At 39.5% G+C, this 72,089-nt stretch overlaps 1 protein-coding gene across 5 annotated transcripts; it reads right to left on the bottom strand.

The window, feature by feature from the left end:
- Positions 1 to 32,917: 32,917 nt before the first annotated feature.
- Positions 32,918 to 55,018, bottom strand: LOC148039687 (nucleobase-ascorbate transporter 12-like). 5 transcript variants are annotated; one of them, XM_087693034.1, is made up of 11 exons: positions 54,859 to 55,015; positions 54,022 to 54,653; positions 53,808 to 53,905; positions 53,548 to 53,718; positions 53,329 to 53,429; positions 53,099 to 53,234; positions 52,951 to 53,001; positions 37,149 to 37,436; positions 36,822 to 37,056; positions 36,400 to 36,683; positions 32,919 to 35,818 (listed from the first exon to the last, which is right to left on the bottom strand). In XM_087693034.1, exons 2-11 carry the CDS (start codon positions 54,593 to 54,595, stop codon positions 35,597 to 35,599), a joined length of 2,160 nt encoding a protein of 719 aa, XP_087549160.1. In that variant the 5' UTR covers positions 54,596 to 54,653; positions 54,859 to 55,015; the 3' UTR covers positions 32,919 to 35,596. The 5 variants fall into 5 exon arrangements, 4 of the variants coding, with proteins under 4 accessions (XP_087549173.1, XP_087549160.1, XP_087549152.1 ...); XM_087693026.1 differs by having other exon boundaries at positions 54,022 to 54,775; positions 54,859 to 55,014; XR_015693147.1 differs by adding an exon at positions 35,934 to 36,096 and having other exon boundaries at positions 35,680 to 35,818; positions 54,022 to 55,018.
- Positions 55,019 to 72,089: the final 17,071 nt, after the last annotated feature.

Here is a 72,089-nt window from a genome sequence, read left to right as displayed (position 1 = left end):
ATTGCCAACTTTATGCAAATTAAGAGTGTTCATGCAGTATTAAGTTATACCATATGGGAAAAAGAAAATGTTTTTAAAGGAAAATTAGAGTTTATGTGTTTGTGGAATGTTAGTTGATTCATTTTGAATCTTTTTTGTTTAATAAATAATTAAAAAAATTATTATATAGAGGTAGAGAAGAAATAATTTAAAAGGAATTTAAATGGAGATGTATAGATAGATCCATTGGATCTGTACCTTGAAACCAATCTTTGTAAAGTTAAACACAAAACTTCCTGGATAGACCGCCACTAGTATGGTAGGAGCAATTTTTAAGGAGCTACCCCTGAAAGATGGGGAGAAGCCATAGTTTTCCTAGGTTAGTATCCTAGTGTCTAGTATAGAGACATAGCCGTGAAGGTTAAAAACAAAAGAAAAGTGCAAGACTAAGTAGGTTTACTAAAGTCAAGATATTTACATGAGATTAGTTGGACTACTACGAACGAGTATCGTAACTATTGAGGAAAGCTGGATAAATCATAAGAATTAGTTACCAATATCACCTATTCAGTGCAACAACTTGCAAGAGTTGGCTTGGCAACTTAGTCAAAAGTGGCCCGGTCATTTTTTGGTGTGTTTTCCAGGAGTCAAGTGCACTCGAACGGGTGATTGATCTCACTAGGATATTTAAATCCTAGGTATTTATGAGTGAACATGAGGTGAACAGTTATCTTCTTGGAGTTGGGGCTATAATGATTGTGCACAAACCATAGATTTATTAGCAGCGCACTTTGGGCTAATAGATATAGTTGAAATAAATATAGGTAGTGTGTCGTACCACATTGATTGGTATTATCGTAGCACTTATTAGACTTTTAGAAGAGTGGTATGGGAGGATGTATTGCCTTGGCTATGTGTATACAGAGGTTTAAAAGTTACTTTCGACACAAAAGATGTTAGAGAGGTCGCTGAAATTTTAGGCCTAATCCCTAAGCAAGAAGAAAAGTTGCCTTATGAAGAAATAGACCCAGAGCTACCAACCATTCTAAACCTTCTAAATGCGCATGCAAGAAAAATAATAATAATAATAACTTTATAGCTTCAAACAAAATGTGCAAAATTTTGAAGTATGATAGTAATTGCTATTTCATTAATAGTGGATGAATTCAGAGAAGAGACAAAGACAACAAAATGAAGCTCGAGATCAATGAGCTAGAGAACACGTGGCGTGACAAGAGGCTTGGCTATTAGAGAAAGGCTTGAGAGGGTGAATGCATTATTGAATCTGGGGATAGATGTTGTGTCTAACTCAAACGTAGAACCTTTTAGGCCTAGTATTTCATTCGATAGAACCCCATCAAAGGGAAGTGAAGTAAGCTCATATCAATGGGATCAAATCGTCTCAAGCACTAGTAGTGCCAAAAGGGAAAGGAGTAGACAAAATAGTGGAAGTAGGGGGAGTGAAGCTAATGCTACAGTAGGGAGTACTCAACCCCCCTTTAATTTGGATTTAGAGTTGAATTTTGGATTGCACCAACTTTTTAAGGAGCTTAAGGAACCTGTGTGGTTGGATATTACCCAAGATTTAGGGCTAGAGATATTATTTAGAGAAACAATAGCTCACATCCCAGTCTGATTAGCTAACTTCACGCAATTGGGGGGACTGTGTGACGAGGATCCCGATGCGCATTTGCAAAGATTTGAGGTGACCTGTGTCACCAATGAGATAGTAGACGATGACCAAAAGCTTCATATCTTCCCTGCAACACTAAAAAATGAAGCAGCAAGGTGGTATGAGAACCTAGATGCCCAACATAAAGTGACTTATGCTGCCTTATCAAGAGTGTTCCTAGAAAAATTTCGACGGCAAGGTTTCCAAGATAGACTAGAACTTCAATTCGATTATTTGTCCCTAGGAACAACCAAAAGTGTTGAGCATTACATTGAACATATGGAGACAATTATTCGAAAGATGAATCAAGCTCATGATGAGCCCATGCAAAAGCGTAAATTTATTAATAGGCTTAATCCTAAAGTTCATTAGCATGTTAGCCTACAACGGCCAGCTACATTGGCAGATGCTAAAACACATGCTAGATGGTGGGAAGAAGTACAACTTAGCCAACAATGACAGAGGGACTTATTTAAAGAACCTCGGATGGAATATCCAAGCACTTCAAGTGGGTTATCTAAGAACATGTCTTATGTGACCATTCCTTTAAATCCATTGGTAACTGCAAGTTCAAATGTATCAAGTGTACCTTTAAATCCATATACTTCAATTCTAGCCTATATGATGAAAACAGGAATGCCTTCTATGCTGCAATCTTAGTCCCCTCTTGATGAAGTGAAAGTAGCTGATATTATTGCAAAATCCCTAGGAAAGTTGAAGGCATGGTTGAAGGAGGAAATCATGGGGTGCAGTGCAAGCACCCTTGAAAGAAATTTATTTGATAACCACACAGTCTTCTAGCACCTCAACTCCAAACCCACCTAGATCCAATATCTAGTGTGGTAAGTGACATGGGTATAGCCATGTGGCAATAGAGTGTTCGACGCCTTCAATACTAATGCCTTACCGTCCACCGTTCTGCACTTTTTGCCTTAAAACAAGGCATTTAGATACAAATTGTTGACATAAGCTAGGTCAAGAGCAACAACAAGCTCGTTCAATGCAAACGAATTACAATTACATGGATCATAATATGACTTATGCGATTGGACCACCTAATCAACCTTTTAGGTCGAGAGGATTTCCAACCCAAGATAGACCCATAGTACCCTGAAATAATTATAATAATGATGGAAACAGAGGAATAAATTCTCCTTTTAGGAGAAATAATGGTACTTTTTGTAATCCAATGGGGCAAGGGGGACAACAAAGGCCTAGGGGACCAGTAATTTGTTATCAATGCCAACAGGAAGGTCTCTTAGCTACATATTGTCCAAATGCACGTAAAAATCAAGATTATACTCCTCTATGCAGGAGGTGTCATGGTGAAGGGCATCACGACATGAATTTCCCTAAGCGAGAAGATAACAAAATTAAGGATAGAGGTAAGCAAGTTTCTAATGAACCCTCAACCTCATCCGTAAATTTAGTTGAAGTAGAAACAACAAGGCAAGTGAATGGAGTAAGGTCTAAATTCATAACCCATAGGATGACCTTTAAGGCTGACCCCATGATTGGTGTGGTTACTAGAGTGCAAAAGCAGCAACGAGAGGAGCAAGGTCTGGAGGAAGAGAGTCCATAATTAAAAGGAGAAATGAAGGATAATCCTAAGGATATAGATCCTAATGTAGAGCTACCTGAGTCAGATTCTCCACAGCATTCCTCTGACCATCCATTATTACATGTGCCTTTAGCAAATCCTAAGATTCAAGTAGGAGTAGCTCCTTTTCTTGAAAGATTTATTCCTCCCAAGGAAGGAAGTAAAGAGAAGGCGGAAGCAGCAAACAAGACCTATGATCTTTGGGCTACATTAGAAGAAGTATCTTTGACCATTAACCTCCGACAGTTGCTAGCAATAACACCACGTAAATTCATGGGTGAGCACCACATGGCGCGTCGTCAGGCGGCCGTCACTCCAAGGCTTACGACTAAGGCGATGACTAAGGCAACAACCAAGGCATGGACCTTGGAATCTTGGCCTTGGCATACTTGGCAACGTGCTACAAAAGCTTTGTTGGTGCCATTGGCTGCACACAAGAAGCTCCCACTAGCTTGTAGGAAAATATTCCCGAGAAGTCACACATCACAGCAGTGTCGTCACCCAAGTGCACTTAACTGCCAAGTGACTATCCACTAGGCTAGTTCTTTTTGTTGTTCTATACTATAAATATAGTTTTAATAAGCTAGTCTCTTGGGAGGGTCTCCCAAGTCTTTCTTCCATGAACTAACATATAATACCTCATTAATAATATTTATTATCTTCATAATGAGAGTCAGTTTCATAATTAGAGCTAGTTTTTTTTTAATGCGCAACATAAATCAATTTTCTTTGGAATGTATATGCACATTAAAATAAACTAAGTAATGGTGACATTATAGTAATTTTGTCCTTTCAATCAAGTGTCATTTTTTACATACACAAGATTGTATTTATGAGTCCTATCTTCAATCTTGGAGCCTAATTCACTTGTGTAACACTCAGTCTCTCTAAGTCTATGTCTTCATGAGTCTTATCTGTTAAAATACACAGGATCTAGAGCATGGCAGATGCAGAAGCTATGGAGGTTGAAAGAGGAAAAAGAAACTCATGAAGACAATGACCCTGACAAGGAAAAATTGTTACACAAGTGAATTAGGTTCCAAGATTGAGACTTGGACTCATAAACACAATCTTGTGTATTGACAGTGACATGACACTTTACTGGAAAGAAAAGAGTACTATCATTGCATTAGAAAAAGAGTGCAACTACAATGCTTTATAGGAATTGAGTGGTGGTACTTTCTCCTACTGTGCATATGGGATTCTGGTCTTGAGCCCTCACTGCTCCTCACAAAGGGATTGAAGTAGGTGTGATTGTAAATATCTCAACATTATCTTTGTGTTCCATCGTCCATAGCCATGCTCTAGATCCATGCTTCTCAACATGGTATCAGAGCCATGGTGAGTATGTCTTGGCTCTACAAATCACTCTCTCAGTTCCTCTTCACCTCTGGTTAGCTCATTGCCAGCTCATGAGCTCATTCCTCACTTTAACTCCACTCTTCCTTTCATGGTAGCCATAGCTAGCTTGCACCTTACTTCCTTTAAGCTCCTAGATCTCTTCAATCAGGCCATGCCTTGATTGGATTTCTTTTGTGGACTTCTTTCTCTACTCAAGGGGCAACTTCATATTACTTTATACCTCAATATTAAGCACCATGTAGCTCAACATTTCTAGAATTTAAGGCAGCTGCCATATCTATGCCTATATGTGATCATATGGCTTGATCTCTCTATAAGGTGATGCGAGTGTCCCTGTGGCCTTAGTGCAATTGAAGCTTTCCTTAAAAGCTTCCTTCACTTAAAATATTTCACCAAATGATCTACTCTATGATCTGTTGCATCAAAAAAACCAATCGCCTATCCTACTAATCCTAATCCACCATAGCTCATTCAACTTCAAGCTCAAAGATCCCATCATTTTCTCACTCCTCCAAGTCTACTGAAGTTCCTGTCACTCTGATTTAAGTTCCTAATCAGTTCCTAACAAACATTTGGGCATCAAACCAACAAGGAGGGGAAGATTTGTAAAGATTGAAAGGCTCAAAAAACAACAAGAAACTAGTATCTCTTGATACTACATTGCCATTGCTTGTGTCTCTTAACACATCCAAAGTCAGCTCATTTCTAAGAATTTTGGTGTTGATTTGCTACTATCACTCTAGCATGGGCAAAGATTCTCCAACATGTCACTTCAAAGGAGTTTGGTTTCACACCTGACAAACACAGATAAAGCTTATCTTGATGAAGAAGGGCTTATGGGTAATCATCAGTGGTCGAAAAAGAAGCCTCAAGATATTGCTCTTGTGACAACTTGGTAGAAAAGTGATGACAAAGCTCGAGCCATCATAAAGCTTAAGCTAGGTGACAGCTATATCCACCATGCGGATACTTGTGACATGTCCCATGTGACTTGGAAAATGTTAGATACTCTATTTGGTGCACAATCAAAGTCTTCAAAGTATGGTTTATTAATCGAATTTTTCAGACTAGACATGAAACCTAACACATCTCTTGCAATAGATCTGAATTACATGGAAAGTCTCTTAACCCAACTTGCAAGAATCAACATTAAAATGGATGAAGATGTATGCATTGGTGTTTTGTTAAAAATCTTGCCTCCAAACTATGATAATGTCTCCACTACATTAGTCAACATGCCAAATCCTAAACTTGTTAACATTCAAACCTCTCTATTAGAAGAAGAAAAGAAGATTAAAAATAAAGAAGAGCCAAGTACTTCTAAGGATGAACAAGTGTTGTATGTCAGTAACAAGTACAAAGGCAAAAAGGACCAACTATTTCATGACTTTTGCAAAAGAACCAAACATATTGAAAAGTTCTATCATGCCAGGAAGAGATCTCAGAAGGCGTTCCTTGCAGCTATGAAGGAAAAAGAAGATCATGAAGATGAAGCAGCAGAAGAAGAAGAAGTCCATTAGGAGCAGAAGGACAAGCCTCACCAGTCCTTCTATTCACACTACTCTGATAGAGTTTTTTGAAGCCTTGTATAACCTTGCCCTAATGTTCCTTTCATAAGATTTGTAAAACTCCTCATGTAACTTTTGGCACTACAACCTCTATATACTTTGTGAAGCCCGTGTTATAGCCTCTAGATGTCCACCACGTTTTTGGTGCCTACACTTAGCATTGTTTGCAACAGCTTCTAGTTGATCACAATGTTTATGGTGTGCCCATACTTTGTAGGTGATTATTCACTAAAGCCTCTACACACCTTGTGCCCTCTTGGTTGTGATTGAGGAGGGGTGTTGAGAATTTGGTAATCACAACCATTTGTATACCTCTTTTTATGGAGCAGTGGGCAAGGGAAATGTAAGCAATCTAGGAAGAGGTGCATGAATCCCATAGGCACAATGAGGGAGAGTGCAACTATCCTACAACTATAAAGCATTGTACTTGCCTATCATTTCAAAAAAATATATCCTAGCAATTCTAATTCTTAAGATGTCAACCCTACCCTTAGCAAGTATTCTCTTTGCTCTTGCTTGCTTTGATTGGTTTTTGCTTCTTGTGTTTGGGCACACAAGCCATGCCTTATAGCTCTGTGGACAATCTCTAACTTCTTCATCAAAACTTTTGTTGCCTCCTCCTCTTCTTGTTATAAGTCAGGACCCAAAACATAGGACTGCCCAACATTGGCTCTAAGGCACTTAGCTGGGTCTCTACTACTCACCTCAAACCACCACACACGGCCTCACGGCCACGAGTGTCTAAGAACTTTTCATTTGTATGATGACTATAATAATGTGTCAACTACATTGATCAACAAGCCTAGTCCTCAACTGATTGACATTAAGGCCTCCCTGCTAGAAGAAGAAAAGAAGGTAAAATCCAAAGAAGAACCAAGAACCTCTAAAGATGAACAAATGTTATATGTAGGTACAAGGTACAAGGGCAAGAAAGATCAACCAATATGTGACTTATGCAAAAGGATCAGGCACACTGAGTAATTTTTTCATGCCAAGAAGAGGTCCCAAAATGCCTATCTAGTTGCTATTAAAGAAGAAGAAGACCATGGAGCAAAAGAAGAAGAAGAAGAAGAAGACCACCACAAGGAAAAACCTCATCAATCCTTCTATTCTGATAGACTTTTTTAGCTTTGTATTGCCTAGCCCTAATGCTTTTGACATAAGCTTGTAAAATCCTCATGTAACCTTGTATTACAGCCTCTGTACACTTTGTGAGGCCCCTGTTACAACCTCTGGATGTCCACCACATCTTTGGTACCCACACTTAGTCTTTTCTATGATAGCCTTTGGTATTTACCATGTTTGTGGTGTGCCCACACTTTGCAGGTGGTTGCTCACTAAAGCCTCTACACACTTTGTACTTCTCTGGTTGTGATTGAGGAGTGTTGAGATATTGGCAATCAAACCTGGCTTAGCCTCTTTATATGGAGCTGTGTGGGCTCAGGATCCAAAATCCCATATGCACAGTGGTGGAAAGTGTAGCCTAGTCTATTCCTATAAAGCATTGTACTTGCTCTCATTTTGAATGCAATGTCATAGTACTTTTGTACTTCCAACAAATTGTATGTGTCATTGTCAACACACAAGATTGTGTTTATGAGTCCAAGCTTCCATCTTGGAACCTAATTCACTTGTGTGACATTTGGTTTTGATGTCTGTTACCTCATGAGCTCACTCTTCCTCTTTCAACCTCCATAGCCATGCTCTAGATCCGACATTCTTACAATCACTGAGTATCCCCCAAAGAAATGAATCTCTAACCCTACAGCTTAGGGCACCTCACACTCTCAACATAGGTCATCCCTCATAAAACAAGTTCTATGCATCCAGGATGATACCATATGGTGTTTCAATGCAATCGTGAATGATTACCGTGCTCAAACAAGTTTATTCATTAGCAATCAGCATCGTAAAAGTGCAAAAAAATGGTTCTTTTCATACTTTTCTTCTAATACGTGACTGCTACATTGTTTAGGGCTAGTACTAAGCATTCTGATGTTACTATAGCCTTTTTATTTTAGAAAATGACATATCCTACATGACATGCATCATAAAACATCAAAATTCAATGTACTTTAAACACTCAACAACCCCCTTCTCCCTACCATTTAGAGTTATTTATTCATTGGTAAGTTTAAGGTATATTTTTCATGTATTTTTCTTTTATGAAAGCAATAAAAACCTAATTTAACATTGAGATAGGGCTAAACCTCATACTTCAGCCCTACCATATATTCACAAACATACATCTTCTTTTTTCTTATTTTTTGGATATGAAAAAATTATTTTTTTTCTTTTTTATTTTTTATTATTTATTTATAGAAAATTATTGATATTTCTTGATTTACTAGTTTAGATTGATTGATCTTACTGAGAATGATTTTCTTATCATGTTTCAATCCATGGAAACAGAATACACACACCAAAATCCCAAAAAACATATAATTTTCCTTAAACTACATAGTCTTGGGTTTCGCATGCTTAGCATAAAATTATTATACAACTAATTTTTTGTGATTTCTTCAACATGGCTGATAAATTAGAACATCCACCAATCAAAAAATGATAAAAATTTGGTATTTTCGGAGGCACCAAAAAAATGCCCCCTCCCCTCCCCACGTTTCATGAAATGTGGCTTTTCAATTCTACCCCCTGAAAAAATCAAGGCATGAAACTCCACAAGGGATAGGCCTAGCATAATCTAATAGAAACCCAAAGCAAGCTAGCAACAACCAAAAAATTTATCAAGCTGCCACAAACAAAATACACAAGAAAGCACAAGAATAGCTCTTACCCTACCCCCTAACAAAATTAAGGCATGAAACTCCACAAGGGATAGGCCCAGCATAATCTAATAGAAATCCAAAGCAAGTCGCTAACCAACTGCTCCAACACAGAGACTGGCAAAAAGAACCATCAAACATGGGTGGCCTGAACAACCTACCTAACTTAGGACAACTGGACCATGACCTCCTACTAGGCGAGGACTTCTATAGCCTGGTCATTATATATGTTCTTGTGGCACATGTTTCTTTCAAGTTTCCATACTCAGGCATGTAAAAAGGAGGGAGCTGAGCATAGAGTGACCCAAGGAGTGAACAGGGCATCGACCTTAAGTCTTGAGGCACCCAAGAACCTACCAAGCTTGCGCAAGGTGGCACTAAATCCTTTACTTTTTTGCTCACTTTTATTTTTGCTCCAACCTTTCTGATTTCTTGATTTTGGCTAGCTACTACCCCTAGGAAGACAAGGCATCAAGACTCGTCCCCCCCAAGAACCTACCAGGTCTACACAAGGCAATAATCAACTACTCTTAGGATTTTCTTTCTTTTTTTTTCTTGTTAAGGGGTTAGAACCCCTTTTCACACACCTCTGTATTGTTCTATCTTTCAAGCATATTTAGATTTTCCTCTTCTTTATACTTTTGCTAGCTTCTCTAACTACCTCACACTAGCAAGGACTCCTAGAATAGCTACCTGGCAGGCTAGCAAAACAAGGTCACTAGGATTGCCTTCTAAAAACATGTATTTAATGCCTGAAATGTTGTGATAGGCGGTAAACAACTACTCGAACCTCCCTCAAATATGCATAACCTAACCCTAAGACTTCATACCTTGACTGTCGGTCCCCAACAAACGAAAAGAAAATAACCCCCACATACACATATAACACTATCAGCTTAAGGGAGGAAACACGAAAAGGCAATAACACCACCTAGGATGGCCACAAGAAGCTCCTTGCAACAAAGGCTCCCTCTAGGCACTTCATCAAATATGTCTGGTATGCAGTCACTAAAACAGAAAACCATTAAACGTACCCACATCAAATAGACATATGGCCCTCTTGGCCTAAAGGAATATAGCATTTCACAACCAACAAACTGGCCCTCTTGGCCTTATGCAATCAAGCATTGAACCCCAACAAAAACGGCTCTCTTGGCCTTATGAGATAATCCACTTCACTACCATTCAACAATGTACTATTGAAACAAACCTTTGGTCCTAACATAACTCTACTAAAGCACAAGACTGACCAAGGATAAGGGCTCTTCAATCCCTACACTAAATATGTCAGGTTATTAGCTAGCCCCCCGACATAAATAGCAAGGGGAATTTGACAAATGTGATAATAAATAATCTTATGCGTCCATGACATAGTAGGAATATGCTCAATTGCTACTTGACTTATAACCCAAACTAGCACGGCCAAAATAGGATATGTCAGCAAGAAGACCCCAAAGTAGTCCAGGGCTAATATTAGAAGGTAATTGTAAGAGCTCCCCTGGACCACAATTGAAAAATATATCTTCATTGAAACTAAGGCTGCACAATGGTACATCCATAGGATGGAATCCCACACACTGTAGGTCCCATTCAGCTTATTAATTACTAACTGTGAGTCCCCTTTCACCAATAATCAGTGGATATCACCACATCATGCTACATTCAGTCCCATAATCAAGGCCTTGTATTCTACCATATTATTAGTAAAAGAGGATCATAAATAGACTCCCATCTTCATGAGAACCCTATGTTGGGGGTCTTTAATGACCACGCCAATGCTCACATGTTTAGTGGGCCCTCTAGAAGCTCCATCAAAATACAAAAGCATAGACCAATCTTCAGTGATAGGCCGCACCATATTGATCAGCTCACTCATACTTATGATAATCAAAATCAAGTCAAGAGAAAGGATAGTACAATCCCTCCTCCCTCGCTAAACTCGATAGAAATGCTAGTCAGAATTCTTTGATAATGGTGGCACTAGACCTTAATTTTCTACGTGAAAGATCCATCTTGCCATTCAATAACCTGATAGCCTTTATTTCACAAGATCACTCGACCTTGGTGGTAACATTGCTCTAAATATGGATGCTCAAGATAGGGAATGATTTGTCCCATTTGGTTGTCTTGGTACTACCTACTGCAAATAAAAGCTAAATCATGAATGACCTACACAAGCACCAAGCCCAACGTCAGCCCTTACACATAGTAAGGCTTTAGCTTATTAAAGTTAACTTTAGTTTTAAAGTCTATCCCCTACAAATTTGCTAAAAGGGCTATAAAGCCATTCTTTCCCATATACATACAATTTTGTATGGCCCATCCCACTTGGGTTCTAATTTATCAGGAAATAGCTCATGACGAGCATCATAATACAGCACCAAACTGGCCCTTCACAAATTTATATTTCTTAGCCCAAAGGTCATGAAATTCTTTCATTCTCTTCTTTCCTACTTCTTGATGTAATAAAGCTTGCTACCGAATCTCATCAAGATATGCAATAGAAGTATATCTTTCCTATAATGCTTTCGCCTCTCCTAGCAAATTTAAAAATGGGTAGAGAAAACCCTAAGGCTAGCAAGTCTGGCATTCCTTCTGGGATTACAATGGGTTGTGCCATAGTAACAATCAAATTCACTGAAGGGGTTTGAACGATGGGAACTATTACTCCACTCGAAGTGGACTAGTTGACTAGAAGGGGGGAAGTACTAGAACTTCCTCCTCCTAATGGACTATGTGTAGGATTAGAGTTGCTAAGACCCCTCCCTTGTAGGGATATTGGACCACTCCTTTGTGGAGAATATCTTCTAATAATTTCAGCCCGTCGTCTAGCATGTTTAGCTCTTTTTTACTTCTGAAGCTTGGATTGACAGTCTTTTGAATCTATCTCACTGCCTTTTGGCATACAAGCTAGTCCCTATTGATCAATATTTGAAAACGGCCACTTGTTACCAACTCCCAATAAATGCATTTAATCCATGTAGGGTTTGCATTATGAAGAAGCTATGTGATCACAAAGTCAGAAAGTGCATGATAGTGGCCAATTTTATAGATTTCAACATCACAAAGTCGGTTGTCTAGTCGAATCTTGAATCAAAGTTCGTTTGGGCCTTTGTTTGACAAAAAAACCATTCAACCAAGTGTGAGCACAAGTGCATAAACTAGATTTTTTGAGTTTTAGACTTAATAAGCTCGTTTATCTTAGAGAATTGAAAAGCCACATTTCATGAAATGTGGGGAGGGAGGCGCCATTTTTTTAGCGCCCCCAAAAATGCTAAATTTTTATCATTTTCTAATGGTGGAGGCAAGAGGAATGCTATGACCAGTAAGATCTTCAATTTCTTCACCATCCATCACCATAGAAATGAGTAGAAATGATGCATTAATTGAAGATATTTGATTTTAGTATTTCTCTCTCCTCTCTCCTCTTTGTATGTTCTCATGGATTAGTGTATCAGAGAAGGGGATAGATTGAGATGAAAGATTTGGATTGTGTGATGATGCTCAAGTGCAAAGGGACATAGATCGGGGTTGGAAGGATCATCAGTGGTGGTTGAAGAGCATCAACGGGCCTTAAGTTTGAAATACGTTATCAAGCGTTTTTTTGAAAATTGAAAACCCCTAGTCTAATTGTAGTTAGGTTTGATTTTTGATAGCTTAGTTGTTTGCGTGACTGTTTGCTCTGTTGTTTTGTAGTTGGATTTTCCGTGATGGAAACTTGATGTCCTTGGTCGAGTTTGGTATTTATTTGGATAGGTTGGAGCTAGATTTTGCCAGTAGCTATTGAACATTGTGAAATAGGTAAGTTATCTTGCCGAGACTCTTGCAGTTCACGAGCACTTCATGTTGCACTTGTTGATGCATTGCACTCGAGGGTCGTCTCCTGATATTTTCAAAATGCTTCCATGCCATGGATTGGGTTAATGCACATTTTGTACCATCATTGACCAATTGCACGGCATGAGGCCCACTGCAGCTATATGCAGTAAATCTTAGTTGCATGCGCACTTGAGAGAGCACCTTTCATTGAGCACGTACTATTTCTTGCACGCATGAGAGTTGGGAATATTCATCAATGAGTTTAGGAACCTCTGGTTGAGTGGGTAAGGTGGTTGGGTGAGTTCAAGGGTCGTGAAGGACGCTGCCAGTTGTGAAACGGGTTGTTTTCTTGGTCAACATCTTGAGGACCATTATTTTTATTGAGCGACAATGAGATTTTGGGTGGGTGGAGCAGAGTACGACATTTTTTCTTGTTGACCGTTGAGAGGTGAGGTTAAGGATCTTAAATAATCAAGGAACTTTGTTTGCATTTTGCATGACGCACGAGCACATGTAAATAGGCTAGGCACAATTTCTTCAGTGCATACATTATTTTTGTATGAGACATCATTTGATTGGTTGCATGTCATGGATTTGACATTGCATAATTTCTCAAATCATGGATGGATGGGCACGAAGTTCTATTTCAAAGCATTATCTACTAGCTCATATTGCATAGCAGGAAAACAACTAGAGAATATGATCAAAAGAATACTGACAAGTGCTATGAAGAAGAAAAGTTGAAGGAAGTATCAAGGACAAGCTATTGAAGAAGTGTTTTGAGGATTTGGAGTGTTTCTATCTTCTTGATCGAGTTTATGAGTGAAGAAAAACTGATAAGAAATACCTCACTGTACCTTAATTCAGTCGAGATTGTGATGGAAGCTCATACAACATAAAGATGCTTGAAGGATTTATCTTTGGAAGAGCTGGAGTTACTTGGGGATTCCTTCATTAAAGTGTGATGTTAGCACAGAGAGAGAGAGAGAGAGAGAAATTCTTCAAAACCTTTGAGGAGGTCTCAACAAAGTTAAGCTTTTGGACACAATTCATGAAGACATTCAAGTGCATCGAGTCATATGTTTGGATATATAGATAATACAGATTGGAAATTCTTTTATCCTACTCTTACAAACTTTGACATCCGATTTTACATATTTGAGCTTCTAAGGCATGATATTCAGTGAAGCCAGGGTGTAGAGCGCCTAGGCACAGGTGTGGATCGTTCTAGAATCATGGGAGTGACTACAAATTTGAATATAAAATCAAAAGGGCTAATATCACAATTCCATCTCTTAAAGCAGCAACTCAACAACGAATATAAAGAATCAATAGAACGAAAGCTATGGAAGAAAATGACAATATATTTCCAAAGGCTATTGAAGCTCTATGGCGGTTGGCATTAATTAGAGCATTGATGGGGCAGGCATGAATGGATCGCGACCGGATTTGGCGGATGGCAATGGATAAAAGCAATGTGGCGGCAATTCGTTTACAAATGGCATTTCTAATATACATTTGATGGCAATTGTCTTTGATGAAGTCATAGCCAATGACGAGGAAGATAGCGATGTATCATGTCATTGAATTGTAGGGATACGGTCTGATTCACGAGATGATGAGATGAGGGTGGTACCCCCAGAAGATCAAGTGTTTTAACGTTTGATTTATGGCTTTCCACTTGGCTTTTAGCCTCAAAGGCTATTCGCTTTGTTGAAAGCTTTTAAGGCTTTAGCCAAAACGTTTTAGTTTTTAGCCTATAAGGATAAAGTAAGGCTTTGAAAGCCTTAAGCTTTTTGAAAAGCCAAAAGCATACCAAGACGTATGAGTGTCTTGAAAAACTATATAAGGAAGGCACAAGTGGTGCTCTTGCCTTACCCTACTCCTTATAAACTTCTTGTAACATGAGTGAGGAGAGTGGAGGGTCACATGTAAGAGTGTGGACTCTTGTTGTGCCAATTGGGAAGTTGGAGAATTTGGAAGCTAGTGTGTCAAGTGTCGGCTCAAGGTTTATCAAGGTATGAGAATTTAGTACAATTGGTTTTGTTATTGAAGTTTGTGTTTGTTTCGAACTTTGAGTAAGATTTGTGTGATGCTCTATCTAGTTTGAGTTTTTCGTTGATTTTGAGCTACAAGAGGCATTGTGTGTTGTTTGGTTTCATGTGTGGCTTATGATGTTTGTTTTACATAGTGTTGTGCATCTGACAAAGTCAATTATTCTAATTGACGCTCCTTAACATCTTGTTATTGGGTTGTGAGTGAGGCTTGCTCTCGATCATTGCTCGCATAACAACGTACGTCATAAGATGAGTATGCTATGTTGAAGAAATCACAAAAATTCAATTGTATAATAATTTTATGCTAAATACGTGAAACTCGAGACTATACAATTTAAGGAAAATTATGCATTTTTTGGGATTTTGGCATGTGTATGCTGTTGCTATGGGTTGAAACATGACAAAAAATCATTCTCAGTAAGATTAGTCAATCAAAATCAGTAAATAAATAAATATAAGTAATTTTCTATAAATAAATAGTAAAAATTTAAAAAATAGAAAAAATAAGTTTTTTCACATCCAAAAAATAATAAAAAATAAGATCTATGTTTGTGAATGTATGGTAGGGCTCAATCATAAGTTTTAGCCTTAGTTTAGCCCTATCTTTATGTTAAAGTGGATTTTAATTACTTTCGTAAAATAAAAATACATGGAAAATACACCTTAAACCTACCAACGAATGCATAACTCTAAACGATAGGGAGAATGGAGTTGTTGAGTGTTTAAAGTATAATGAATTTTGATGTTTTATGATACATGTCATGTAGGGTACATCGTTGTCTAAAATAAAAAGGGTCTAGTAGCACAAGAATGCTCGATACTAGCCCTAAGCAACATAGCAATCACGTATTAGAAGAAAAGCATGAAAAAATTTATTTTTTCGCACTTTCACGATGTTGATTGCTAATGAATAAACTTATTTGAGCATGGTAGTCATACACAATTGCATTGCATGCACCATATCGTATCATCCTGGATGCATAGAACTTGTTTTGTGAGGGATGACCTACATTGAGAGTGTGAGGTGCCCTAAGGTGTAGGGTTAAAGATTCGATTCTTTGGGGGATACTCAGTGAGGACTATCTATTATCTCTTGGATCGATCAATCAAAGGAGTGGAGCTTGTTTCGAATGTGTTTTATGTGTTCATGGTGCATCTTTGGAGCCAATCCTTGAGGTGTAGTAGAGCCATAATGGAGCCGCAATGATCAATCGAGGGGTGCTCCCTGTGTATTTGCTGATGTGGTGTACAACACCAATATGTTTAGGGACTCCCTCTGAGGATTGGAAAAAGAATTATTCATTGGACTATAAATCATACAAACACAAAGTTCTTAGACACTCCTAGCCGCGAGGCTGTGTGGGGTGGTTTGAGGTAAGTAGTAGAGGCTTGGCTAGGGCCTTAGAGCTAGTGTCGGGCCCGTTTTAGGTCTCACTAGTGCTTAGACCTTTAGCAGACTCATGGCAGCTAAGTCCTCCTCCCTAGTGCACTATTCTATTGACATGCGAATAGCTTTAGCAATGTCTTCTTCCTCTTCCTTGCATAGTCTTTCTGCTTCTTCTTCCAATTTTCTCACCCACTCTTCTTCGAAATTTTTTGACTCTTCTTACGCCTTTTACAGCTCAGTCTTTTCTTTTTTAGTCATCATCTCCTTGGTTTCCTCTTGCTTCTTCAAATTAATCTCAAACTATAGCTTCTTTCGCCCTCCTTGGCTTGATGGTGTTCCTTGTTCTCCGCCCCCACTCACTATTCTTTCACTTGATTGATCTTGTTCATGGATTGGTGAGATCCAATCACGGGTCTCCCCCACTTCCCCTTCACCTTTCACCTCTCCCATCGCCTCTTGGATAACAACAGTTAGCACCCTACCAAACCCTATAATCGATGCTTTGGATGCAAGCATTCTACGATCAGATTCGAAGGTGGCAACCTTCGATAACTCACCCCCTGCCGGTTTTTGACTGGATGCTAGCACCTCGGCTAAAGATTCAATAGTTCTCTCAACATAAGCATTCAATTTGACTTCATATAGGGCTCTTGATATAAGGCTTTCAAGCATAGGCACTTGGATTCTCAACTAGAGAAGAGTGCATGCATCATTTTTGCTTGTAGCTAGACAGTAGCGTCAGGGATGTCCACTAAACTGATTCCATTGTTAGTGTGTACCCTTGCCTTTGTCATCTTCAATGTGCTATAGACATCCCTCTTCTGTCTTTTTCCTTGGACATTTGCCAAAGCCCTAATGCTTTCTCTACCAGTTCTAGTCTTAGTACAACTTTGACCTTCCTGGGAGAACATCCTTGCCTAACAGTCACACTGTGCCACTACCCTTGCTTGCATCAAAGGTTCTCAAGAACTCCATGCATCTGTTGTGGTCGATTTCTTTGCTAGCTTTTTCCACATATTTGTGAAAGTTGTACTGGTCAATCATCCTCTTCACCACATCTTCACTATTTATTAGTTTCCTCAAGTTGTTGATGCTACGGTACTTGAGTTAGTTGAAGACTCTTGTCTCAACAGCCAACCGGTACCTATTATGCTCTTCTTTTAAGAATGAAAATTGTGCTACCATTTTGGGTCTCTACCAAGATGCAACGACTTCTATTAGTTCACTTGCAAGGCCACTTTCCAACATGAAGGTACACAATGAAACAAAGGAACTTCAAAGATAAAATTTTTTGCTTCAAACAGTTTATAAATTCCAAGCAAGCATTTTTTGAATATTCTTCTTAATTGCAAAGTCTCTTTATCTGTCTTTTTACTTTCAGGTTTTGATTTTAAAGTTTCCTTCTTTTTTTCTTTTCCTTTTTATGCTTTTATTATTCATGTTTCTATGAGGTTTCTTTTCCATCTTGCCCCTTCATTTCCACCTTACCCCTTCCCCCTCGGGAATGATGCGAATCCTTCCTTGGATTGGAAGATGAAGGATTAATGGGCATTAAGCGCTTGGGTGTGATGCTTTTACTTTTTCATGAGCCAAGCATAAAAATGTGGGTTGTACTCTAACATAGCATGATGGTCCATGTCCTAAGGTCTAATGCTAACGGGTATAATGTAGGTCATCAAGACATCAGTTAGGAAGTCACTAAAGTTGATCTGGCTAGCAATGTGTAGTTCTTCCTCACTCAAGATGCAATCCAAGTAAGGATGGTTCATAACATGATCTTCTAAGGGTCGATTACGGGTGATGGCCAATACTCTGAATGAGGTAGGAGCATGAAAACCCTTCGAAAAATGGGTCATTGACTTCATTGGGCCAATTAGCCCTGCGACACAGTACTCCCAGGCTAAGTACATCATTGTAGTGACATATTACCTCATGAAATGAGCCGAAGCTTGAGCCACTAGGAAGAACGATGCTAGAACTACAATTAAGTTCCTTTGGAAGTAGGTAATCTCATGATTTAGTTGCCCCCATTGGACTAGTTAGCGATCAAGGGACTCACTTCATTAATGAAGTAATTGCCCACATGCTTTCCACCTTGATCATCTATAGGAAATCATCACTGTACTAGCCTTAGGTTAACGGTCAGGAAGAATCCATGAATAAGATCCTAGTGAATGTGCTGACTAAAGTAGTCTCTGCTTGCGCAACAACTAGGAAAATAAGCTCATCACATCACTGTGGGCCTATAAGACGGCCTATAAGATGAAAATTGGGCAAATACCCTTCAAGATGACCTACAGGCAATCTTGCCAGTAGAGTTTTTCATTCCCAGCTTGAGAGTAGAAGTGCAAGAGAGATGGGATGGAAAGGAGGCATGGACGGGATGCCTAGCAGAGCTAGAACGTCTCTTTGAGCCACGAATTTTAGCTACTCATGTGCTAATCTGTGAGAAGGCAAGACACAAGAGTTGGTTTGACAAGCATGTCAAATAATGTGACTTCGAGCAAGGCAAATTGGTGTTGCTATACTTAGTGAAGGGTCATAAGTAGAAGATGAAATTCAGAGGATTAGGGCCTTTTAAAGTCCGCAACATTATGAACTGGCAACGTAGAGCTCAAGACCTTAGAGGGAGAGGACATGGGCTTCTTTAATGGCAGTCACCTCAAGAAGTACTACCCTCCAACCCATCCATTGCATGAGCTACCAATGCTGCAACCACTTGTCAATGTGAGACTAGCCACCATCACAAAAATTGAGGATGCAAATGAGGAAGTAGTGGAACCTGCTTACTTGCAAATCACAGTCATTGGTCAAAAAACACAAACCTTTGTTGCGATTATTGGTGAGGGAGCTGACTTCAAAATCCTTACCCATGAGCATTGGACTCTCATTCGTCAGCCCAATTGAGCCTACTAACATGAAGCTCAACCCATTTGGGGGACAGTCCTACCCATTGCTAGGAAAGTGTAAAGTAGCGATCTCTATTGAGAGTGAAAGCCTACATATGATTTTCTACGCATTGCCTAAATCTAAGGCTGTTGGTAAGGAATCACTGCTAGGGTGTGCATTCAAAAAGCAAACACATTGCAATGTTGACTATGACTCGGAGCGCATCCACCTTGCTGTTAGCAATGTGTGAATAGTGACAGCTTTCAGCAAGGGCAGCATGGCCCATCTAATCCTGTAGTGCCATCGATAGAAGTACCTAGTGCAAAGTCTAAGGAGGGGGGTCGCGACTTATCTTGCCCTGCCAAGACCAACCAACTATAACCCAAAGAGAAAACACAAGCAAGCCCATAGAGCCACAACTCCAAAGGGTACCTAAACAACACCCATGGCCACCCAAAAGCCAACCCTCACTGGTCCATCATCCTAGAACATCATGCCCTAAAACTAAGAAACATAGTTGGCGCTATATAGAACCAAACGAACGGCCAAGTTGTGATGGTGCCTAAAGCCTTGATGTGTGCCCAAGGCTATTATAAAGGAAAAAACTGGATTTGATTGCTTAAGCCCATGAGTGGCATATGTGCCTCTCAGCCGTCTACTACTAGCCTATCTCCAAGACCTTGTGATCCACCTAGAACTGACAAGACACTTGAGCTAAAAGGCACAAAACCCATAAAACCGCAATGAGTCTCTCAACCAATACCACAACCTAGTGCCCCTAAAAATCGAATCAACCTAATGCTCCTAGTGTCCCAACAACTTCACAAGAAACAAAAGCAGCACAACATTTGGGTTGCAAACCACATCTATCACAAAAGTGGCTAATATGTGTCCTAAGGATCAACCAAAGCAACAAACACCAATTGTTGAGTTATCTAGCCCATTCAAACCCCAACCTCTTATGGGCCTTAGACCCTCTTATGAATAGAGATCCATTCTTACCTTGGCCTCTGATCTAGTTGAGAATACAGGGGATGACTTGGTCACATGCATTAGATGCGTGGATGCCACCTTCACCATGCTTACTAAAAGCTATGACCAGTTGGTGGACTTAGGCCTCCTAGATGAGCCTTTAGCAACGAAAGTACACATGTTGCCATGCACTTGGGAATAATCAAAATTCATATTAAGTCCCTATGGTAGATGAGGAGTTAATTGCCAATGAAATTTCTCAAGAGCAAGCTCGTAAACAACGACTGATCACATCCTATAGCAAGAGCAAAGTATCTACAAACAACCAGTTAGGAACTAAAAGAGCTGAGAACACTGATCGACTTTAACTCTTCTTTTCTATGAAAATAGTATGCTCTCCATCTCCAATGGGAGCAAGAGGGTTGCCAAATCATGATTAATGCGGAGTAGAGATGCACTATCAAAACCACAGAGTATGATGACAAACTTAGTAGCATCACTGGATAGGGTGGGCCATCACAGTTGAGATTGTAGCACCTTGCAAGCTATAGTAGCTCTTCTGAAGTGTTTCCCAGCGATTCCACCATGTGCTTCAGTTAGCACATCATGCATTTCGTGCTCACATATGCATCTCTACAATAGGCCATCCTGTCAATCCTAACCTATAGAGCTAGCCAACGATCAATTGATAGGGTTGAATATTAAGGATGAGACGCTTTATCTTTGCCTTCTCAATAGGTCTTTCAAGCAATCTATGCTCTAGGATCTGGACTATGTCATATGTCCAATAACGTGTTAAATCGGCTTTGAATAAGTCCTTTTCACTAGATATACTAAAAAGATGTGCATTGAGCAGGTCATCTACAATGCCCTGTCCAGCAACTTCTCCTGTGAGTATGTGGGACATGTGGTCTACCATGTAATGTTACTTGCCCTTGTGTGCTTACAACCACAAAGAAGTCAAACTCTAAAAGAAAAAGCAACCAATGAGCTATGTGTCGTCCTATAGCGCAAGGTTTGTTCACAAGATAAAGCAAGGCTTGATGGTCAATAAAGAAGGTGAAGGACATAGCCAAAAGATAATGCTGAAATTTTTTCACATCAAACACCATGGCTAAGCCTTCTCTCTTTGTCATGGAGTAATCCATCTCAGTATCCCTGAGTTGTCTACTAGCAAAGCTCACTAGATAGTCAAGGTCATGTTCACAGGCTGGCACAAAACAGCTCCCATGACAAACTTCAAGGCATCAATATGCACATGAAATGTTATGCTCCAGTCTGGGGCTCATAAGATTGGTGTTGTGGTAAGATCCTTTTTCAATTCCTCATAAGTGTGTTGGCAATTCTCAGTCCACTCGAATACAATCAGCAACTTGTAAAGTGGTTTAGCAATCACTGCATAGTTTCGGACGAAGCGCCAATAGTACCTTCTGTGTCCCAAGAAGCACTGAACTCCCTTATAGTTTGTCGAGGGTGGCAAGTCGATAATGACCCTGATCTTGGAGAAGTCGGTGGCTATTCCCTTCTTGGATACCACATGCCCTAAGATACATCAGTGTTCCACCCAGAACTAGCACTTTAAGGGGCTCAAAGAGAGACTATACAATCCACACCATTCAAAGACTGCGCGAAGCTTGTCTTGGTATTCCTTCCAACTGGAATGTATTCATAAATCATCAATGAATACCTCTAGCTCTCGCATGAGCATGTCCTTGAAAATGATGCACATTAGACGCTGAAAGGTAGCAGGTGTGTGTGTCAGTCCAAATGGCATGATTATGTAAGCAATATGCCCCATTCTATGGCAAATATTGTCTTATGTCTATCGTTAGGGTGTACCTAAATTTGGTTATAACCTGATAAGCCATCCAAGAAACTGTAGACTTCTTTTCTTGCTACTCTCTCTAGCATTTGCTTTGTGTAGAGCAACGGGTAATTGTCTCTCTTAGTCGCTGCATTGACTTTCTTGTAGTTCATGCACACCCGGATTTTACCATTTCTTTTCAGGACAATCACAATGGGTGACACCTAGTCTGTGTGCTCAATCTCATAAATGAATCCAACCTTTAATAGTTTATCGATCTATTCCTTCATGGCGTGAGCATGCTTCAGATTCATCGGGTAAGGTCGTTGTTTCATTGGGGTTGCATCAAGAGTCATTGGGATGTTATGCATTATGACTCTCCGATCAACTCCCATTTGTTGTCTAAGGACCAAGCAAATACGTCTATATACTCTTGCAAGGGAGCAACGAGATCAGTCTCCTCTTGCTCAATCAAGCCATCAAGTATAAGCACGGATCGAGGCTTTTCCCCTTCCCCTATTGAGTTGACCTCCTTGACCTTGGCAGGTCCTTCAATTGATTCAATTGCTTGTCCATGTCTCTTCACTTCCAACAAGATCGCTACCCTGTCTCATTTTTTAAATTTAGTGAAGCGCTTTGGTAGGTCTTGGGGTTTCTTTTACTGTTTAGCTTTTGACCCCTTTGGTTGTCCTCTCTTTTCCTCCTTCAACCGTTTGTGCCGTAGATGGACAGACAAGTCCCCATTGGTACATCTGATCATAGGCAGTCGAGGTATCTCTGGGTCACTCTCAGAGCTCACTTTTGAATCTGAGTTAAACTGACAACCCTCACTAGAGGAATGAGCTTCCCCTAGCCGTCGCAGCTCTGAGGCTGATTCTATTCTAAGGAGATGTGTGGCGCTTGGTTGGATCAATCTTGCTTGCTCATAGTCTATCACACCTAAGTGATCCAACCAAGTGCGATCACATTCTGTTCTGAAGTGTGTCATACTTTATTATCTTGGCCTCTTCTTCACTTTTCTCATTCTTGTGGCGTAGCAATCTTCGTACTTGTCATCTAAATTGATACATTCTGGCTCCCCATCATTGTCTAGGCTTCTATTCTCATCTGTGACTAATGCCCAGTTATACATCAAGTTTAGGTCATGCACTTTAGTCCATCACCATTTCAATTTGTCCATGAGGTCTTGGAGTGGCTTAAGATTGGCAGTTAGGTGACCAGCTAGCTCCTTTGTCAAATACTCAAGGATCCCCTAGAGCTCGTCTATTAAACAAGATGTGGAAAGGAGTAGGTGTTGGTTGTCTATTAGGGTTTTTGGCCATCATACAAAGTGGCACTGATGGTAGGGTCTTTCCCTTTGGCAATCGAGATGCAGTGGCTCTATGGAACTCAATGGTTGTCCTTGCAGCCTGCTTATAATCCTCTTCATCATTTGAGAACAGTAGATCGATGGCGGCTAGCATGTGCATCCAATCCTGCTTGTCCTTAGGGCAAGGGATATACTTCGTTAGTGTTCCATAAGAGTTCTTGGCTTGTGAGTCTCCCTTCAAGATAGAGGAGATGGCATCTAAGTCGACCGGCATGGTCTTCCAAGTATCCATCTTGACTCTTACTACCTCCGATATGTTACCTAGGAATATAAGACCATTACGCCAATCTTCGATTACTCGTGCGTTCCGCATCGAGGGTCAGCCTAACAAAATATCATTGTCTACTCCCTTCATAACTATGAAGTTCATTGAGAACTGGACACATGCTATTTTCAAGGGCCAATCCTTCAATACTCTGAATGGTTTAACTTTCATGTCATTAGCCAATGTGATGTTAAACCTTGTTGTCTCCACCGACGGGTTACCCCAAGTCTGCAAGACTGCATGGCTAAGCACACTGACTCCCATTCCTATGTCTACGATCCCCTTTCTTGTGACATCTCCTAATGCTACCATTGGTAGGACTGTATGCATCTCTATGCCCTCCTAAAAAGCATTTACATGCAAGGATTTAGGCATTGAGTTTAGTGTAAGGCTAGGTATCTGAGAGGGGCTGCGTCGTGTTGATGCAAGTCAACTACTCTCAACTCATTAGATCCCTCTACCCATTGCTTTAACTCTTGCAATAATGAGGGACTTTGCCTAAGCAAGTCCCCCATCACTAAGGTTACAGGGGTCGATATCAATGTTGTAAGCACACTACTAGCTGCTTGCCTTTCATCATGCCCTACACTCTTTTGCCACTGATTTTGGGCAGTTTGCCTATCTATGGCGTCTAGGCATTGTCTTCATGGTGTTGTATGAGGTGTAGATGCATCTCTTGATTCTATGTGTGTTGGTAAGACATGTGTGTTCTCACACTAGAGAGTTTGTCAATCTCATCTTCTAGGATGGGCTCAACATCCTTTAGATGCTCTTGGGCTTCTCTCACCTACTCCTTAACCTTGTCAACCACTTCTAATTGGTGCCTTGGATCGGGATATTCTCCAATCTTGGCACTCCCCTTCTCTATTGTCTTGGGTGATGAAGTCTTAGCCTCTTCATCTGTGACTCGCTTCCCTCGTTAGCATGGTCTCATTGTCCATTTTTAGTGCTCCTTTGGCATCATCCCTCTTTTTCTTCCTTCGGTGAGTCTTCTTTCCTATTGAGGCTCCATCTAGATTGCTAGGTCCTGGCAATGAAATGCCGACATGTTTTGTTTATACTCTAGTCATGACGTTCAATGAGATGGGAGTGGCCTCACCATCAAGTGTTCCGACTCCAAATAGTCCCAAATGTATAGATGGCAGATAGCCAAGCCAATGAGGATGGTTTTTTCTTAGGGCATTTGGCATACAAATGAGTAATTCCACACTCAAGGCATCTCAGGTCAACCTTTTCTCGATTGGCTTACTCTCGTTCAGGGGCAGGAGATGAGATGTGCCCGAGGTGGCCACAAGTCCAACATGCAATCAGTTCATGGTTTTGTCCTCCTAGGCCTCTACTCCATCCCCGACCTAACACCATCACCGGTACTGGTCTAAAATCCATCAAAATGGGATTGCCCTCTTTTTCGTAGGAGATGTAAGGGTTTATGTATGTGTCATGCTTGTTCGGCTCCTCTGCATAGTGTATCAGAGTGTCACTCGCGGTGGATGGGTCACAAAGGGTCCAAGTGGTCTAGGTATGCTTGTGGGGTTAATTTCCATCCTAGGGACAGTTGGTTTGGCATCCTTAGGTTCTGGGAGAGATAATGGAGCTCCCCTTTTGAAGTGTGGCAATCTATTTTCCAAGTAGTATGGCTCACTGTATGGCTGTGGATATGGTAATCTCCTCAATAAATGGCAATGCATAGCATCATGGCCAAACCTACCATCATTGGCATAAGGTCTAGATCTAGGATCCATGCACTCCGCCAGGAGGTGGTTCCCTCTACAATGCATGCATTGCACATGAGGTCGAGTAGGTCTTCTTATCATCTCTTGGAGCTTGGCCAGCTCTAGCTTTACATCCACCAAATCTTGGCTCGAAGTCATCACTCTTTCCTTTCTCTCGATTACTCTGGCTAGATCTCTCACTAATGATCATAGCTCTCTTTGAGGTTCTAGAGACTGCACTATATCAGCTTGTGGCCCTTGAGCCTCTCTCTTTGAGCACGTTGTCCACACATATGGCTTCTTCGAAGACCCTAGCTAGCACATCCCTTTGCACATTCGAGTTGTTCACCAAGGCCTTGTAAAGCTCTTCGATCCCAATTCCGCTTATGTACAGTAGAAACTGCTCGCTCACTAGGTCACTCTACGATGGCTGGGATTCTCTTAAAGAGACTCTGCACATGGATGACATAAACTTGAATATCCTCCTTGTCAGTCAGACAATAAGGTTATCCGAGTACCCTGCCTTAGAGAATATCCTGATGCAGAGACTCTTGAGATTGTTGAAGTTGTTGCATTCGACATTGTCTAGACTAATGTACCACGTCCATCCTTTATCCCCAAGGTAGAGACCAAAGTCTTGTGCACGTTGAGCAAGGTCCGTCAGGCCATTCGCCTCTCATACTTGCTTGAACTACTCTACAAAGCTATATGGGTTGTTATCGGGGGCTGATACTTATTGAGTTGCTTAGCAACTATGGGTATCTTTGTTTGGCTCTTCGAATTTGAAGTGATTCCTAGTCCCGCTAGCAACAAAGTTGTTAGGTCCACTCCGCTCCGCTTTGCAGTCATGTTATCTAAGAGTCACTTCATGAGAAGCTCACTTAGCGTAAGGTCATCTTCTAGCACTCTCTCCCTCTCCGCATTGAGTCCTATCCTATTTCAGTTAGCCAGTGCTAAGACGTGCTGGACCGCTCGCATTTCTATTTATTGCCTTAGCCTTTGAGCTTGTTGTTCCTGATTGTAAGCAGCCATGCCTTGCAGCACTTCCTTCCCAATTTCCACTCTTCCTCAATGTCAGCTATGATGTCCTTAGCTGGCCTACCGCAATGCTCCATCTTGGTTTGCAAGTCATATCAATTGATCATCTACTGGATATCGACTGGGAAATCTCTCACATCAAGCTCATCATTTTCGCGATTTGTGCTAGGGCCAATCATATTAGTTGTTTCTTGGTCCTCTAAGGTATTGATCATGTTAATCAGGTCAGGCAACGACGAGTCCCTAATGTTGTTGTTTCTCTTTTTCTCCAAGCGGTTTGGCTCCTTGAGTCTCCTAGCTGAAAGTCTAGGGTCTTCTCCTAATGGTGGATTCGTTTAGTTTATGTTATCTTGTATGAGTTCCTTGTTATTCCAAACGATCCTCTAGTTAAAGCAACTGCCTTGTGAATAGTGCTCTTGACTATGCACCATGCGAAATCGGGCTTTTAACTTTTCATGTGCATTTCGAGTGATTAAATGTTGTGATGTGCAAATGTAGCAAATTCAATGCAAGTCTCACTACCCCCTTTGTTCAATTTCAATAGCCCAATGTGACTCTAATGCATGGATTATGGCCGCCCTCTTAGTCTACTCAGGGTCTCTATTGGGCACGATTAGTGGTTGCAATCATTCCTAGACTGTCGGGTACCAAGTCTTTGGGAGAATATGCTCTTTGTCATATCTACTTGCCTGGGAGCGCACTGGGGTGTCCTACGGCTAGGTTTGGCTCCTATCTAGGTTTGGTCAGGTTGAAGAATGTCAAAATTTGTGTTTTGTTCATCTGCTCGATTTTGACAGTTTCTATCATATTCCCAAAATCAAGCATCCGATTTCAGATTTTTGATTTTTGATTTTTGATTTTTGACTTCGATTTCGATTTCCAATTTTGGAGCATCCGACCTTATTCTAATTGTTGATTTTTTATTTTTGATTTTGGTGTGGATGTCCGATCGAACAGATGGCCTAGTCCAATTTCAATTTTGAAAATCAGATATTTCGGATTGGATCAGACCATCTGATCCCATCTAAGCAAACATAGCGAGGCATTAAATCGATGTGTTTGGTTTCGATTCTCAACCTTTCGGTACATTAGAGGCGGAATCAAAAAGAAAGGCATTCCGAGTGGTCCAATTGTGCCAGCATCCCCAGAATCTGAAGAAGTGAAACAAGATCTTCATATGCAACTGTGGCGGCGTGGGGTATTTTGGTCGCACAAAAACCCAATCGAAAGGGGTGAGCGCGGACCCCACCACTGTACGCCAAACCTGTGACAAGAGCGACCAGATCCTCTTGGCCAGCGGGCAAGAAATAAATCGATGCCGAGCCGATTCCACAGTAGTGGTACAGAAGAAATAAATCGATGCCGAGCCGATTCCACAGTAGTGGTACAGAAGAAACAATTGCCATTCGAGATTCTACGCTTGGAAAGGGCCGAGGCAAGAGGAAGACCACCAATCATCACCCGCCAAAGAAAGACCTTGGATTTGAACGGTGTCTTATTCAACCAGCCCTCCATCACCGTTGCCTTCCACCATGACTGAGATTTCTGCAAACCCCATACAGAATTAGCTTTAACAGCCAGCCATTGATGATCTTTCATCAGAAGATGATACACCTGATTAGCATAGGCCTTTTCCAGACTCAACCGGCCTGCAAGGTCCCAGTCCTGCCAAGGGCGATCCATTGCAAGGGCAGGAAAAGGTTGCCTGGCCTGAAGTACCAGCAGAAGCTACTCCCATAAGTCATGGTAGCCCCGCGGGATCAGAAAAAGTCTCCTGGCCGTACTCTCTCTCTCTCTCTCTCTCTCTCTCTCTCTCTCTCTCTCTCTCTCTCTCTCTCTCTCTCTCTCTCTCTCTCTCTCTCTCTCTCTCTCTCTCTCTCTCTCTCTCTCTCTCTCTCTCTCTCTCTCTCTCTCTCTCTCTCTCTCTCTCTCTCTCTCTCTCTCTCTCTCTCTCTCTCTCTCTCTCTCTCTCTCTCTCTCTCTCTCTCTCTCTCTCTCTCTCTCTCTCTCTCTCGAACCCCCTTTTCAACACTCCTTCGATGCCCATACAACCTATACTTCTCATGCATTTATACTGAGAGGCTGACAATGTGGTAATGGAAATAATAATTATAGTAGAGACTCACAACCCAACAAGAGCAAGTCTAAGTCTCGTGGGCAATCATGCAGTAAGTAATACAAGTTAAAGAAGTCTCTATATGGATTGAAAAAAGCCCCTAGATCTTAGTACACCAAGAAAAACAACTTCTTGTAAGCTCATAGACTATGGAATAATAATGATGATCTTAATATTTATATCAAATAGGAAGCCAAGTGGATACTCAAATATGTCAATGGTACTTCATATTTGGATTCCATTATGACTCCGCTTCAACCTTGACATTATTTGGATATATGGATGCTAATTGGGTTGTGAATATTGAGGATAGAAGGTCTGCTTCAGTACATTATTGCTCATTGGCAAGGGATATGATTAGTTGGTCAAATAAGAAGCAACCCACAATTGCATTATCATCTACTATTGAAGCTGAATATATGGGAGCCTCTAATGTTACTTATGAGATTGTATGGTTGAGAAGAATGCTTGCAAATATTGATATATCAATTGAACAACCAATTAAAGTCTTCTGTTAAAGCACCAGCTGATCACTCACTTTATGTATGTGAGGATGATGTGGATATTATGGTCATCACTATATATGTAGATAGCTTGATTATTATGGGTAACAATGAGACAGATTGATCATGTGAAGAGTTTTCTCAAGGCTAAGTTTGAAAGGAAGGACTTGGGGGTATTGTGTTATTTTATTGGCATTGAGATAATCAAGACTCCAGAGAATATGCAGTTATCACAAAGACAATATGCTTTGGATATACTGAATAAGTATGGTATGGTTGATTGTAAGCCAATCTCTACACCTTTTGATGCCAATGCTAAGCTTAGTACACATGAGGATAATGTGATTGAGGATATCACTATGTATAGAAAGATTATGGGAAGCATTATTTATTTGACAATCACCAAGCCGTATCTAAACTACACAATTGGTTTGGAGAGTCAATCCATACAACTTTCGTGAAAGCCGCATTTGAATGTAGTGCAATGCACATTGCACTATGTCAAGTCTATACTTGATTATACTTTATTCTATGCAACATATGGACCCTTCGACTTACATGGTTACACAAATGTGGATTGGGCTAATAATATTTCATATAGAAGATCTACCATTGAATTTATGATTTCCTTTGGAAGTGATGTTTCTTAAAGTAGCAAGAAACATCCTACAATTACAATATCTAGTACAAAGGCAAAGTATAGGGATGTAGTGGTTGAAACATGTGAGGTAGCTTGGCTATACAAGCCAGTTGATGATTTGGGGCTAAAGGTGGGCAAGAAGGTTATCATATACTATGATAACCTTAGCAACATATAGTTGGCCAAGAACCCAATATATGATGCAGGACCAAACACGTAGGGGTCCATTACCATTTCATTCAAGAATAAGTTCTAGCAACTAATATTAACTTGGTTTATGTTAATACATAGAATCAAGTTGCAAATATTTTCGCCAAGGCGTTGGAAGCTAAGAAGCTCTACTACTTCATGACTATGTTTGGAGTACATGAGCTCGTACTAAGCTCAAGGGAAAGTGTTGAAATGTCAAGCTCATGAGTTGGCATCCACTACATGCCTTGGTGATATGGCATGACTATTGGCGCATTACATGACTGATATGGAGGATACACCAATGATTTTAGAGCTAAACTACACCCACATAGTCCATTCTTAGTTATGGCACATTGATTGTGCCATCTCATGTATATCACGCTTAGTAACCACATGTACATATGTTCTAGTACTTTTCATATTAGTCTTTTTATTATATTGTAGACTAAGTTCTTTATGTGGAAGAAGAAGATTTCAACATTACTTCTTTGTATGTGCATGCTCTTAATCGTTTCACGTTCCTCTTCTCTTGTCTATTTACATAATATAGGCTAGTAGAACTCCACTCTTTTCTTGCTAATTCTCAAGAGATTACTTACTACACAATACTTTTTCTCTTCATTTTCCTTCTATGCCACTTTTGAATTCCTAGATGCACATTTGCATTGTATGCATGTTTATCAACAAGTAATTTGTTGGAGTCCATTGGTTACAAAGAACATACTAACTTGCTTGTTGACTTATATGGCTTTTCTAAAAAAATGGGCGACTCCCCAACTAACTTGTTTCCTTCCACAACAACCACACGTTTGTTGAACTGACTTTGATATTTGTTTTGTTTGCACCTCATGTGCATGTGTAAACTTACTTAGCTTCTTCATCTTTCCCCCTTCAACAACCACTTCAACCATTGAAGCCACCCTTCCTTTTTACAAAAGAATGGTAGAACCCTAAACTGCACGGACTTAAAGCAATTCATAACATATAAATTCATTAAATAAATCATAGATTGAAAATTCAATACTTTTATCACTTTTGGGCTACATTATCCTAAAGAAATTTGAGATGAGACATCTCCTAATTGACCCCAAAACATTGGCACTCTTTGCAATATTACTCTTCATGTGGATTCCAAACAATTGGTATACACTAAGATTTAAGTTAAATCCAAAGCAAAGTAGACCCTCCCTGGAATCTGGGAGTATTTGCTCTCTAAGGATGAAATCTTCCTTTGTAGTCCAAGCTAATTCTCTAACAGCATTTGAAATAGCAAGCTATCCTTTGCTATCAATAATCACAATTTTAATTTGCCCCTTTGATCCGATGCACATTTGAGCACAAATTGGATCTTAGATGCTTCCATACAAGTCACAAATGACCCAATGAGTGTAAAGCCCAAATTGTCACTTGATTAGAAGTGCATTCCAATACAAATTAGACCTTAAACACTTGCATATAAGACACAAATGACCAAAAATGTAGAGCACAAATTACCCCTCTTGTTGAATGCAAATCACCCTCCCATAAAGCCTAAATCTTACCTATTCTCTTGTCCACTGCCTAAAATTACAGCATCAACCTTCCTTGATCACAATGGGTGCACACATGCATCCCAATATTGACATGCAAACCTTATTTATTCTTGGTTACACACTAATCTCAATACATCAATTTGAGTTGTATACCCTTTCGTCTTGCCCTCATGTAACATAACATCATAAAGTGCTAAATCTCAATTTTAAATTCCTAACCTCTTTGAACCTAGAAGTGTTGGAACTTTTCACAAATCTTAGCTTAGGGCATTAAATCATAGTCTCTAACCCCCATGACACTAAGTCATTTCAAAGGGGAAATTCAATGTCATTGACCAAGATCTAACTTATGTACCCTCACTAGCACATACCCACCATAAGTTCTACCAATATCTCTCATTACCCAACCTAGGATTATCTATCACCATGATACACATTCATCTTATTCACAGATGTCCTCACTTCTGCACAACTTGTGGCCAAAGAGCATTAACTTAGATTTCAATGTCCTTGACCAAGATCTAACTTATGTACCCCACTGGCACATATCCACTATAAGTTCTACCAATATCTCCCTTTACCCAACCTAGGATTATCTATCACCATGATATGCATTCATCTTATTCTCAGATGTCCTTGCTTCTGCTGCACTTGTGGCCAAAGTGCATTAACTTAGAAATTCATACACTAATACCATTCTTCAACAAAATAGTCAAATTATTTGCACATATAGCATGCATCTAAAAGTGGAGATCATTGCAACTCACAAAGGAGCTTGAAGCCCCCCATTATGCATTCATCTTATTCTCAGATGTCCTTGCTTCTGCTGCACTTGTGGCCAAAGAGCATTAACTTAGAAATTCATGCACTAATAACCATTCTTCAACAAAATAGTCAAATTATTTGCACATATAGCATGCATCTAAAAGTGGAGATCATTGCAACTCACAAAGGAGCTTGAAGCCCCCCAAGCATCCTAGATTTGGAGAACATCTAAGGGCTCCCCACACTTGTAATACAAGATGCAACCTTTTCAATCACCTCTAGGATTCATTAGGATTTGTGGATAGTGAAGCAACACAAAGCACCTTACTTAGTGCACAAACAATCAATCTAAAAAGGAAACCCAAACTAGACAAAACACATACTCTAGAGAAAACCAACCATTCAAGGCAAGGAACATACGAGGTTCTCTCCGAATCCAACAAAGCAAGCCAATATCCAGTTGTACAAGATGCAACCTTTTCAATCACCTCTAGGATTCATTAGGATTTGTGGATAGTGAAGCAACACAAAGCACCTTACTTAGTGCGCAAACAATCAATCTAAAAAGGAAACCCAAACTAGACAAAACACATACTCTAGAGAAAACCAACCATTCAAGGCAAGGAACATACGAGGTTCTCTCCGAATCCAACAAAGCAAGCCAATATCCAGTTGTACTAGACTTGGGATGCCACCACCACTCGCAATAATATTACATAGAGCAACTAATAGAAAAGGAAACCCAAACTAGATAGAACATATCCTCTAGAGAAAACCAACCATCCAAACTACTTGGATATTTAATTTACATAGAGCAACTAATAGAATCTCAACAAAGAATACAACAAATTAGAGAAGAATTGAGAAATCTCTATTTGCTAGCAATGTGATACAATGATGCTCATCCACCATGATACAATGATGCTAGCAATGTGATACGATGATGCTTATCCACCATGCACTTCACATTGAAAGCTTAGATAATGACATAGACAGATTAAAGCTTGTTGAATGAACTCTTAATGGGTGAATCAATAATCATAATTCTAAGAGGGTCTTCTTTTTATAGCCTGCAAAGGTGGTTGGTCATGACCGACATGCGAGGATCCTCCATAACTCTCCCACCCCACAACTAGATCGGTCATGACCGACATGCGAGGATCCTCCATAACTCTCCCACCCCACAACTAGATCTAAAGTGCCTCGAGTTACTACCAATTTACTACTCCATCCAAGTTGTAAGCTACAACCACAGGTCACCTTTTTACCATCCAATCACATAGAATGCAATCAAGGATAGGTCATAACAAGGGCTTTACACAACTTCGAGCACCATGGAACATTGGTGACACCTTAGAAAGGCATGGCATTGAGCATAGACTTGAATTGAAGCTCAACAATGAGCATTTGTTTTGAAAGGCTTAATACCTTAACACAAAAGCTCTCCATCTAGAGATTGAAAGCCAACAACAAACCATTGGGAAGCTCCTTATAAGGGATTCATCCAAAGCAATACATAAGCAAACCAGCAGCAAAAAAGCTCTCCATCTAGAGATTGATGGACACCTTGTGGACCCACCCTCTTATCTGTTGAGGCCTTGTGGAACCACCCCCTTGTCTGCTGCAAGCAGCACACACCTCGTTCACCATCATGTTAAGATTCTACATATCTGGATCCAGGACTTGTTTTTGAGAAGCTGCACAAGAATCAACTCCATCAATACATCTCATTTTAAGACAGCTTTGGTACAAACTTGTCACACTGTTCACACCGTTGTTTCCTTCCACACCCCTCTTGCCCTGCATGTGCAGGCAAGGCAGCACACAGAGCAGTGCAGCAGCATGTCAGACACATTTCCTGCCCCTCGAATCAAGCAACCTCCTTCGTCCAAGCCTGTCACACCCTTGTTTCCTTCCACACCCCTCTTGCCCTGCATGTGCCCGGTCAGACACATTTCCTGCCCCTCCGAATCAAGCAACCTCCTTCGTCCAAGCCTGTCACACCCTTGTTTCCTTCCACACCCCTCTTGCCCTGCATGTGCAGGCAAGGCAGCACACAGAGAGCAGTGCGGCAGCATGTCAGACACGTTTCCTGCCACTCTGAATCAAGCAACCTCCTTCGTCCAAGCCTGTCACACCGTTGTTTCCTTCCACACCCCTCTTGACCTGCATGTGTGGGCATAGAGCAGTGCAGTAGCATGTCGGACACATTCCCTGCTCTTCCGAATCAAGAAACCTGCTTCATTCAAGCTCTTCAGGTCGCATTACCCTTCAGGGTGAATTTTTGGATTTGGCCTTCAGGTTGTAAAACCCTATGGGGTGCTCAATCAATGGAATTAGAGCTGATGCATCTTCCACCAATGCTTAACAGCTCGACACATTTCATGCTTCAGACAACTCATAATTATCACCCTATTACCAATAATGTTTATGTATCGTTACGTATCTTACGAGCAACAGTCCTGAGTGGGGGAGACAGTGGAAAACATCATATCAACTAAAATGGAAGTTTCTAAACCCTGCTTATACAGCATAGTCTGGCTCCCCGTTGTTTCCTTCCACCCCTCTTGACCTGCATGTGCGGGCATAGAGCAGTGCAGTAGCATGTCAGACACATTCCCTGCTCTTCCGAATCAAGAAACCTGCTTCATTCAAGCTCTTCAGGTCGCATTACCCTTCAGGATGAATTTTTGGATTTGGCCTTCAGGTTGTAAAACCCTATGGGGTGCTCAATCAATGGAATTAGAGCTGATGCATCTTCCACCAATGCTTAACAGCTCGACACATTTCATGCTTCAGACAACTCATAATTATCACCCTATTACCAATAATGTTTATGTATCGTTACGTATCTTACGAGCAACAGTCCTGCGGGGAGACAGTGGAAAACATCATATCAACTGAAATGGAAGTTTCTAAACCCTGCTTATACAGCATAGTCTGGCTCACGGTGGTGCAGGAAGGTATATTGAAGCACAGTATGGCCTTGGCACTAAGCAAAACAGGCATGGTAAAAGCCAGAAAAGTTGGGCACATTGATATAGCCAGATGAGACCGAGCCATTTGAATTTGTGTATATTAACATGTACAACCAGCTGAGGCATTAGCCAGCACAGTTACAAGTGATGTATATTATTCCGTTATTGAGCCCAAAGAATAGAGATCTCCTGTTGCATGTATATAAGGTCACTTTGATAATCTGAGCCACAACCTTTTAGGGTTTCCAGCTCTGCTACAAAATTGTTACAGATGCTTTTCAGATATCAAATACTGGTGGACATCAGCATCAACTTCCTCCTGAAAGGAAAGGCATGAGAGCAACTGAAAGTCAAGAAGCTCAAATATCTCCAGCTGGCAAGAAATAGCTAGGCGTTTAAACTCAGTTCAGCTTAAAGAATTAAAGAATCTGTAGCCATAAGAAGAGGGTACTGTCTGCACCATAGGAGGGAAAATTGGAGCTGAACAAAATTATCTTCTTGAGGTCCAGGGCTTCCTTCACCAAGTCGTTTCCAAGTTTGTGATGTTGAGAGAGCAGGCATGGGCACATGCAAATTCCAGATGCAACAGTAGCTTTACAAACCCACCCACCTTGCCCAGCTGAAAAACTTGGCTAACCTAGGAGGCAATCCATAATCTTTAACAACAGCAGGCTCATTCCTAGCTGTCCTTGACTTACACCAGATGTAGGTGCCTCTTTCTTGCCGGCTGCCAGGAACAGTATTATCAAGAATAAAAGCCACGAGCAGAGCAATGACCATATTCATTGACAGGATAGTGTTCAGAAAGTAATCCAGCTGCAAGAATAGACAAAGCAATGATTAGACCACCCCAATTCACTCCGTCCCTCTCTAACTCTTATACATGCAAATGCTAATAATAACTTATTTTGATTGTGCTTACAAAACATACTCAAGTTTATCTTTCATCCTCACTACATTGATTGTGTTCTTAGCAACCTCTAGTTACATCAACTTTGTTGCAAGGCAATAATGAGGCATAAGAAGCATGGCCAAGTGTCATTTCATCACATTTCTCTAGCTCAAAATGGTTCACACCCCTACAGTGCGAAAACCTGGCAGAAAATCTAGATAAATCAAAACAGTCTGTAAATGTGCACATGCATGAACAGATCATCAGAAGAGCATGCACACTTCAAAAAATAATTGGCAAGCACGTACATACAATTGAAGCATGTTCACAAAATGCATGATCAGGTGCATGGGAAACAGAAGCACAAAGATGCACACAATTAATTAAGTACATGTCACATGCTCACACAACAGATGATCCGGTAGAAAAACACACACACCATGTATATCCAACAATGCACCCACCAGGTCGCCCAAATTTAAGAAAATTTTGTTAGCTTACTTACCCCTTCAATGCCAGTTTGAATTGGACCATGCATAGCAACTGTGTATGGCTGAAAGTAACTTGCTACAGTTGCAGGCCTGGATGCTGCAGCATAGTGTTGAAAATAAACAGGAATTGACAAAGAGAGGAACAGAGACAATCCAACAATTATCACATTTCGTGAGCTCCCAGTCTCGCTGTAACGCAAGTTAGACAAGCCAAGGGCTGTAAGCATTGTCCACATTATGCAAAGCAAGGCTGCAACAATTACTTGAGGTATTGAAGAAATAAAAGCTCCTATTTTACCTGCAAAAAAGGTCAGCAGATAAGAAGTTACCGTGATATCAACCACAGACTTGAACTTTACTACCTTTAACAGTCCAATCACAGCCATGTAAAAGAGAGATGACTAAGTTGTACATAGTAAATTGGTTTACTCCTTACCAACAAGAGACATCAGAATCAACACACAAGCCCCAAACTCAATTGCTCGGCGACTCCCCATTTTGGTAACCGCAATAGTGTGCACATTTTCTGTGAGTGTCGTTGCACCAGTGCCAATACCCCAAAGACCAGCAAGAGCAGTAGTTAAACCTTCCAACCCAATGGCTCTGCTCACAACTCCAGGAGTTGGAGCTCTAGCAGCTACAAGTAAGGATGACGCATGGTATGTTCCTACCTGGCAATCCAAGCAAATTAAGTGAGACAGACAGGAAAAACTAACAAGTTGGAAAGAATTTAACTCACAAAATAAGAGTTAAAGACTTTTACCGAATCTATTGAAGCAACAATGGATGCAACAATCATTACACAGGCTGTTTTCCAATGGAAAGTTGGAATTCCCCACTGGAAAGGGTAAGGAAATCTAAACCATGCTGCTGTCCTCATTGCAGTGGAGACATCAGTGCGGCAATGCATCATTGTGAACACATGTTTCCTGCACTTGTCTGAGATAATATTGGAAGAGGGCACACTAGCATTGCAACCTTTAAAGTTGTAGGCTCCCGCTGCTGTGAGAAGGAATGCATAAGCCCAAACAATCCCAAGCCCCAAGGGGATCTGAACAAAGACACTTGACTACTGAGAACATCGATCATTACAGCACCGTACAAAAGTATTACAAAAACAGAATACAATTCTAAAAAGTATACAGCTTACTGTCAAACAGTATAAAGGAGGTAAAATAACATGAGGATAGCTCAAATCAAGACATCACCCAAGCCTTCAAACAAGTTTTCTTCTTGATTAAACTAGCCTATGTTTAAAGTTAGTCTATGCCCATAAAATTGGCACCTGCCTTAGGCCATTTATAGTCACCCTATGCCCATAATAGGCCATGTGAATTGTTTCTTGGGCTAGTGAATGTGCACATGCTTTTTCCCACGAGCCTAATACTGCCTAAAAAGAGTGTAACATCAACAGGACTAAGCAGTAACACACAGGCAGCTACACCACTAAATAAGACTGAACTATTTGCTGATCTGCAAATTAGGGTTTCAGCAGTACAAGATAGGAAAGGGAGATAAAAGACTGACCTGCATGATTTGCCTCCCAGTCTTGGCTATTAATCATGTCACTCACATGTGCTATTAATCATGTCCCCTAAATGCTGTACATGTATATTCTATAATATGCCCATGGTCACATTTTAATTTATGTGACACTTCCTCTCCCTTACAAACTCTTTTCGTACTAAAAATAGAACTCGAAGACCCAACTGCAAAGTGGGAAACCTCTTTTGAATAGTGTCCTCTTTTGAATAGTGCTTACCATGTTGAACTCCCTTTTGAACAATCCTTCCATTCTACTAAACCCACTTGGTAGGCAGTATTCCTAGTTTGTCTATTATGAACATCTAAACTTCTTTCAGGCTTGAGTCAAAAGGATTGCTTATCAAATAGTTCCACTATCTCGCTCCTTGCTTTTTTCTTAACTTACGCAAGAAACGAGGAGTACCTTACTTGCAGTACAAAATTGGAGGTTGTGAGAGTGTACAATAGAAGAGGAACACAAACAAGGAGAGAGAAGGGAAGAGAAAGACTACAAAGACAAAAGAGAATGAAGTGATAACTCTGCACTGAATCTGAATGGAAAGCTGAATACAATGATGGACAGATCAGTCCCTGCATGCAGCCCAAGGTGTCAATGAGGGCACTGGATCAGGCTGATGACCAATGGCAGCACCGGAGACAAAGAGGAGGCTGAAGTCAAAGTGTGCTGAAATAATCTGCAGCAGAAAATCTATGAAAGAATGCTGCAGCCAGACTCATCTTGCTAAAAATAGCAAAAAACTAACCAAAACTGGCCGACCTGCAATCTGCAAAAAATAATGCTGGCAGCCAGGGAAAATGCTGATCACAGCCTGCAACATGAAATTGCCACCTGACCAATGCCTACAAGTCCTCCAACCACAGAAAAAGAAATGCAAACACTGGAAACTGACCTCTAACAGTGTGAATACACCCGAAACTCACTGAAAAAGAAATGCAAACAAACAAAATAGGCTGAAACAGTAAGAGCTCCTATGTCTCCGCCGGACTCTGATGGAGCTCACAATCAAGAGATGACATACTTAAAAAATGCAAGCTAACACCCCATCTTAGATCCTAGAAGTGTCTGAAGGCACAAAGACCTCATGTGATGAAGCATAGAAGATTGAGACAGACTTCTTTAAGAGGTCCGCTACATTTTAGACTAACCAAAATGCAGGCTAACACCCCTTCTCAAATCTAGAAGTGTCTAAAGACCTAGATACCTCGTGTGATGAAGACAAGGCTTCGTAAAGAGGCCTAATGCATTCTCCTCCGTGGGACAGTTAGCCAATGCTAACTTTGAATCCACAATCCACTCTTGAACAAAATGGTACTAAACCTCAATATGCTTCACATGAGCATGAAACATTGGGTTCTTTGCTACAGGTGGAGTGCTCTAGTTATCCACACTCTACAGAGTGGGTCCTATTTGTGAAAAGCCTATCTCTGTCAACTACCGACGGAGCCAAACTATCTTCTATGATGTAGAGCAAAGAGCGCAGTACTTTGCCTCCATAGAAGATAATGCCATGGTAGGCCACTTCTTACTACTCCATGAGATAGCTCTCGATTCAAGCGAGAAAACAAAATATGTAGTAATCCACGTCACCTCCCTAATCTAAGTCACTCCATCCAAAGAGAGTGGCCCCCCTCTTCATACATAGTCCTGTAGTATCGCATCCCCCATAAATAATGTAGTACGTGCAAAGTGGGCCTCTAGTTAACTTAGGTAGGAGTTTTCATAAAAGAAGACAGCAATGCCACCACAAATGAAATGTCCAACCTAATATGGATAAGTGAGATCAAGGAACCAACAAGGTACCTATACCATGTGGCATCTAGAAGGGGATCTCCTGTAGAAACCAACTTGAACTTAGGATCCATGAGGCAAGAAATCGACCATGCCAAACTCGGAGAGAAGCTTGGAAATGTACCTGTGTTGGGATATAAAAATGCCCAATATCAATTGCTAGATCTCAAGACCAAGGAAGAAGTGAAGAATACCAAGGTCTATAATGTCAAACTCCTATCACAAAATTTATCTAGCCCAATCCACCTATTGTGAGTCATTCCGTATAATAATCAAGTCATCCACATACAAGATGATTAAAAGACACCCGTTGCCTCCAACCTTATAGTGAAGGTTGGGGTCATGGTCTAATCAATGGAAACCACTCCATAGACAATCCACTGGTACCAAGCCTTACGAGCTTGCTTCAAGCCATAGAGGGCCTTCTGCAACCTATAGACATGATTCTCCTTCCCCTACACATGAAAGCCAAGAGGCTGATCAGCATAAATCTCCTCCTTTAAAATGCCATTCAAGAAGGTAGATTTCACATCCATTTGAAAAATAAACCATCCATGATGGGCTACAAGAGTCAAAGATAGCTTGAATAGTAAACATACAGAGACTGTACGTGCAAATGTCTCTAAGTAGTCCAAGCCTACCCTTTGTGCAAAACCCTTGGCAACAAGCCTAGCCTTATGCTTGTGCAAGGTGCCATCAATAAGGTATTTGGTCTTGTAGACCCACTTCACACCAATCACCTCCCACTTTCTTGGATGCGAAACTAACTCAGTCAAATTACACCCAATAGAATCGAGTTTTACCTGCATAGCACCATGCCAAACATCTTGTGCAAGGACCTCAATGATACTAGTAGAGGCTCATAACCCTATAAAATCCATGATACTTGCCTAGCCTATATCTTGGCTAATCTGCATGGACAAATCAATGTCTTGGAAAAGTGAAACTCTCTCGAATCCTACGTAGGCTACTAATACCACTATGGAACAGTTACTGAGTTGATCCTGCTATGATGGAGACCTAGAGGCCTCTGCTACTGTAATGTTCCCGCCTACCCACATAGAACCCCCCTCCTTAGAAAATTAAAAATAGTTAAAATTTTTCTTAATCCCCCCCCCCCAAACTGTCGTTGCCAACAGGTGGCAGGGGGAAAAAGGAAGAGGATGACAGCAATAGGAGACAACGTGGCGGGGGGAGGAAGTAAGCAATAATGACAAGGAAGATGACTACGAAGGAGAGGACTGGCAGATGGCGTCGATGAAGGCGAAGACGACGATGATGGGGAGGAGGGGCACACGTGTGCCACCTCCCTCCCCTCCCCACTATCCCTTCCGCCAGCTTAACGTTGGCATGGCAGCAGGTCAAACCTGGCCGCCTAGGTGGAGGGGAGAGCCTCCATCACCCCACCCCCCCCCCCCCAATAATAACCACCCCTCCTATATAACCCCCCCCCCCTTAACGAGAGGATACACATTAATTTCTTTTCCCCCATTGCTGTTGGCCTAAGTAAGAGGGAGAGAGAGAGAGAGAGCTTAATTAGAAAACTAAAGCTATCAAGGGAAGTGGATGGGAAAAACCCCAACGGATCTATCCTACGGAAGGGTGATCCCAGAGAACTGGGAGGCTTCTCACAAGGTTTGGCCTTTAGGTATTGTTAGGTTAGAACCCGATTCATGCCGTTTTACGGGACCGAAATGGGACTATACCCTACCGACAGAGAGATCGAGCAGCGCATCTCTCTCGTTTTCCATTCTCTTTGAACCAAGTGCGGCATGGGTCTACTTCGGCTTGGGTATCTTTGCGGAAAGTAGAATGTCCAAGTCCTCACGCTAGGATTCTCACAGAAGGCCTTGGCCACTAGGAACCCAGATTTCAAGTCGATCCTAATGAGTTCGGCTGCAAACGTTCCGTTGCGAGGCAAACTTGAGAAACCCTAGGCGACAAACCCCGAAACATTCCATAGGAATGCCAGGCAGCGACGCTTAGATTCGTTTCTCGATGGCCCGCTAAAACGTGCTTGGATAGCCGATGGGTGGCCATGTTACAGGTACCTATAATGCACCTATCTCAAATAGGAATTCCCCTCACTAGGTAAACGTACATCCTTCTCACTAGGAGAAGAGAGCTCCCCCTAACAACTCAATAGCCCTGAAGAAACTTGAGGGGATGGAAAAGAATAGAAATACTTCATGAAGAAGGAGAAGCTATCAAGGGTGAAAGTGGAGCAAGAGGAGGAGGAGGAGGAGGAGGAGGAGGAGTGGTGGTGGTGGTGGTGGTGGTGGTGGTGGTGGTGGTGGTGGTGTCAAAAGATATCCTAGAAGTGAGGGGACGAGCCAATGTTGAGGAGGGGTTAGTCAACGACAAAGAACCACTTGTAGAAGCATCACCATCAATGGGAGTATCCAAAGCTACAACCTTGTCAAGATCACATTCCAGCTCACCTCAATCTCTCTCTAATTGAATTCGTAGAGCTTATAATCCTTTGTGGTTATATTATAGCCTTTGACGATTTTGAAGCTTACTTAGAGTTGCAAAGATACAAATGAGCTTAAGAGAGAGTGTTGAGATGGCAAGCTCAATACATGTGGACATTGATGATGGACCGCTTCGTTAGATGGATCCACACGACTATAGTATATACTGAGCACATCAATAGTCATTATGACCTTTACAAAGCCATTGACTCGTCAATTATTGTATTTGGTTTGTTACATCCACCTACAACTAGCATAGTTATAGCACTAGTTAGTTATGTACTCTTTGACTTAGTAAGCCACTTTATTTTATGTTGTATCTTATCTACAGTTATTGTATATTGTATGGTGTGGAAGAAAAAAAAGGCAAGAAAATGTTTTGGCCTCCATCTCTAAATTCATTTGACATCATGTCTAGCTTGCTCTCTTTTTTCTTGTCCACATGGACATAAGCATCGCACCCAAAGATGTGAAAATGAGACTAAAGACTTCTTTCTGAAAAATGTTCACAAGGAGTTGTACTCTATAAAGTTTATGTCAAAGACTTGTTACAAATGTGAACTATTGTAACCATTGTAAAAATTGCCTCACTCCTGAAGACCACAATACTCTAGCATCAATCAAGCCATCTCAAACATGGTCCAATTCAAGCTCCACCACACCATTCTCAGATGGTGTGTCGAATGGGAATACTCTATCAAATGTCATGCTCCCTACAAACACGATCAAAGACTTCAGAGCAAAACTTGCTGCGATGATCAATTTATATACCTCAAACTTTTAAAGCATTTGCTTTTCAACAAATGCCTTCCAATCTCCATAAGTTCGAATACTCCTCACTTTTGTAGGCCAAGAGATAAGTCCACACATACCTGGTAAAATCAACAATAAGCATCATATACTTGGCCTTCCCAAGGAAAACATTACCCATAGTTTTACACAAGTCAATATGCACCAACTCTAACAGAGTAGTAGTCCTTCGAGAAACAACTTGTGGCTGAAGCTACATGTGTTGCTTGCCCCATAAGCAACTAGGGCATAAAGTGTGGATGGGGATAAAATCTGCAATCTTCTTCTGAGAAGCCTATCAAATGGAGTCAAAGTTCAAGTGTCCATAACAAGCATGCCAAAGTAGACCAAGCTCGTGGAAAGACCGTACAACAAGGATGGTGAACTTGTAAAGCCCACTCTCCTATGTTTCTATCCAAAAACAGTACTTGTGAAAGAATCCTCAACGATGACATTCTGGGTGAAGACCACCCAAGTACCTAGCTGTGTCAAACCATAGATAGAACAAAGGTTTAAATCCAAATCTGGTATATAAAGAACATTGACTAAAGAATTCTATCAATCTAGTAAAAGAATAACAATCCCCACTCTTGGAATTGAAATGAAAGAGTTGTCACTAATGGTGATTGAACCTCCTCTCGCACAAATGTCACAAAGCCAATCTTGTCAATAGGTCATGCGAAAAGGCTCTACTATCCATGAGCCATGGCTTCTCCTCGATGAAGGAAGCAAGTGCCGTATCTTTGACCTCAAACAAATGAACGAAGATGAACTCAATAATAGTGGGGGTAGCCTTTAAATTCCTTTGGCTTCAAATGGAGGTACTTTTACCAACATTTCTCCTCTAGATGTATGCCTTTATCACAATGGGGACACTTTGGCTTCGACTTCTTATCATCCTACTTCTTATTATTAGCCTTTTTATTCTTGCATCCTACACTTGCAATAGAAACCTTTGCAAAGCCAAATCCAATGGCTTCTATCTCCTTGAGTTGATCCTTGTGCTCAACACTTCCCAAAGAAGTGTCTCATGAACCCTAGAGGTAAACAAGCCGATGTAGAAAATATCATACTTTGAATATGGCATCTAAGAAAGAGAATTATTGCCATGTTCTTCAATGAGATAGTTCAACTAAGGGATACAAGCTCATTCTGCATATCCTCCAACTTATTGATGTGATCCTTTATAGAAAAAGTATCATTGATAGAGAGCATCCTAAGTTTCTTCTCTAGGGTAAAACATTGATCAAACATCTTCTGATGGAAGAATAAGATTATGTATGCTCATGAAGAGAAAAGATCAAGCTCAAAAGTTGAGCAAATCCCATAAGGCAACCTAGTCCATCGTAGAACCAATCTTGGGATCCTCCACCGGTCAAGGAAGAGGGATAGTAACAAAAGACTATAGATCAAAGGTATTGAGGATGCACTCCACTTCACAACACCAAAGGGAGTAGTTCAACCCACTAGTAGATCTTCTTTTAGTAAGGAAGGAAGAACTAGCACCTACACGAAGAGTGTCATAACGGCTATGCAAGAACCGAAAGTACAGACCTATGAGATACATATAGAGAAGTGGGAGGAGAAGAATGTTGCTCCCATCTTGGAGAGCCATCAAAGTGAGATGCATCTGCTCTTCTATCTTCATTACGCTCATTGCCACGATCTGACAACTATGAACACTTGTCTTCTAAAGAAAAGACAGATCCCTCGTTCAAGTCATCAAAACCATCGAGCCCTCGTTTGAGCCATCAAAACCATTGAACCCTTGTCGAAGTCATTAAAACCACTGAGCTAGTGGTACTCCGTAGCTCTAGTCAACCTGCAAATACACTCAAAAAAATCTATGTTTTGATGTTGGACAGTCCAAATGGAGAAAAAATCAACTATACCCTACAAGAAGAAGTTGTAGATGTCTCATACATTACGCAGAAAGCCCAAACGAAGCATTAAGGTCACATTCTTAGCAACAAATCTACTCCAAACAGCCACCTCAATGTGGTCTTTCTCCAAGTCCTCACTTTGGTGATGATACCATGTAAGAGTACACAATGAACGCAGAACACAAACAAGGAGAGAAGGGAAGAGAAAGATTGCAAAGAGAGAAAAGAATGAAGTGATAAATTTGTGCCGCATTTGAGCGGAAAGTTGACTACAATGATGGACTAATCAATCCATGCACACAGCCCAAGGCATCAACGAGTGCAGCAAATCAAGCAAATTACCAACGACAACCTCGCAAACAGAGGAGAGGATGAAGTTAGAGTGTGCTTATAATATTCCCGCCACAGCACTTCATGTCAAGAAACGAATTTGGGCTTGAGGCATTTTAAAAATTACTCGTTGAGCTATCACATAAGTAACCGCACATAATTTTCTTGATATCGAGTTTTGCATCAAATCAATTCCGCAATCCGACACAAGAAGATGCCTCAATATTCCCAACCAACAAAAAGCAAAGACGCCTTGTAAATAATATTACAACGGCTTGATCATAATTTTTCTCGCATTATATTTGATTTAGCATTCCCGATTCCATTTAATGCATCAAAGATTGCATTGATTTCGTAACCACAAGACTTATCGCAAAAGCCTTAATCGATAGATGAAGAACACGCAAGAACGAGCATGATATTGAGTAAGTTAAATATCAAAGAGTATGACATGACTTTATAAACTAGATAAGTCATGAGGTAACTTGGCCAAAAACCACCAGATGAAGTTGTTTTGAAGAAAAAAATACGTTTTTGAAAAAATTGACCAAAATTCATGACCTTTTTTACACCTAGAGAGAGAGAGTATAAAATAATCATCCCCATGCCACCATCCAACAGGTAGGCAATCAAAATGCATTTTTAATAAAGCTCAATTGGCTCTTGACAAGTAGCCAAAAGAATGAGTCGACTGCATACTCCCCCTCATACCTATAATCCCCATACCACCATCCAACAGATAGGCAATCAAAATGCATTTTTAATAAAGCTTAATTAGCTCTTGACAAGTAGCCAAAAGAATGAGTCGACTGCATGCTCCCCCTCATACCTATAAATACACCCCCTCTCCTTCACAAAAAAAGCAAGAATGAAAACCTGTTGCTGGCAAAATTTCTAAAGCTTCGAAGAGAAAAATATCCCGCCCTTCATGTCGACTGAGAGAGAGAGAGAGAGAGAGAGAGAGATTCATAGGCCATCATATTGTGGAAATTGGAGAGTAAGAGAGTGTGAGAGAAAGAGATAGATCTTCTCAAACGTTAGGGGCAGAGGCCATTTTGATCCCCTCTTGCGAAACTTCTATCTCATTTTCATTTTCTCTACCCCTTGTTATGTCTTTTCCCATACGACCATACCACTAAGCGAGACGCTGGCGAAATTTTTCTGGACAACCATCAACTCTCCCTGAACTACCACGTCAATTTTACTTGACATCCATGGCTCTGCGAGGTCACAGAAATTCAAAAAACCCATTTGAAGCAAGTGAAGCAAGAAACGTATCCATGGAGAAAATGAGGCGGTAGAAATCGACAAAACCCCTGTTACAGTAAATCTGAGAGAGGTAGCATATCACCAGTTTGAAAAAAAATTAATGTTTTATAAGCTTATCGCTATATTTGAATTTAGACAATTATAAGCACATTCTAAAGAAAATACATATGAACTACCGCTTAGAAAAATAACCTAAGTAATATAATAATTAGCTATTCAATGAAAAAACTCTTTCACTTGAAAAATAATTATATGCCTGTCATTAAGAAAATATCTTAATTATGGTTTATTTCGTGATATTTATTGTTATTTCATTAATGGCACATGTGATCATATTAACAAAAAAAATATAGACGATATTAGGGAAGGGAATTTTTTATAATTTTTCCTTGAAAGTAGCTATCTCTATTTCATTTTACTAATGATAAACAGACACACATGAATTTTATGATAATTTATAGAAAATCATTTAAATATTATCATGAAATAATCAATGCATTAAATCATCAGAAAATTGTATAGAAAAATATATGCTAGACATGCAAAAATTGGGTGCATAGTAATATAATTCGATGTCTGAAAGATGAAAAAAAAATTGCATTTATGATTTTTGCATTGCCTAGAATAAAGTTTTCAAAAAAACAATCAACATTATACTTAGACATAGCTATATGAAATTTGATCTTTTTAGATAACGTTGAAAGTTCGGCAAATGGCCGAACATCATCGATTAAACGATAGAAAATGAGTAGAATAAAATAAAAATTATTTTATTGCTGAAAACACACGCAATTTTAATATTAATTATAATAATTATATTAGCGAGAGCATCAATATCATGAGTTGACCCACGTATGAGTCAGCGAGAAAACCTAACCTAAAATATCAAGAGTGTTGAAGCAAAAACAACTATGAAATACTCGAAAACCCTGAAACTATCAGTATCATGAAATTAAATAAATATCGAAAGTCTATAGGACTTATTGGACAATGATAAGAATTTGTCGATACAAATTCTAAAGTCTAAACAAACTTAGAGAAGCATTTGAAATCCTGTTAAGCACGAGTTAGGGCAGGGCATTGCATGAATTGCATGCCATAGGCATAAATGCTCATATTATCTTTTAGGACAAAAATAACAAATTTTTTATAAGGATAAAATAAACTTCTCATAATTAATCAGATTCGCGAAATAACTAACGAATCCCGAAAAAAGAGTTATAAGCAAGAAGTGAAACCCTAAGAATAAGGTGGGATCTTAAAAGAGACCCTAGATTTAGATGGGGCTACTTCCTATGCTTAAAACACTTGCTGCTTTTCCTTTTCGATTTGTGCACACATTAATGGTTGCACAGGAAAGATTGATTGTGCTTGCAACAGTTAGATCTAATTGTAAATATATAATCAGGATAATAAGAGGAAAGATCGTGCTATATCTCCCCGACGGCTAGACGTGGAACCCTTGCTCCAAGGGAAATTGTTTTGTACCGCCGCGAGGAGCTTTGGACCGGCCCCGACGGCAAGAGATCGCTCATTGAGGAATCCGTTAGGACGGAAATAACAAATTTTTTATAAGGATAAAATAAACTTCTCATAATTAATCAAATTCACGAAATAACTTGTAGTTCCCGAAAAAAGAGTTGCAAAGTAGAAAGCGAAACCCTAAGAATAAGGTGGGATCTTAAAAAAGAAACCCTAGAGATTTGGGTGGGACTGCTTCCTATGCTAGGAACACTTCTTTCTTTTTTATTTATGTGTGCATTGATGGTTGCACAGGAAAGATTAATTGTGCTTGCAACAATTAGACACTGAACCCTGCTCTCCAAGGTGGATTGTTTTGTACTGCTGCGAGGAGCTTTGGATCGGCCCCGATGACAAGAGATTGCTCGGTGAGGAATCCGTTAGGCAAGAGGAGGCGAGAGTGCCAAGGGGAGCTCTGGCTGTAAATCTCTTGATCGCTCCTAAGAACTGCCTGACCCTCATACAAATCAGGATGGGATCCTAGAGTTCCTAGTACTAATGAAGGGATGGAAATCTTGAAGGATTTATTTTCTTCTGCGCAGACGGAAGGGATTTTCCGGTGAACAGAGGTTTATCTTTTGCGTAGACAAAAGGGAAAAATCATTGTAAATAACTTTGCAAAATATGTTTTGTCAAAAGACTGTTTTCTTTATCTTTGTATTGTGCCCTAAAAATTACGCAAAAAAACTTGTGATAACGGGTTAATTAACGAAGTTGCTTTCATATGTCATAACTTAATGTAATAGATAATTAGAAAATTTAAAAAAACCATTTGTGAAAAGTGGATGGGCAAGATCCCTAATGGATCCGTCCTATGGATGGGTTGGTCCCGATAAGCTGGGAGCTTCTCTCAAGAGATCGAACGAAACATTAATTAGGAAAAAATTAGATAGAGCCCAGCGCTGGCTTACCTAGGGTCATGTCTTAAAACCTTAATCAGAAATTATATTAGGAGAAAGGTGCAGCGGCTATGCCAGAACATTGTTAAGGTTCCCTAAATCCTAACCAGTAACTGAAAAAAAGTGTTGCACTCCATGAACCAAGGGTAACTATAATCGCTCCAGTCGGACGAGAAACCCTTGTGAGACATCTCTAATGGAGCTAGCTGATGTATCGAGACCTCGATTGTCAAATTAGGACCCCGAGCTTGCAGGTTGATCCTCGTGGGAACGGCCGGTACCTTCCAATACAGAGTGGGCTCTGGGAAACCTAGACGATAGACCTCTTTACATTCTCACGAGTGCTGGGTGAAGCCGTCTACGATAGTTCCCCAATGGACCACTAAAAAGTGCTGCCAAGGAATTGTTAGGTAAGCACGTGACAGTGCTAAAGCGATCTACATCAAAAAACCTATTATGAATGAATGCTACAACCAAAATGACCTTGCAATAAATAGCAAAAACTATCCAAAACTGACCAAGCTAGTCAAAAAAAGAGACAAAAAATTGTTGGCCAACTTGCACAATGCAAATAAATAATGTTGGTGGCCAAGGAAAATATTGGTCTTGCAGCTTGCACCATGAAATCACCACCTAACCAATGTGAACAAGTTCTCCAACTACTAAAAAAGAAATGCAAAAGCTGAAAATTTACTTATAATAGTATAAACACACCTGAAACTCATTGAAAAAGAAGTACAAATAAACAGAATAGGCTGAAACAATCAAAGCTTCTAGGTCTCCAAACTCTAATAGAGCTCACAACTATGAGATGACTAATTGACAAAATGCAACCTAATAGTTCCAGTATCTTACTCGATGTATTTTCTTAAACATACACAAAAAACCAAGTGTATCTTACTTGCAGTAGAGAATTAGAGGTTGTAACCCCTTGCACCCACCTTCTTGAGTATTGTGAATGGACCACCATACCTAGGAGACAACTATAATCATTGAACATGCATATATAAATAATTCAGCAAATAAATAAAAAACTCATTGAACACAAAAGCTAAAAAGCTATTGCATGGTAGATGACACACAATCGACTCCAAATGTTAGTGTCCCTTACAACATTTTTTAACCATTAATCAAAGCTTACACAAATCAAAAGTGACCTCATGCCTTGATCTTGAATAAGCCCATACTTGTCTCCAATGCAATGTGCTCCATCCAATTGACTAGCAATAGTGGCCTTGGAGGTGCAAACCTACCACTGAATTGTTGCTACTACAAACCATATATAATACATGTAAACCTCAGTTGTAAATTGATCCACTTTTCTAAATCAAGTCCAATGCTTGCCCTAATCTTTGCACACCCAATTAACTATCAAACTGAGTGAGCTCGAACTTGTACAGTCTCAACAAACATGTATTCAATCCATACTCAAGACCAAGTAGTCACTCTAGATCCCTTATCCTGCTACATGCATTCCCATTAGGGCTTGCCGAGCATTTCCTAAATTTTCCATGCCTTTTTTTTTTATAGAAGAGTTGCAATATCACTTTTTCTATGCTCCAAATAAATCACAACTGTCTATGTTTTCATCAACTTCTCACCTTTTAGTTAGAACCCTAAGACACTACAAAATCATTTCTTCCATAGTGATCCAAATTCAAGACCATCTTTGTAACGTGCAACCTAGTATTCAATTGGGACGAATATGAATTTGGGGAAGCAATCCTTCATTGGGATACAAATGATACCAATGCATGTTTGGCACTTCTCCGTAGAACGTCCTACCAACAATCACCTCTCATGGAATATCTTCCAAGGTCTAGGCAAATATCTGATTCATATAAAAGGCTTGATTGACCATGCAAGCTACTACACTCTACGGTCAACTTTAGACCACTCGATTCAAGACCTTAAACATCATATACTCGTTTTTGCTACAAGTAACCCGAATTCAAGACTAGCTTTGTGACATGCAATCTGCCCCTTCTAAAAGCTCATTTGAGAGGCACAGTTCTTCACAAGCTACCTTCCTAGTACGATGGTGTGACAAATGCCTTACAAGCTCAAATATTAATGACTCCAAAAGGTCTCCAACATATGACTTGAGTTATTGGAGTATGAATCTACACTCACATTACAAGGGACAATTCTTGACAAGCTACTTTTCTAGTATGTGGTGTGACAAATCCCTTACGAGCTCAAACATTGATGACTCTAAAGGGTCCCCAAACTCCAACATATGTGCTGAAGCATAAGAATACACTCAAGTTACAAGGAAGGCTACCATCTCATTCTAATATTAAATCAAAAGTAAGCCCTTGCCTCTTCGAAGAGGGGTGATGTGAAGAAAAAGAAGGCGCAATGCTACTTCCGTGGCAAGGGCTACCTCAAAAGGATTGCAAAAGGTTAACGGCCATAGGAAAAAAGAAGGTGAAGGGCAAATATTCTGACTTATCATCATCGTCAAATTACAAGACCGACTCGAAACATGGAACCAAAGACATTACGTAATGACCAAGGAATCCATCTTGTAGCCCTAGTGGAGTTCTCCTTCCTCATGCACTCTAAACCAAAGAGGAAGTCCTAAGAGTAATGGAGGTTGGGCATGCAAGCCTTATCCATATTAATGTGCAATAAACCTTAAGCATAGCTTTCTATATGCATCAATGAAATCTAGCCAAAATCCTAGAGCTAGTTTCCTCTCAAGTCCATGATGGGAGTGCTTGTCAACGAGCAATGTTGGCTCCTAGTTGACTAATACGAGGGAATCCCTTTGGTAGTTTGGCTAAAGGAACCCATAATCCATTATCATAATTCATGACAAGCATCAAGATTCGTCAACTTCTACTCTCTATGTTCAAGGATTGGTATAGTTAACATCATCAATATCAATGTCTCTCCAAGACACCTTGGAAGTGGCTTGATCACCGAATGCTTGAAAATATATGGTCCTCTCTTATTGTCTTTGTTGTATGTACTCTAATGATGTAGATAATTTCTAGGGGCTCATTGTTCCCCATCATGGTATATATCATTATAATTAACCCATAATATAAGAGACAATGTTAGCTTTGTAAATTTCATGGGTTTGTGTGATGTACCAGCTAGCACATTAGTGGGCACTTAGTGGGGCAGCTGGCCAGCACATTTTCACTTATGGTTGATTACATCTTATTGGCCATCTTGCATAGTTTGCCTCTTGGAATAATCTAGCAAACCTGCTATCATCTTTATCTCTTTATTGCCTATACATAAGGACCTCCATTCCATTCTTTATCTCATCTTGCACACCTAGATCTAAGGAGAGAGGTATAGAGAAAGCACCTCAACAGTCATCCATAACCTTGTTGTTTGTACTAATTGTTCTCATGCTTGGCATTTGGATTCCATGGCCCATTAATTCATTCTTCTGAGTTAATATGTTCTAACTTCTATTCTTCTCTTATTCATTTCATTCAATATACAAAAGTTGTGTTCTAATACTTCCCTTGCCTATCTTTTCTCACAGACAATCCTCTACCCCTATCTGACTAGCAACAAATATGTGGAAAAGTACTAGTCACCTCATAACTTTGTGAACATTTTAAAGATATGATCACTAGACACTTACATGGCAAACATGTTTCCAAGACTTACCTAGAGTCTTCAAGTAGATTTCAGTATGGCACTATGAAAAAACACTAGTTATCTACATGGATTCCAATACTAACATAGAGAATTCAAACAGATTCAAGCATGGCTACATGCCACAAAGATCATCTCTTCCAATGAGACCCTTGGAGCATGGGAGTATTGCCTTAGGCTCCACTTAGCTTTATGATCATTATATTATTAAAACATCATGATAGACCATTTGATTGATTTTTGCTCAAAGGGAAGAATGCTCCAAAACACCAAGACACAAACAAGGATTAAGATAAGTAAAGCACCAACAACGATAAGAAGATAGGCACCCATATACATGCTAGAGTTTTGCTAGCTTTTCAACACTCCTTGTTTTCACACGTCAATGTAAGTATATGAGCTCACAACATGCCTAAAAATAAACCCAAACAAGATTACTTACCGCATAGACTTGAAAAATTCGATGACCAAAGATTGATATTTTGCGAAGATACTGGAGCACAACATATCAACAATGAGTAAGAGTATGAATGATCCTTTGAATGATAGATTTATTGCCTATCTGCCGATTCCCAAGAATACACTCTTACCAATGCTAAGAAAATGATTATCAAAATCTCTGGTATGCCAATCTCCACACAAGAGCCAACAACAGGAAAACCGTAGGTGAAGAAGGCAAGACCTACAGCAGCTACAGTAGGTGTGACAACAACAGGGTTGATGAACCTGAAAATTTCAGAAAGTAGCATTACTAAGAGAAACTCCATACATCATAAATAGAAAGCCTAGAGACACGAACACTCAGGTAACTTGGTGATACCTGAGCAACAGTGACATCAAGCCACTATAGCCAAGTAGAGCCTGAAAAGCAGATGCAAGAATAATAGCACCTTGAAGTTCTCTCATTGTATGCTTGAACCTCTGTAAAAAGTAGTTTGGGAATCAGTCCCCTGGAGCAGCACAATGCATTTGCAGTAAAATCTCATAGAAACAGGACAAGGCTGAGGGTGAAGTTAGCTCAAAAAACATGGCAGCATACATTCTTGCTTATGTTCTGGAACTCTGTCGAATTTATTATCGCCAATGCAGGAGCAAGATACACAAATGAAGGCCCTTGAATTAGAGGCAGCCTTGATCCAAGGAAAGTGTGCATCAAGGTTGCCAAGCCAGTCACCATCAAGACAGTTGAGACCACCCTAGCAGTATCGTCCTAAAGTAACATCACAATTACAAATGATAAACATCTAGAAACCCATATATCAACAAATGTATGAAGTACTCTTTGTATTAACGACTTACATCACTCCCTCCCATTGCAGGGACTATCACTAAAGGAATCAAGATAATAGAACCAGCGATAGACAGGTAGTGTTGAAGCCCATACAAAATCAATGGAACTGCACGGGTACGAGAAAATCGTAAGGCTTTTAAAGTAGACGTCGCTTTATAATACGGAATTCATTCGTGCACGTCAAGCGGACGACTTCCAGAATTTGGAAAACAGTAAACTAACCAAGGCCAGGGTTTTCTCTAATCTCGTACTTCATATGTGACTGCTTGGCAAGAAGCACGTCATCAGCATCCTGCGATTGAGAGAGCGTATCGACCTCCGACTCCCTGGAACCTCGGGAAGGCTGCAGGCCAATGGAATTGATGTCAATGGCTGAAGTTTTCTTTTCTGAGACGACTGGAAGCGGAGGAGGCGGCAACGGAGCTCGTTCAGCTACATTGACCGCTTTTGCCTTGTTGTTGTTCTCTTTCAGCCCGCCTATGGGCACGGCCACGTCATCAGTCTCGCGAGAAGGACGAACGCGTTCAACATAACCCGGTGGCTTCGGGAGACTGCTGTCTACATTCCTGATCTCAGCATCGCTGCTGGAGCTGACTGTCTCCCCTGACATGTTGCTCTTATAGCCGGTGCGCCGGGCCCAGGATCGGAGTACTTTAGGATTATGGCCGTGATCGGCCGGTAACGGCTCCATGCGAGGGGGCCAGGGTCCAGGCCGTTTGCCTAGTGATGATGATTCGGGGCCGAATTCCTGCGCGTGAGCCTGTCTCGATGGCGGAAGAGGCAAAGGCCCCGGCATTTTGATCGCAGGATTGCTTCTCCTTCGACGGCGATCAAGCTAGCTAGCTCTGCGGACGCTGTGGCAAAACGGTTGCAAAGTTCAGCTAGGGTTGAAGCCTTTGCGAGTAGAAGCCATGAAGCGTCAATGCAGGCTCAGGTGACGCAGCAACGCTGCAATGCGAGGCAAGGGGAGCGAGCTCTGATGGCAGTACAACCATAGCTGAGGGCAAGCAATGCAGGACGATAGCTATGGAGAATGGAACGAGAGGATGGAGGACGAACCTGCGATGGAGGCTACGTAGCACGGAGAGGCGGGAGGGGAGACTGTGTCCGCGATGGTACGAAGGTTGAGGGGGAGGGCAGGCCACCATAGCCAATGCATGGAGTGAGAGAGAGGGGGGGCAGGCAATAACGGGAAGGCGCAGGAGAAAGGGGAGAGATAGCGAGAGAGAAGAAAGAGGGGTGCTAGTGTCCTCCAGGTTGTGATTGTGGGGCCGGCTCACACCATGTCTTCCGTTGTAAGTAGAGTCACACTGGGACCCGTCTACAGCGCCCGTTATCATGGACCCGTTTCACACTGATGCAGCACACGTCATCCCCTATCCTTTCAAGTTTCAAGTTTGCCATCCCCTTACCATTTTCATTCTCATTATTTTGAATTGAGATGAGATTCCTACGATTAAATTATTTATTAACAACAATATTTAGTGCATTATCTAAAGAAGGGTTGCATGATTAGCAAGCCTCTCTGTGTAACCAATGTGAGAGAAAGATCGACATTGCTTCAAATCAACCAAATGAAAATACAAAAAAGATCACGGTCCCACTAACTCAAGGAGAGAGAACAAGAACTCCATTTGGAGATGGTAGCTATGATCTAGCCACACATGTATATAAGTGCACATCCCTTTGCAAATCAATTGACTATGTGAGGGACTACCATGATTACAACTATTTCCCCATCCACATGCAAGTCCCCTCTACAAACCCTTGCATGTTTACAAAGCCATGGGAGATAGAAAGTGAGAACAAGGAAAGTCAATAGGAGAATCGACTATAAGCCTTTGTTGCAGGTACCTGCATTAGTATCGATGCTAATAAGTTCCATATACCCTCTTTTGAAGGGGTAACGTATCAATTTGTCAAAGTCGTGATTTCCCTAAAGTAAAGGAAAATGAACCTTCCATGCTAGGTCAAAAATGATTGTCATGGCTTATGTAGGTCGAAATAACATGCATGTCTTGTGGCTCTTCATAGTCTAACCAAGTCTCCCCTTTGAAGAATACTACCTACACTCCAAACAACTCCCTAAACTTCATAAAGGTCCCTAAGCAATGACTGGCCACTTGGGAGGTTTAGAGTTGCATTCATATAGCCCTCCTCTTCTAAGTGCCCCTCTAAGTAAGGGGCACAATAGAGATAAATGGGAAGGCTCAAAGAATAGGTGAGCAAATGAACCTTAACTACCAGCAACCTACTTCTAGTGACATTGTTAATCTTGTTGGAGTTGAGAAGGAGCTTTTGCAATGACTTGTTGCAGCACAATGCAACAAGGAAGGCATAGGTCACACAAGAGTAAAGAATCCTTGTCACAATCGGGGCAATTCCAATTCCTCCCCCAAGCAACAATACAGACACTACTCACTTACTAGCATATACTTTCATTTCATGGGGAAGCTCCACTCTTAGGACAAGTTTTAGCAATGGTTTCTACAAACTTTCCCAAATAAGAGCCACCCTCCACAACAATTCTAGTTTGTCATGTGTAGGTTCTTCATGGCTTTGGTTGAATTGCCACATGAGAGAAATTCGATATCGTATTGTTCAATGGGATACAAAGATGAGCCATTTTACATTGCCCCATGGAACTCCAACTTCTGTAAGGTTTCAGTGAGGTTTTTCAGTGGATTCTGTAAAACTAGAGGCATATTCCACGGTGGATTCCGTGAGATTTTTCGGTGGATTCCATAAAACTATATGTATTTGTCGGGGCTCGTACATAAGGTGGATTCCTTGTGCGAGAAGTTGACGGGGACGCCTGTCCTTCTCGAGCGTTTTATTAATTAATGTACACGTGGGTGATTTTGCAAAAATCATATTAATTAATTAAGCTTTTATGAGTTTAGAGTGCGCACTCGAATTAAATTAAGGTTAAGACAATGTTCCAACCTATTTTAATTATTTATAGCTAAAGATTACAAGGCATTCACTATTGTTTGTTTATTTTATTTATAAACAATTAATTGTGAATGCTTCAGTTGATGTGTAGAGCAGGTAGCGATGGCTTTGGGTAGCACTAGGCATTAGCGTAAGTCTAAGTGTAAATTTCATAATTATGATTAGTTATCTTAAGTATAATATATAATATTATGTATTTATATGATATTGTATTATTAAAATTATTACTCTATTTGTAAGTTATAAGTTTAAACTTCTTTAGTAATAATTAGATCATTGTCCTTAGTACTATTAATTTATTTGTTTTTAATATAGATTATTTTAGAATATGAGATTTAATATATGCTTTTATTGAAATAAGCTTTCTTTATGGAATACCTTGCTATTTTCTTAATGTGGTTAAGTTTTAGAAGGCTTTTCTAGTTTTCTTTATAAAAGCAATAGGATCGCGTGCAAAATAGGAGAACAAGGTGAAAACTGAGTTTTTTCATTTGTCACTCATTTGGAATCAGAATTCAGAGCTTTAAGAGTCGTTTTGAGAGTTTTATCACGCTCCAAACGTGATGGTGATGTCAAAACATCAAGATTCAGATCACATAATTTTATGCAGCAATTGTAGCATGCTATAGGATACATCTTGACTCTTAAAACTCTGTATTTCAATTGATATTTGTACTTTCTTTGTAATTATACGTAATATATAAATACAAATATCCATGTAAAACTATAATATATAATTAAGTATGGCAAACCATGGCTTTTGCCATGGGGGAGATTAGGCCCAATCGTGTGTTTTTCTCTTGTCTTTCTCAATCTATTCAGTTAGTCAAATCCTCTTATGTATTATAATGTTGTTTGTATTTAATAGTTGAGATGTTTGATTTCTTAGATTTTTCCACTAAGTTCTTTGTTTATGATTGTGATTTGATTTGCTAGATTTGCCACGTGTTCCGCTTCGTAACATATCAATATGGCCATGTGTAAAGCAACAAGAAAAATAGTGGTGTCCCCATGGAAAGTCCATGTGTCAAGGATAGTAAGAAAAAAGAAAATTGCTTTAGATTTGTTAGAAGCTACAAGCTTGTGTTTTACCTAACTATGGAAAGTCTTAGCTTTAGAGTTTATAAATTGTCCTAAGTGACTGTGCTTTGTTTTTGCAAGTGGGTGTCAAAAAGGAAAAAGAGGCATTATGATCATATACAAACATGAATCAAAGCTCTCCCTAACATGGATTGATCAAGAGAATGGAAAAAGAAGGCAATGGTAGCTATCGAGATTATGGTTGACAATGAGAAGGTAGAAATATGGTCAATCTACACATCAAACAAATCAACAACATGCGCGAGGATGTGGGCAAATCTTAAGAAACAATCCCAAGGAGATGCATGATCCTACTTGATGATTAGAACATGACATTATTAGAAAGTGACACATCACATACATCATGTGTTGAGATGTCGAGCTCTATATGAGCAGGCATCCAGTATGTGCCTTGGTGATGTGGCACGATATTATTCACTAGCATATTGAGTAACTAACGTGAGGATACGCCAGTGATTCTATAGTTGGACTACACCCACATAGTCCATCCTTGGTTATGGAACATTTATTGTGCCACCTCTTCTTTCCATGCGGTTCACACTTAGTGACCACATGTACAGACATTGTGGTATTTCATATTAGTATTTTATCATGTTGTAGATTTAGTACTTTTGTGTGGAAGAAGAAGAAAGAAAAAGAAGAAGATTTCAGCCCTATCTTTCTATATGCTTAAGTCTCCGTTGATTTTGTATATGTGTGCTCTTGGGTGCTTTACCTCTCTCCCATCTTATCTATTTTCATGGTATTAGAATCATCCTACAGCTCTACGAAGCTCGATTGAAAGCTAAGCTAAAGGCATTGGAGCACAAAAGCAAGCAAGCAAGCAATGGGTAAGAAGCTCTTTCACCTTGCTCGATTTGCCTTATGTTGTAGAGCTGCAGGAGGCTCCTGAGGCTAGTAGGGTTGCAATCTTCGATTGCAATAAAGCTTGCTAAGTAGAAAGAACAATGTGTATACTATAAATTAGCCCTTCAAAGCTTTCCCATTGTGACTTTTGGCATTTGATGTCATTTCAACCTCCATTTTGAGCCTACAAGTGGTTCCAACATTAATTTTTGGGCATATTGCAATTTCGATTGTGTTTGCTATTTACAAGTGCACAAATTATAGATTTTGAATTTGTAAGATTTCGAGTCTTTGTTGGATTACAAACACAAAAGCATTTGCATACACATTGCATATTGTAGTTATTGTTGTGTAGTCACCAATGAAAAAGGTTGTGTGTTTAGTTGTGGTGAGCTTAGTATCAACTTGCTTGTAGATTACATGTTTTACAAGGTTTTCAGTTTTGTCAAAATGTTTGATGATGTTAACCATATTATCAGCGATAAGTTTGATAAGAACAATTGTCCTGCATGGAAGTTCAAGATGACAAATTTCTTGAAGGGCAAAGGTGTTTGGAATTACATTGAAGGAGACATGGCAATAGCACCTGAAGTTCCTACATGAAATGCTATTGTAGAATAGTTAAAGACTAAGAAAGATTAGGAGCAGACACATAGTAAAGTCATGTATTGGCTATTTGCTAGCGTTATAGATATAACGATGGACTATTTGCAAGAATTTGAAATCCTTGTCATTGCATGGAAATTTTTGGCATGGATGTTCGAAGTAATTACAAAGACCAAAAAGTTGCAACTCAAGTCAAAGCTAAACCAAGTAAAAAGAGAAAACCTGTCTCGAAGATCAAGAGTATTGTGGAAGCTCTTGGATCTATCAATGTGGTAGTTGATGATGATGATGTTGCACGTGCATGCATAGATGGACTTGGAGATGAATACAAGAGCTTCAAGTCATTTATAAATACAAGGGATAACATCCCTAATTTTATAGACTTGATTTCTATGCTGATGATTGAGGAGAAGAACCTTGGCTTGGATTCCTCTTCTTCTTAAAGCAAAAAAAAGTCTGAACAAGTGTTTTACTCTACTAGCAAAGATAGAGGTTGTAGCCAAGACCAAGGCGGTGGTCGTAGTTAAGGTTATGATGCATAGCGAAATAGAGGAGGATAGTCTCGAGAAAGGGGGAGCCAAAGAGGACAAGTTGCAAATTCTAATAGGCAATAGAATTTTGGTGATAATAAAGAGTGTTGGCATTGTGATCAGAAAGGCCACATTTCTAAAACTTGCTTCAAAAAGAAGGCTGAAATTAGAAATGGGAAATAGCAGCAAGGTAACTATACATCTAGTACCAAAAACAATGATAACAAAAGTGAACAATTGTTTGTTATGCAATACTTTATGAATACTATGACTGTTGCTGGTTCATCAAAGACTGATGTATGGTATGTAGATTCAAGTGCTTCTAACCACATGACTTGGCATGGAGAGTGGTTTAGAGAGATGCGCAGTCTCGAGTCTCTGAACTATGTGGAGATAGGGAATGATATAGCTCACCCCATTACTCATGTTGGAAATATTCCTTTAAGTATGCTAGATAGCAAAACTAAGTATTTGACTGATGTGCTTCATATACCAAAGATTACAAAAAACTTGTTTTTTGTTAGTCAGATGGTAGAATAGGGATTGCAGATTCAGTTCACATTTGATGATTATTGAGTTGAAGATCTAAAAAATGATTGCAAGTTAATTATAAAAGGAAAGCATACTTGCAGATTGTTTAATCTTGATGTAAGTCTATTTGAAATGTATGCTACCATGTTTACACAAGGTTCAGGTGTTGTAATAGTTGATATTGAAATTCGGCATAAGAGAATTAGTCATGTGAATGTGTGCAATTGAAAGACATGCAGTCAAAACAGATTGTGGATGGTTTGCCTAAGTTTAGAGTTGATGGGATGTGCAAAGTATGTGAAGCACGTCAACTTCTAAAGCAAGCAAGGCACACATTTCCACATGAAAAGCATATATGCAAGAAGCCACTTGAATTGATACATTCTGATGTATGGGGTCCTACAAAGACTACAACTTTGAGTGGTTGCATGTATTATGTTTCCTTCATTGATGATCATACTTGTAAAGTATGGGTTTACTTTATGCGTGAGAAAAGTGAGGTGTTCACTCACTTTAAAATCTTTAAGGATTTGGTTAAGAAGGAGATGCGATTGCATATTAAATACCTAAGATCAGATGGAGAGGGAGAATATATCTCCAATGAGTTTTCTACTTTTCTGTAGAAAAATGGTATATAGAGGTAGTATACATGTAGATATACTCCGCAACAAAATGGAGCTGTTGAGTAGAAAAATAGGTATATTGCAAAGGTGGTTCATGCATTGATGCCAAAAAAAAAATCCCCATTACTATATTGGGTCGAACCAGTTGCTATTGATGTATACATTATGAACAGGACACCCACTACTGTTGTACGTGGTATGACATCTGTTTACAGATAGAAAGCCAAATCTATCCTATCTAAAAGTATTTGGATGTATTACTTATGTGCATATTCCTGATGACTTGCATAGTAAATTGTATCCCAAAGCAACAAATTGTGTATTTGTTGGATTTTCTCTTGAGTAGAAGGAATACAGATGTTATAACCCTGTTATATATAAGCTGAGAGTTAGCATGAATGTTGTTTTTTATGAAATGAGTAGCTGGTATAGTAATGTACAAAATGTAATTGGGGTTGATAAGCATGAGAGTGTGGCTATGCAGAAAACAGGTTAGCAGGCACAAACCATAAGAGTCTCCTAGTCATGCTTTTGTTGATAGACCTTGGAGTGGTAGATTGAGGTCACAGGTTACACCACCAAGTACATCAAATATGTCAAGAAAAGGTAAAGAGAAAGTTGGGGACTCGCCTATTGTGACAGATGTATCATCAAGTTTCTCTCACGTTGATGCTAATTTAGATGGCTTTGAGCTTGGATGAGGAGTTTGGGATTCCATCTATTAAAGCACCTGGTGTGCAAAAGGCATAAGAGGATGCTAAAGCACTTGGCAGTGTTCCAAGTCCACACAGGTCAAGTAGAGTGAGAAAGCCAATGCAACGATTGACCTATGATGGCTATGTAGCTCATTGCTATGCATACATGGCTAAGATTGTACAGGATGTGAAACCCACTTTGTTTTGAGGATGTAGTGGATAATGAGTATTGGACTCATACTATGGATGAAGAAATGGCTACACTTATGGATAATGACACGTGGGTGTTAGTGCCCTTACCTAAAGGCAAAAAAACTATTAGTTGCAAATGGATTTACAAGGTCAAGCACAAGTCAAATAGATCTATTGAGCATTATAAGGCACGATTGCTTGCCAAAGGATATACGTAGACTCATGGTATTGATTATGAGGAGACCTTTGCTCTAGTAGCTAAAATGGCCACTATAAGGGCTATCATAGCAGTGGCTGCATCAAAAGGTTGGATCATGCATGTAGGGAAGTTGCAAGAGGAAGTTTATGTACAACAACCACCTGGTTATGTGAATGAGAATCATCCTGATTATGTATGCAGGTGTGATAAGGCCTTGTGTGGGCTAAACCAAGCACCTAGGGCACAGCATGATAGGATTGCAAAACACCTTATCAGCATTGGATTTCGCAAAGCACAGTTGATCACTCGCTCTATGTACATGAGAGTGTTGTATGTATTGTGGTCATTACTATATATGTGGATGATTTGATAATTCTAGGTGATACTGAGATAGAGATTGACAATGTGAAGGGTCTTCTCAAGGCTGAATTTGAGATAAAGGATTTAGGGGAGCTGCGCTACTTTCTCGGCATAGAGATAATTAGGACTCCAGAGGATATATGGTTGTTTCATAGATAGTATACATCGGATATATTGAAGAAGTATAGCATGGCTGATTGCAAGCTTATTTCTATACCTTTGGATATTAATGCTAAGCTTAGTGCACATGAGATGACTTGATTGAGGATGTCACTACTTATTAGAAGATTGTGGGCAGCCTTATCTATTGACGATCATTAGGCTAGACCTAAACTACATAGTTGGTTTGGAGAGTCAGTTTATGTAGCTTCCTCAAAAGCCACAGTTGGATACAATGCGGCGTACATTGTGCTATGTCACCTCCACATTGGACTATGACTCATTTTATGGTGCAAGTGCACCATTGGAGTTGCATGGTTACACATATGCAGATTGGACTGGGAGTATTTCAAACAAGAGATCTACTAGTGGTTTTATGTTTTCCTTTGGCAATGATGTTGTTACTTGGAGCACCAAGAAACAACCAATAGTTGCCTTATCTAGTACAAAGGTAGAGTATAGAGGTGCTGCAATTGCAGCATGCGAGGTAGCTTGGTTATGCAAGCTACTTGGCAATTTGGAAATGTAGGTGCTGCAATTGCAGCATGCGAGGTAGCTTGGTTATGCAAGTTACTTGACAATTTGGAAATGTAGGTGGATAAAAAAGTTATCATCTACTATGATAACCTTAGTAGCATTCAATTTTCTACAAACCAAGTGTATCATGCACATACCAAACACATAGAGATCCATTACCATTTCATTCAGAAGTGGGTTCTAGCAAGTGATTCTAACTTGGTTTATGTCAGCATAGAGGATCAAGCTGTTGGCATTTTCACCAAGGTCTTGAGAGCTGAGAAGCTTTAACACATCAGGACTATTCTTGGAGTTTATGAGCTCGAGGGGGAGTGTTGAGATGTCAAGCTCTACATGAGCTAACATCCACTATGTGCCTTGGTGATATGGCATGATATTATTCACTAGTGTGCTAGGTGACTGACATGAGGATACACCAGTGATTCTACAGTTGGACTACACCCACGTAGTCCATCCTTGGTTATAGCATATTTGTCGTGCCACCTTTTCTTTCCTAGTGGGTTCACACTTAGTGACCATGTGTACATACGTTGTGGTATTTCATATTAGCCTTTTATCATGTCATAGACTTAGTTATTTTGTGTGGAAGAAGAAGGAAGAAGAAAGAAGAAGAATAAGATTTCAGTCCTATCTTTTTGTGTGCTAAAGTCTCCACTGCTCCTGTGTGTGCACCCGCTCTTGCATGCTTCACCTCTTTCCCCTCTTGTTTGCTTTCATCTCATGAACCTTGACTATGAATGAAAAGTAGCACTCAGACATGCTCACCTAAAAGATCAAATTGAAATCATGGCCCTAATCAAGAATGATGATCTAATACCCATTTTATTTAGCATAATAAGCAAGGTGGTCATATGTGGAGATCCACCCAATTTGACAAGATTTATGTCAATCATGGTGAGTAATGGTTGCCAAATGGCATGAGAGTTGGATTGGTTCCCAAGATTTGCCTCTGATTGCTATCCTTTGCTATTGCAATTCAAGTGTAATAATAAAGTGCAATAATAATGAGTCACACCCTTTTAAGTTGAATACAACATTCCTTAAAGAGCAACCCCTTATGAGTGGAGTTCTCCACATGCTCTTGCAAGTCATTTACCTTCCAATCATAAATAGGGACCATGTTCAAAATGTCAAGGTCCAATTGAAAGGTAAATGGGAAACCTATGGTCATGCCTCAACCCCTTTGACTTCAAAGCACTCAAGGAGATGAATTAGAGAGAGAGACAATCATAAAGATTTTCCAAGTTGATTTTTTTCGTTATAGAGGATGCCAACATAGTCATTGCCTTCAAAGGTCAACTTTCAACAACAGTTATGCAAAAAGATGTCATACATGCTAACTCAAATAGAAGGCTTGTTGAGTTCTTGATCCTTGCATCATTCCCAGGCAAGTGGTGCTACAATTGGAACACCCATTTACAAAGGAGAAACTTAGCTTCTCCTCGACAAAAATGAAGCCAAACAAATCACCAAGCCTAGATTGCCTATCGACTAAATTCATTTAGCAAACATGGGACACTTGTGGGGAAGATTTAACTTTGCTTGTGCTAATTACTATTGCTCATGGATGCTCATGTCAACATCAATCAATGAGGGCATCATTATAGCCTAGACAAAGGGTAGTTATCTAGAGATAATTTACATTTAACACATCATACAAAGTGGTTGTTGAGCTTTGGCAAAACATTATCAAGTTTATTGTATCATAGTATTGCATCTTGGTTAGTACAATGTCATCCGAAATAGGAAAAGTCATGAGGCAGTATTAAACTTGGCTCTCTTTATCGATCTAGCTATATGCCTCAACAATAGCTTTATACTATTAAACATGGACTTCAACGAAGGCTACGACATAATACATTGGAACTTCATCCTCACTACTTTGAAAGTTGGGGATTTAATTACCACCATAGAACCTTAATCCTTAGGCATATTCATGCTAGGTGTAAAGCAACCCATGCAATTTGATAGAAGGGTGGTTGTCCCTATGTGATCAAATTGTGATGTATGACTTTTGGATTCTCCAATAATGAAGGTATTCAGGGTAGTACATGTTCTTGGTTGTGTACGATGCAGCATGATTTGCTCTATCATTTTCCTAAAGATTAAATGTTGTTTTCTGTCACTTTCTCATTTCAAAAATATGGAGGCTAAAATATGAAGCTTTCTGTGTATTCTAGCTATTATTCTCATTTATAATGTTTGATGGAATAGGCCAATATACTAGAGCACATGCCTCATGCAAATAACCTACCTAGACCCTCTCCTTAGATGCATTGAAGAAAGTCTATGTCAATGGCCTCTGCTTTGACTCCTTTGCCTACAAAGATTACTAAGGCAAGGTTTCCCCCTTGTCCCACTACTTTTAGCCCTAATGATAGACCCTCTTCTCAGGGGGATTAAGAGCAAGATCTAGGATGGGAGTGATCAAATGGCTGCTTCTTCCCAAAATTGGGATACTTATACTCTTAGTACTTCATTGATAACAACTCAATTATTATGGAGACAAAGGAGGAGTCTACAAAGGAGGAGTCTGTAAATGAGCCACCAAAGATTGTTGACCACCAAAGCTCCAGGAATTCAACAATATTGGGAGCTATTCTTGATTGAGTAGGAAAGGAATAAGCAAGTGGATTGATGTGTATCACCTAACTACAACTCAACTCAAAGACTCGTAAGTGTTTGGGAGGGAGACAATTTTGTATAAGAGTGAGGCACAAGTCCTAAGAAATATATTGGGTAAGATAGTATTTGATGACCACATTCTAAATTTTGCAGGTCAAAGTAATGGCAATAGGCATTGTCCCATAATAAGGGCTCATCATTGGAGCCTTAGAACAATAGACTCTCTTTTTAAGTGCAAGAGAGATTGAAGAGGGAAATATCCATTGGGCAAGGGCAATGTTGGGAGTAGGTGGGTCGGAGGAACACGGACTACCTCTCCTTCTCATAGGCCAAACTTCATGTTATGGAAGCTAGTCACTAAAAAGTTTTGCACCAAGTTGAGCAAGATTATTAGTCTCTCTTCTACTTGTCCAATGTGTAAGAAGAGTGAGGATGCTGAACAACATGTTTTTTGCGAATGCCTTGAATCAAGAGTCCTCTAGAAAAGGATTAAGAAGTGAATCAAATAAGCAAATTTCAATGATCATACCCATGAAACTTATTCTCATCAGAGAATGGCAAGGCCTTAATGTAGAAACCCTAAAGCCTCGTAATATCATACCAGCTATTGTCATTAAGCACATTTGGGACTTAAAAAATGCAAGATAAGAATTAAAAGTTCTTAGTCTTCTACTAAAAACTCTTGAATTCCTAAGAGCTATTAATTCTAGTAAAAAATATTGCAATAGAATTAATGGCTCTTGAGAAAGTCGAGTGTTTTGTTGCTATGATAAGTGTTTTCAAAGTTGTTAAGAGATTTGTTCAAGTGCATAGGATCTTTGCTAGCACCATGTAGATTACTCATGGGTAGTTTCCTTTCAAGATAGACTCTCCCTATTTTCACAATATGCTTTGCTAGATCTATCTTTTAAAAAGTTGTGTATATCTCATTCATAATATATTTTCACACAAGAAAATAACTCGACTTGTAAGATGCATGTTCGTTGCTTGTTTACTTGACTAGGTTGACTCACATAGGTCTATTTCATATGGTTTTTAGGGATCTTGGTAGGCATTTCAAATTTGACCCACAATACTCTAAAATCTGTGTTTCAGAGGAACATTCTTGAACTCTTATTCACATCATAGAGTACATATGTTTATATATCTTGACTAATGTGGAAGCAACCGGATGGTTCGTTTCCTAAGCCATTCAAAGTCACATAATGTTCATTGAAGTGGGTCTTGTTTCTCCACCTTGTGATATGATGATATTAAGCCTCTTCACTAATCCATTCAATCTATTCCTTGATCTTCTCAAATGATGTCTATGTAGTTAGCATGACAATGGAACCTTGAAAAGAGTGAGAAAGATATGGTCATGGATGAAGCTACCATAAAAATTACAATTGTCCTTCCAATGATGTTTCTTATCTATCCAAAATATTGAAATTTCCATTTAAAACCCTTTTAGCTATGTAATGCGAACAATTCATTTTTCTTTGTTGGCGGAGATACATCCATGTGTATGATTTATCAATGTAATTTTGGAATTCTATATTGCCACTAATTATTAATATGAGCCAAATAATGCCACCATCAACAATGTGTATCACTTTATAAAATTGGAAGTTTTCTATTGCTAGTCATGATTGTCATTTTGTATCTTAAACAACTTAGTATGAACCAAACATTGCCACCATCAAGAATTTGTTGACTTTGGTGTGTTGAATCGTCAACAATGTGTTTAAGAAATGCCACAATTAATGATGTGGTGTTGATGCTCCAAGGCGGCATTCCATGGTACTGTAAAAATGTGGAAGATTAGAAAAAGCCATGTGCATGATATGACAAACACTTAAAATACAAAAAAGAGAGACAAGTTGCAAACAAAAAGAATGATAACCTTTGCCATTTAATATATATATTTTTCCTATTTGTTAAGCTATGTTGCCTCAACACTATACTACTAATCTAATTCTTAATCCTTCTTTTTGCTTCTCATCAAGTCTTGAGTTGAAAAATCTATTATGCCAAAGGACAAGTTGCTTTGTACAAAATATGGAAAAAGAAAGAAAGGAAAAAAGAAATGAGGACCTAACCCTACACTAATAAAAAAAAAGGGGTTCTAATTGGCAAATATTAGTAAAGGACAAATATAATTTAACCAACACCCTCCCCCCCAACCCCCCCAAGATGATATGAAATACTAGATATCATGTCAATCTATGTTAGGAATTGCTTTATCAAGCTTTTATAGATCAATCTTTGCAATGTAGGGTCTTAGTTTCTTAAAATATTGAGAAATTAATAATTGATCACTATCTAAAACATTTTATCAAGTGCCACTAGTTTTAATGCTTATGAATATCTCTCTCTACACATGTAAGGGGAACATACATGATTTGAAACATGAAGTGTGATACATAAAGTGTGACAAATATGCCATAGGAAACTAGACTTAATGTGTGCGCACAACAGGTGACTACAAGAACTTGTTGACTATGCCAATTTCTCCCTTTTCAAGTGAGCTTTCTTCTTATCAAACTATTTATCCAACTTCAACTTCATCATAACCACACTCTCTTTTTTCATTTTCAAGGGGATACATCACAATGTGGAAGCCCTTTTATTTAGACTTTGTGGCTACAGTGTGATAGATAGACATAAATAAGAACACATGTATTAGAAAAAAGGTAAACTATAGGCTTTTGTTGTCTTCTTTTCTCCACAACAAAAAAGCTCCACCATAGAAGATGATGACAAGTTTAATTCACTAACGAGAAATCAACATTTGCAAGGTTATAAGACATGTATGTGAAAGATAAACATTGGCTTGAGCAACCTCTAATGGGGGGTTACATGGAGTCCATGCAACAATGTGACTTTGATGCTTTTAGGAGATTTTCCCATGGTACTTTAATAACTTCGAACATTGAATAGAGACCTTTCTCATGACACATTCTCATAAGATTCTTTGTACAAGGAAGATAATTGACTTCAATATTGGTATTCCATTTTTCTCTATTAATGAGCTCTAAATTGATGAAATGCAATTGTCATAGTTTGCAATCAATGAAGAATTAGAAATAAGGTAAGAAAGAGGGTTTGATAGACATAATTGTGTGATGTGATTATAAATGTGCTCCATTATTCTAGATAAACTTGGACCTTGAATTGCTAAAATATAAAGATTATTTCGAGTAAACCCTAAACCCCCCTCCACTATAAATAAATAAATGAATTGCTAAAATATAAAGATTATTTCGAGTAAACCCTAAACCCCCCTCCACTATAAATAAATAGATTCTACTGACAATTTAAATTTGTACTTGATATGTCAATTGAATAGTTTTCAAAAAGTCACCCTTTCATATGCTTAATTAATGCCACTAATGAAATATTGATGATTTTACATAAATTTGACTGGTTGTGTGGAAAAGGAGGAAGATGAACAAGTTATCCCCCTACTCGTAAAGTATTGAATGTGGACATCGACTTAAATCATGAATGATAAATGTGGGTATTACCAAATGTGAGAAAATTTCATCAATGACTACAAAAAGGAAGAAAACCCATTTTCATTACAATAATGCTTGACTTGTGAACTAACTTTTTGAACGAAGCTAAGTTTGAGTTGTCAACATTTTGAAGATCAAGGAACAATCCAAAACATTTTTATTTAGTTGCTAATTATTTTTATTAATTACAAAAGATTACTGGCGAAGATGTCTAATACAAATGCAAAGTTAACATCATAGGTGTTGACACTTTTAGTTTTGATGTTTAAAGCCTACTCTCCCATGATTTTGAAGCATGAAAAGTGATCTTATATTAAAGTTTGTGATAAAGATGGCATAACAAACTAGGCTTGTAATGGAACTTATATGCATTTTCTTTCTTATTGACAATCATCAAACCCTAGTCCATCTACATTTTCAGTATTTTAGATAATTTGTAATGGAATCCATGCACATTTTCTTTCCTATTGACTACAATTGGACAAACCTTAATCTATCAACATTATGCATATCTTAGACAATTTAAACAAGAGAATGTGGTTGAATTGAACCATTCATTTGGATTTAAACATTCCCCCTACCTTACTTTTATATTTGTTTTACAAATAATAGAAACATATTCTTAACTTTACCTAAAAAGTTATTAAAATATGCACACTTTTGGTACTAAAGGCATCATTTCTAAGGTAAAAGTGCTACTTTGGGATGTGATATGGACTCTTACAAAAGGAAGATGACATGGATGGTGACTATTTTCATGCAAATCACAAGTTTCAAATGAATATAATGAAAAATTACCCGATTAGGTAAGGCTTAGCGTTTATGTGGTGCTACAAATATTATCCTTTTAAATATTTAGGTATAATAATACTTATAACAATATTTAACAAAATCTCTTGTGAGCTTAGATTAGTGGATTTGCTTTTTGTGCATCCCCTATTTCATATGCTAGCCCTTAGTCACAACCATGAATGATGCCTACTCCACAAAAGGTCCAACCCAATAAGTTGTACTTCAACTATCTTTGATTCTACTTTGTGAGTTGAGAGCTCCATCACATGCCACATGCCCACATAGAAAGGAAAAATTAGTGGCATACATTAGCCCCACCTCTTGAATTCAAAGGATACACTTATGATGGACAAACCTTTTCTAGTATTGTTACATCCTTTTCCCATTTATTTGAACTTTGATAATGTAATTGCATCCTTTTGACTCGGTACCATGTTGCACTCGATAGTTTTCGAACCTAGTGTGTACCTTACACTTTTTGAACACCCTAGTAAATCCTTTAGTTTGCTAAAAATCTTGTGGTCACAAAATAGATTGATTTCATGAAGCATGTCAATAAGCTTTGTTACTTTTAAAACAAATATAAACACTTCAAACATTGTTAATGCTTTTATATGTAGTTTAAAGATTGATAAAGAAATTCCTTGTTTGGACAAAAGATGAAAGGTTGCTTGAAGTGTTTCCCTGATTGACACAATGCCTTTGTTTATACATTTGATCAATTTTCATTTACTTCTTTGGAGAGCTTTATTTGCAAGAGACTTATTCCTTATGTGCATTGACCTTCGTTCCACAACCTTTTCTAAAACAAGTGAAAAAGCTCATTGTGTTAACAACCAACTAGTACTCAAAGCTACCAATAAGATTTGCTTTCTACTTTTGCAAGAGAAAAGTTTACCTTTGAGTGCTTATATGCAAAACGTCTCTATGCAACTTTAGTACATAAGTTCCCTCCCTAGCTTTCCCCACTCGAACCCTCCCCTTGGGCCTAGAATACTTGCATCTTAGAAAAAGGTCATATGCTATAGTACAACGTCCTATTTTCCTTAGCACTCAAAAGAGATAAAGTAGGCATGTATAGAGGAAAAGTCTATGCATGCATAAAATGGGATGCACAAGAGGTAGCTTTATATGTCATACAATTAAAGATCCTTCAATGATTAATTATAGCATCATCTTTTCATAGTCAATAGCTTCTCGACTGGCAAGGATGAATTCTTGGTCTCCACATGGGGCACTTGCACTATGAAATTTTTTAAGTTCCATAGTTTGACAATTGCATTTTTGGCAAGGATGAACTCTTGTTCTTCACAGACTAAACTATTCTAGGAACTTGCATTACAAAGGCCAAGTTTTTTCTCTCAATACAAGCCTTGTTAACCTAGTAATTTAAGAGACTAGGCATTTTATATATGCAATATAAAAATTTTATGTCAAAGCACAAGGGAAAAAGATATATGTGTTTTTCATTTAACCCTTCTTATCACCGTAACTTGTCCATGATGGAATAAAATATAACAAAAACAATTCAAATAATTTAAAAATCCTTGCAAAGTTGATAGTTCATATTACATAAAATCAAGATAGACAATTCATGTTATGCTCACTGATCAACTTAACCTTACATAAAGTAACCTTATGCAACTAGATTTCTTGAACATTTAGGCAGCTTGCTTATCGATAACAAAGTATTGGAGTTCATTTCAATGATTTTATTGTTAGTGCTACACCAACCTTGTTAATTATAAGCAAACTCTCCTATAATTAGAGAATACACCATAACAAATTGCAACGATTATCAAGGAGGCACCATGTCATCTCCTTGCATTTACGAAAGGGAGGTTAAAATTGGATACCTAAGTGATGAAAGGGTTCTCATGTAATAACAATCTTTAGGATGCTTGCAATTGATGGGAACCTTATTGTGGCCAATCCAAATGTTGAATCTAGATATTTACCATAGCAATTATACTATAAAGAGCAAAGGCCTACGTCCACCAAATGAACTCAACATGGTTCCAAAGATTCATCTAAAGTGC

The sequence above is a fragment of the Lygodium microphyllum genome, chromosome 2, assembly GCF_053477565.2.
Source record: "Lygodium microphyllum isolate KBCC chromosome 2, Lygodium_microphyllum_v1.1.10, whole genome shotgun sequence".
NCBI lineage: Eukaryota > Viridiplantae > Streptophyta > Polypodiopsida > Schizaeales > Lygodiaceae > Lygodium > Lygodium microphyllum.
The sequence above is the reverse complement of the archived record's forward strand: the minus strand, read 5'-3'. Positions and strand labels throughout refer to the sequence as shown.

Coding starts and splice junctions, on each gene's coding strand:
- LOC148039687 (XM_087693017.1), bottom strand. CDS start 54,595: ATGCCGGGGCCTTTGCCTCTTCCGCCATCGAGACAGGCTCACGCGCAG. Junction 53,719..53,807: donor CTGCAATGGGAGGGAGTGAT/GTAAGTCGTTAA, acceptor ATGTTACTTTAG/GACGATACTGCTAGGGTGGT. Junction 35,819..36,399: donor TTCAAACTGGCATTGAAGGG/GTAAGTAAGCTA, acceptor CTATTCTTGCAG/CTGGATTACTTTCTGAACAC.